The following is a 70,664-nucleotide window of genomic DNA, read 5'->3' on the forward strand; positions in this document are numbered from 1 at the left end:
AGACAAATGAATCCCACCACTGCCTTTAGGCAAAGTCTGCATCCAAGCGTGCTACATAAATGGGAGGCACATCACACCAAGGTCTCCACTCTCAAACCCTTCTTGCTCTCCTCCCTATGGACCTCTTTTCACACCCAGATGACATGAACAAGGACTGGGCTAATGATGTCCACAGGGTGCATGGATCTGAGGCTGCCCTGGCCCAGAGACTTCTTCAGAGGCACCTTGTCCTGCTTGGAGATGGATTCACTTCTGTCACAGGCCCCATGGTGCTATCAATCAGCTCAGGCAGAAAACCCCTCTCCTGCCATTTCAGCACAGCCCAGCTCTGTTTCTCCCTGGCCTTGGGCGCTGCAGGGTTTGCCCTCTTAGTGGAACCTCCTTTCACCATTACATTGCCACCTGCTATCTATGCCAGCATGTCTCTGCTCTGACGTGGGGCCATTGCACACATGGTGTCTTTGGCTCTTGGTAACAGGTGTCACCATGACCAATCTGTTCTCTCTGGCACAGCTGAGGCTTTGTAGTCCAAACATATGCACATGCATGCACCTTGGGGTACACACAGGAACAGCTGGAGATGCACAAGCTGTCAGAGGTCTGAAACATCGTTGGAATGACTGAGACATGGTGGGATCCCTCACAGGACTGGAGGGTGATGCTTGTAGGGTACAATGTCTTCAGGAGAGACTGTCAGGGAACACGAATAGAGATGCCTGTTATGTGTAGGGTCAGCTCGGGTGTGTGGAGCTCTTGCATGGGATAGGCAAAGGTCTGGGTGGGTGCTTGTGGGTGAGCATCACAGTACAGGTGACATCATGATGGGAGCTACAGACCACCTGATGAGGGTAAGGAGGTGGATGCAGTCTCCTAAAAGCAGTGTGAGAAAGTCTGTCGATCACAGGCCCTGGTTCTTGTGGGGGGAACTTTAATCCCCCTGACATGAACTGAAAGGGCAAACCACAGAGAGCAAGCAGGCCAGGAGGTTTCTGGAGGGCACCAAGGACAACTTCTTCACACAGCTACTAGATGGGCCAAGAAGGGTGATACTTTCTTGTATCTGGAAATCTGAAACAGGGAGGAACTGATCAGGGATGGGATAGGAGGTGTCAGCCTTGCCTACCGTGACCCTGAAAATGTGGAGTCCCAGATCCTGAGGGGACTGAGGAAGGACAGTAGCAGAGTACAGACCCTGGACTTCAGAGCAGTAGACTTCCTGGGCTGTTCAGGGGACTGGTGGTGGATGCCATGGGAGGAAGCTCTGAAAGGCCCAGGAGCTCAGCAGAGCCAGCAGGTCTTTAAGGACAGACCTGCCAAGCACAAGAATGGGTCATCCCGATACTCACTAAAACTAGCAGACACTTCAGGGGACCAACCTGGCTAAGCAGGGACCTCACATCTTAGCTCCAGGGTAATAGGGCAGCATGCAGCAGGGGGAAGAAGGGAGAGGCAAAGGAGGCATTTAGAAATATTGTCCAGCATCATAGGCATGGTGTTAGGGAAGAAAAATCTCCCCTACGATTGACCCTTGCAGGGGATGTCAAGGGCATGAAGATGAGCTGCTACTGCTCCAGTAAGAATCAAAGAATAAAAAGGAAAATGTGGCCTCCCTGCTAAATGGGACAGGGAATCTTGTAGCAGCAGTGCAGATAAGTCTGAGGAACTCAACCCATGGTTAGCTTCCACATCCACCAGCAAGGTCTCCCAGGCTGTTGTGCCTTGAGTCAGGACTCCAGAGGAGAAAAACAACCAATGGTGGATGAGGTTAGTGAGGGATTCCTTGTGAGAACTCAAGCTACACCAGTCAGTGGGGTTGGATGGGCTGCATAGGAGGATGCTGTGAGAGCTGACTGCTGTCACTGCAAGGCCACTCGCTACCATCTTTGACAGGTTGTGGAGATGGGGCGAAGTCCCAATGACTGCAGAAAGGCAAATGTTGCATCCATCTTCCAAAAAGGCCACAAGAGCAACCTGGGGAGCTGCAGGCAGTGCAGCCTCACTTTGGTGAGGAGTGAGCCATGGAATGAATCCTCCCAGGTCACATTTCTGGGCACATGAAGTAGAAGAAGGTGCCTGGGAACACTTAGCATGGATTAACCCAGGGAAGATTGTGCCTCACCAACCTGATTGCCTGCTACAATTAGAAACTCTATTTGTGGATGGAGAAGAGTCAATGTCTTTTACCCAGACTTTAGCAAGGTGTTTGACACTGTCTCCCTCAATATTCTTGCATTCACGTTACAGCATTATAGGCTAGAAGACTAGACAACTGGATGGATGAAAAGCTGCTTGGATGGTCAGGCTCAGAGGGCAGTGGTGAATGGGTAGCACTCTTCCTGGAGAAGTGGAGCATCACTGATCTCTCCAGAAACTTGTCTTGTTTATCATCTGTACTAGTTACATGCAGGAGGCAACACTCATCACGCTTGTGGATGCCCCCAAACTGGAGGCGCGGGACCCAGTCATATGCTTGAGGGCTGCCATTCAGAGGCACCTAGACAGGCAGGAGGAATGGGCTGTCAGGAACCCCATGAAATTCAACAAGGACAAATGCCAGGTCTTGCACCTGGGAGAAACCAGCACCCCACAGTGTTACAGGCTGGGGCCTGAGTACCTGGGGAGCAGCTCTGTGGAAAAGGACCTGAGGATCCTGGGGAACAGAGGTAAAACATGAGACAGCAGCGTTGCCTGGCAGCAAAGAAGGCCAGAAGCATTGTGGGCTGTCTGAGCAGGAGCACAGCCAGGAGGTTGATGACCACCTTCTAGACAGTATTCATTAAACCACCTAGAGAATACTGCATCCAGTGTCGGCTTCCCAGAACAAGAAAGAGACTGATAATTGGAAGCAAATTCAGCTGAGGGTCCTCACAGTAGTCAGGGAGCTGGAGCACTTGCTCTGTGAAGAAATGGGGCTTCTTCAACTTGCAGAAGAGATGGCTTTGGAGGGATCTCAGGGCAGCCTTCCAACGGCTACGAGGAGGTCATCAACAAGATGGAGCCAGGCTCTTCACCAGAGTGCATGGTGGCAGGAGAAGAGACAATGGGCATTGGCTGAAAGAAGAAACATTCATGCAGGAGATAAGGAAAAGCTTTTCCACTGCAGGGATGGTCAAGCATTGGAAGTGGTTGCCCAGAGAGGCTGTGCAGCCTCCTGCCTTGGAGGTTTCCAAGACCAGGCTGGATGAAGGCCAGAGCAACCTAGTCTGACCCCAGAGCTGACCCTGCTGTGAGCAAGGAGATTGGGCTAGAGACCTCCTGAGGTCCCTTCCACCCTGAAGGAGTCTGATTCTTCCCACTCTTGATCTTCTCTTGTTCATGGCAGGCAAAGCACACAGGTTTCCTGTGAGAGTGGAAGTAGGCCAGCTTCCTCCAGGCAGAATTATTCAGATGCAGGGCATCTTGGCAGGAATCCCTCAAAGAGCTGTGATCCATCCTTTGCTTCACTTTTAATTTCCTTTATTTGTTTGTTTTCTCCCCTTCTGCATTTGTATCTTTTACCATTCTGATTGTTCCAACACAGCCCACCCCACCCCTGCCTACCCTTAGCTCATTGGTGCTGTTCTGGTTTGGTTTGGGGTTTGTTTTTTTTTTTTGCTTTGTTTCTTCATTTTGACACAGATGAACTTTAGTCCAGAAGGCTCTTGAGAAACTCAGGTGATTGGGACAACAGATACTTCATGAAGATTTACAAGAGAAGTGTCAAGTCCTGTGCCTAGGTGGGAATAATCTCATCCGTGAGGAGAGGCTGAGGGACCTGGGCTGCCTTAGCCTGCTGAAGTGGAGGTGAAGGGCAGTAGAGCAGGAGCCTGTGACTCCTTGAACAGTGGCTTCAGAAATGATGGAGCTTTTCTCGGTAGTGGGAAACAGCATGAGAAAAAGCCACAAACAGCAGCTTTTGAGCTTTAGATGTGACATTAGGAAAAGAAAATATCACTCGTAGGGTAGTGCTGTGGTGCTACCAGTCACCCAGGAGGAGTTTGTGATCAGTCCCTGCCTTTGTGTTTCAAGGAAAAGCAAGTGAGGACAGGAAGACATCAGGATAGGCAGCGAGATCTTGGGGTGAGGGCAAGGTGGGGAAGCAGGTTGGGTGTCTACAGTCTGCAAGGAAACAGGCACAGGTGTGGGAAAGCATAGGACAGCCTGTGGTGGAGGTGGCTGAGCACACTGACAAGGCTGAAAGCTCCCAACGCAGCGAGGTTTTTGTCCTCTTGGCTATGGCTGGTGTCTCTGCCACCAAGGCCCATGAGAAGACACCATTCCTTAAAGCACTGTGGCCTTGCTGCCTCCTTGTCCCTTGGGAGCCCAGAAGGTGCTGCATCATGATTCTGCACTCAGCATCGTGCATCCCCACCCGCACACTGCCCCCAGGAAGAGCCCTGAGCAATGCATGATGGAAAGGATCACCCTACCCAGGGGCTGGGTGTCAGTGCCTGGCTGCTCTGCTTGATAACACACATCCAGGTTGACTTGGCATCACAGCCACCTGCACATTGCCTTTGCCTGCCTGCAATCAGGGCCCCCAACTTTCTGCTCTAATCAGCCCCTGGGGAGACTTTGTTGGTAATGGCCCTCAGTGGGACCTGTTAACACCCCAGGAAACTTGGGATTTGCTTCTGACTTTAACTTCTGGAGAGGTTTCTTCAGTCTCTTCTCAGCATCTGTGTTTCATGGGCTCAGCACCAGATACACCCAAGGGGTCATTAAAATGCCAAAACCCCTAAGGAGCCATGCCTCTCTCCATAATTTTCTTCAGTTCTTCAAGTCTTGTGTGGCTAATTGGGGAGCTTTCAGGAGAATATTGAAATTAGGCAGATTTCAATGAGCAGCTGAAGAAGACAGATGTCTGCTTCTGAAGCTTTCTTTATTCTTCAGTTCTCAGAATAAGCAATACCTACATTCTCCAATTCAGACTGACCCCCACTGGGTCTCCTAATGAGACATGTAGGAAAAGCAGGATTTTTGACAGGAGACATGTATGGACAACCTTCCTCCCCAGCTCTCCAGCCCTGACAGTTCCCAAATCAGCCACTGGGGACTTAGAGCACTCTGTTAAAGTCTAACCTTCTTCCACTCAAGGCTGTAGCTGAATGTTACAGCTCATGTGCACCAATTCCCACCTGCTTTCCTTAGAGAACTAGCTGCAAACAGGCACAGAAGGGTTTGTCTTAATTGCTATCAAACAAAAATAAAGTTTAAAGATAAAAAAGGTTAAAGATAAAAGACACTCCTCAACTCTATGTCAAGTCCAAGCTGCCTCCAGTGAGGTCCACTGCCCACAAGAAATAACCTTCCTTGAAATGTTTTCGACAGATAGATAGGAAAGGATAGACAAGAAACAGAACAAAGGAGCTGGCTAAAGAGACAGTGAGACTGCTGAAAGATGAGGCAAGCTTCAGACTCCCAGAAGCTCAGAGCAGCAACTGGAGAGTTGAGAGGTATCTGAATGATAAAGAGCAAGGGGAGGAGGAAAACTGGGCAACTATGGAAAGTGCATATGTCCAGAGAGTCTGATGTTAATATGCCTGTAGAAATGACCAGTTTCATGAGGACATGTGGAAATACGTGAGAGATCACTGAGATTACATCCACAGCCTAATAGACAGAGCAGTGGAAACAGAAGGTCAAGGGCAGATCAATATTTCTTCTCCCCAGGTTAAGACCCTTCCTGAAGATTTCCACTCTTTCATCATAGCAAAACATTGACATTAAAGTTAATCCTTTGAGCTGATGAAAGTGGGCTCATATCTTTGAAATGCTGAAAAACAGCTCTTCACCTTTCCAGGCAGAGCTCAGGTATCCAACCACAAGCACCCAGTGGCACTTAGGGAGGCCCTGGTGTCTTTGAGGTACCTGCCTGGGCCTGGCAGCTGTTGCGGGGGACCTGTGGGAGACAGGAGCCCCTGGGAGCTGCAGAGGGAAGCTGGGCAGAGCGGACCAGGGCACCTGCAATGGCACCACATGTCCATGACCCTGTGACTGCATCCCACCCCAGCTCTGAAAAATCTCTTTCCTTTAAAAAAAAAAAGAAAAGAAAAAACACAACATCCCCCTAAAGGACCATTATATTAAAAAAAAAAAGAGAATAAAGCAAGAAAGATATTAAAGACACAAATCATTAAAAGCTGAAAAGTATAGCAGAACATTTATTTGCTTTAAGTCTTTTTCTTAATTTCTTTCCTGTTTCATTTTCAATGTCATTTTCTGAACATTTGTTATAATCAGGCCTGCAGTGTTAAACAAGATATTTTTGTGTCTCACACAGATCCCAGTGCCCCAATACCACCCCCTGCCCACGGCTGTCCGTGCCACCCCTCACTCTTTGCACAGAGCATGTCACACTCTGAGGTGTGGACCGATAGAGGAAACAAGGGGGAACATCTTCAAGGAAACACTGGGTTTTTGGATGGCCAAATGTGCACAAATTGCAACATACCTGTGTTACAGCGATGTCTTATAGGTGTCCCACTGAATCTAGCGACACTCCCTTTTCATTCCCTGCACTGTCAATTGTTATAGAAGGTTCGGCTCGCTGGCCACCATAACAGGGCCCAACACTAGGTTCCTGCTGAAAAAGTCTGGAGCCAAATGAAAGTAAATTAAATAATTAAATTTTAAGGATGCACGTGCCATAATTACAGCTCTAGCTGGGTGCCTTTGAAGAGGGACCCTGAACAAAGAAATCCTTGGGCAATTATAACTTTTCAACTTCAGTTTCCCACCCCTTACGTGGTAGTTTGGACCAATAGCAGTATTCAGGTCTGGGGTCTCCTGCTCCTTATTGGGTCTCATTGTTGTCCCTAGGCAGGCTGTTTTTTTCCTTATTTTCACTGTTGCGGTTTCTGCTGATGGATTTCTTTCTGCTGCCGTCGTTCCTTGTTGGGTCCTGCCGTTGTCTCTCAAGGTCCTGACAAGGAGGAGGTAATTCCAGACCACAACAATTAACACTGCCCCAGCAGTGAAAGCAGGCTTTGTTTCTCAAGGTCCTGATGCCCTGCACAGGCCTTATTTCAAAGTCTTGACATCCTCCCTTTCAGAGTGTGAGACACAGGAACACAGCCTGCTTGTAGCTCCCTTCTCTTCCCAGCTTGAACCAGCTCTGGGGCCCTTTCTTTTGTATCAGCTTCCCTCAACACAGTCAGCCAAGAGGCCTCCCTAATCAGGTGCCCTTTTGGGCCTCAAGGAGGGAGGCCAAAGCTCTTGGCACCACTCATCCTCTCCCAGGCCTTGCTCAGGGGGCTCAAAGACGAACACATGGTGGCACACAGACACATGGACCAGCTCGCACAGGGCCAGGGCACCAGTCCTAGACAAGCAGGCTTCCAACCAGGAAAATGGCACAAGCCTTCTGCTGCTCTCAAGCATCTGCATTCACTGTCTCACCAAGAGCTGGGGCTTCTCTCCCAAGCAAAGCCTTGAGCCAAGCCAGGAGGATACGGCAGTGCTCCACTCATTGGCACCTGGAATTTTCAGGGCTGCAGGGAGACTATCCCATCAGGGCCTCAGAGAGGAGGAGTCAGGGGTGGGGAGGGAAGAGGTCACAATGCAAAAGCTCTAAGACTTTCTCCTCAAAAAATGAGGCAAAACTCTAAAAGCGCTCAGGTAGGAAACTCCAAGGGTCAAGTGCTTCCAGCACACAGGGTCCACAAGGCCTGCCCAAAAGCTGGCAGCCTCCTTGGAGGATGGCCGTGCTCACCATCACTCGCAGCTACTCGCAGCAATGCTTCTAGAGCTAAGTGGGGCTCCTCACACCCACCCAACGCTCAGGCAAAAAACAGCATCTTGCCTGTGTCAGCACCTAATGACACCAAACCTAGCACACTGATGCCCACATGTGAGCTGCTCTCTCATTTCCCTGCTGCAGCACAGGAAGGTCACACTACAGCAGGACAGTGGAAGAACTTGCAGAGACTGCAACTGGAAGGAAGAGAGACCTGGGCTGTGCATCTGTTGCAGAGCACCCTTGCCTTGATTTGCCTATTCAAAGGGACTGCTTGTCTAGGGGATTGCGCACAGGAAGGCATCGTCCTGCCTTCAGAGTCATCTCCCAAGAACATACTTGCCTGTCGCAAAAGACCACCTCTCCACAAGGCCTTCACTCCTCCAAAGTGCTGCCAGCATGCTAATGCCCAGCCGGCAATGAGCAGCTCCCGTGGCCTTCTCCTCCTGCAGCAAACTGCTGCAGGGGAAATCTTTCACTAGGAAAAGCAAACGAAAGGAAAGGAGGGTAAAAGCAGGCTTGGTTTGCATCTCAGAGCAAGGAGAAACACTCCCTGGCCTTTAGTCTGGATCCTGCTTGCAGATCCTGGCAAGAGCTGAGGAAACTCAAGGCCTGAACCTCAGTGCACAGAAGGCAGCAGGCTGCCAGCATCCCTGGCTGTCGCCACCAGGGCAGCCTGGGCCCTGCGAGCCAAGTCACCTCCTCACCTCCAAGGGCTCCCCAGCTCCCCATCCTGGCGGCACTCCCCACGCACACCACTGCTCTCTCCAGGCACTTCTTCCTGCGCACAGCACCAAGACCCTGGGACCATTGTCTGTCCCCACCACAAGGCACCCCACCACTGCGACACCCCAAACCCCTGGCCCTTGCCCCACAGAGGATTGCCTGCCAACATGCAGCTATACATCATGGAAAGCGGGCACATGACCACACATGGCAGCAGCCAGGGCACCCCCAAGGGCCCCAAACACACAAGGACCAAATCTTTAGCCTTCCATTTGCTTCTAGTCCTCTGGAGGCTTGGAACAGGCACTTCCTCTGAACAGCCAGTCACTGCCTTGGGCCTGCTCACTTCCCACCTCCAGGAATCAAGGAACAGAGATATCCTGCAGATCTGGGAGAAAAATCTCAGAAGCTGCCTGGTGTTTTCATGGGGCAGAATTTTCTGTAGCGCACACACACTGGAAATCAGAGATTACTTCTGTCCACACTCACACCTGCTCTTAACTCACTTAGCAACATAAACATTCTGGCTGGACTCCCTCATCGACTAGCGGAGGGTTGTAAGCCTGAACTTAGGAGGATGCACAAAGTCAAATTCCATGTCTACGTTGACAGCCAGGTGCCTGCGGCAGGCCTATGTGCTGCTGGGACAGCAGTGACCTCAGAGTAAATTCCAAGTCATGTGCAAGCTGCTGGCCTTCCAGGTACTCTGTCAGCAATGACCTCACAAGGGATTTCCAAGCTGTGTACCTGATGCTGGCCTATCAGGGACACAGAAAGAGATGACCTCACAGGCACCACCACAGCCACATGCCTGTTACAGGAATTAGGGAAAGGCCTGCAAGTGATTCTAGGCAACATCTCCTACCAGGAGGATTGCACGGGAGCAGCGACCATGGAGCTGGAGACAGCAGGGCCTCATGGCCCAGGCAGAGGCAGAAGCCTTCCCGCAACTCCCAAGTCTGGTTCCTGCCCCAGTGCTGAACACCCCCAGCAAATCCTCCACACCCCCAGGACAACAAGCCCTCTCCTGCTTGAGGCCCTGACACTCTGAGACACGGGCAAGGACTGCGGCCAGGGCATCTCAGCAGGGGAAACCAGCAGAGCCGGGATTCAGCAGCTCTGCAGCCTGGCCTGGGAGCAGGGCTAATGGCACCGGCCAGGGCAGCACTGGCCGCCCAGCAGCTGCCCAGGCCCTGCAGGAGCCCAGCAGCTCCCAGCACAGAGCTGCTCTGCAAACACCCTCCCGGCTGCTGCCAGGGCCGCAGGGCTGTGGCCCAGCAAGAGGCCCGGAGCAGCCGCAGCGGCTGGGGCCCGGCAGGACCCGCGGGGACAGCCTCTCTGCGAGCCCTGGAAACGCCCTGTTCAGGCCAAAAGGGAGCCTGGGGCAGGGCCCTGGTGAGGCCCCCAGCAGCCTGCTGCACTCCCATTGGCTGACGGAGCCATAAGTCAAGGCCAGCCCGCCCTCCTCTGCTTTCTGGCCAATAGGAGAGCAGCACTGGGGGTGATGCCATGGCAACGCTGCGGCCCTGTGTGACCCTGTGGGCAGCCCCTCCGCTCCCCTCCCTTCCCCTCCCTTCCCACCTCCCCATGTGGTGGGGCACCATGTTGTGGGCAGCAGCCCCAGGGCTCAGCAGCCCTCGCACTGCGCCCAGCAGGGCTGGGCCACGACCAGGCAGGGGCTGCTCTCTGCGGGCCTGGGCTGGGCCCCGGCGCATCACTCTGCAGGGCTGAGGAGCCCTGGGGGCATGGGGCAGCCAGGTCCAGAGCAGCTCTGGGCCTGCCGGTGCTGGGCAGTGGAGGTGTGGGGCTGGGAGGGGGTGGGGGAGATGGCCCTGCTGGGCTCCCCCCAGCACTGCCCCCCACAGCTCAGAGAAACAGGCTTGGGGTCAGCAGGGCCTTGTGGGGTGGCGATGGCACCCCCACCTGTTCCCAAGCTGCTCCCCCAAACAGGCTGTCTTTTGGGTGCAGAGGTTGGACCCCCATTCGCAAGAGTACAGGGTCTGTGGCCATCGGAGGACAACATCTCTGAGCCCAAAACATGCTCTGCCAAGTTGGAAACATAGAAGGATCCGGGGAAGCAAGAGAGGTTCTCCCAAACAACTAGACGGCTTGCAGTTACTAGAAGGTGAAGGTTTCATTTCCCATGTTGGCATTTCCAGCAGGCTCTTAAGAGCCCCATGGGAGCTGCAGGACAGCCCACCCTGCAGGACGCAGGACCCCTTTCCTGCTGGAGAAAAATTCCAAAGGGGAACCCACTCCCAGGGAAGGTTGGCCATGGATTGCCCCCCAGCCTCTACAAGGAGATGAAGCCAGCCCCACAGGATCCTTGGGGCTCAGGGCATCCCTATCCCCAGGACCCAGGAGTCCTGTCTCCCCCATTGTCCCCCGAGCCAGACAGGACCCTCAGCAGGGCTCTTGTGGCAGCCCCCACCCTGCCCAGCCACCCCTGCAGCCCAGGATCCACAGCACTTAATGCAGTTAACAGCCTCTGTGCAATACCTCAGGAAGGAGCTCCCAAAGCCCTTACCCTTGGTGGAGAGTCACAGGAGTGTTAGGGACAAGGAACTGCAGTACAGGCTGATGGTCTTGGTCCAGCAGTCCTCCGTCTTGCTTGCCCCCTTGCCCTTGGCTCACTTCTCTGTCCGCGCAAAAAGGACACTCTTCCTGTCTCATCACCCAAAACTCCTCTTAAACCTGCTCCTCTGCCTGCCATCGAGGGGCCCCAACATGGCCCCACTGTCTCCTCCTCCCCCTCCTTGCCATGGAGCAGCTCTGAAGGGCAGTGGTGGGAGCACCTGAGCAGTGCCCGGCAGCTCCTGGGCCTCACAGGGAAGTAAGGACACCGCTGTGGCACCAGGGAGACCTCCCTGTGATGCAGCACATCCCACTGTGACCTCAGCTCGTGTCATCTGGGGGCTCAGGAGGTCACTACCATGGAGGTGGCAGAGCCAGGGAGAGAGCAGACAGATTTCCCCTCACCTCACCTCCCTTCACCCCAGGTATTTGCCAAAAAATTCTGATAAATCCTTCAGGAACATCTCCAGATGGTGCCAGAGGCTGTGAAATATCTGAAGGAGGACACTGGAGAGGTCACTTCTGCACCCCTGCACTGTCAGGTATCTGCACTGGGCAGACCTGTGTGGGAAGCTGGGGTTTGGGAGTTGATTTGGGGCTTGGCATTTTTCAAAGACGAGATCAAAGTGCTGTGGGATGAAACAGCACAAAGTGTGGCCACAGGCTGAGATCCGTTGGTGAGCCTCAAAACTGATTTCTACTGTGGATTGCTTGTTTTGTAGAAGCAGGATGTAGGACCATGTGGGAGAGGACGCAGCCTTCCTCCTTGAGGCATCAAAGCAGGCTCTTTGTTTTTCAAAGTCCTCAGCAAGGTTTCTTGGTCTGTGGTGCTTAAAGTAGAGATGATACACCAGAAAAGAGCAAATGTGCCCTGAACACACGTCATCTAGAGGGCTTTATCTGGGACCGTGGTCCCTGCCATGCTTCATAGCCATGGTCACTGTAGTGCACAAATATGATGCTGCCAGTTGTTAAGAAAGAAAGAAAAAAAAAAACATGGGAATGGTAAAAATGTGTGAAGTTTTGAAAAGAGGATTTTTTTGTCAATTGCCACATTGAGTAATTTTTGGAGAAGATTTCAGCTTATGACTAGAATCTCCTTTTGGGGCTTAATTCATTTGACCACATAGGCTGCTGCTGCCTGAGATGCCCTGGGATAGCTGTGTTCCCACATGGTGCTGGCATTTTGGAGGCAGCCCCTACAGGACATTAGCTTGTCATTAGGAAATGTATCTCAAAACAACTCAGTTGAAAAACCTATTTCCCTCCATTGACTGGAAAGTGCAGACAACTGGGTTAGACAGAGACATCTGCACTGACGGGGTCTGGCATGGGGTGAGATCAGCCTCCTCCCTGTTGCCCCTTAAACTGAAGTTGCACTTCATTGACCATGCAGGGAATGAAAAGTGCATGTGGCTAGATGTTTTAGGGACTCCTTTAAAAGGTCACAGAAACAGATGTGTGTTGGGATTTGTGCAAATTTGGCCATCCAAAAATAGACGAAGCGGGTCCCCCTGCTTTCCTCATCAGTCGAGAGAGCCCAGCACCTCAGAGTGCGATGTGCTCTGTGCAAAGAGTGAGGGGTGGCAAGGACAGCCGTGGCCAGGGAGTGGTTTTCCTGGCTCTGTGTGAGAGACAAAAATATCTTGTTTAACAGTGCAGGCCTGATTATAGCAGAATTGTTTAGAAAATGACAGTAAAAATGAAACAAGAAAGAAATTGAAAAAAAGAGATTTAAAGCAAAGAAATGTATTGTTATACTTTCCAGCTTTTCTTTCCTTTTTTTTTTTTTTTTTTTTTTTGTGCTCTTATTGTCTTTCTTGATTTGTTCTGCTTCAGTATACCAGTCTTCTGGCGCAATTATGCATTATCTTTTTGTCTGGAAAAGAAAGTGATTTTCAGAACTGCAGTGGGATGCAGTCACAGGGTCATGGATATCTGGGGCCATTGCAGGTGCCCTGGTCCCCTCTGCCCAGCCTCCCTCTGCAGCTCCCAGGGGCTATGGTCTCCTGCAGGTAACGTGTGAGAGTTGCCAGGCCCAGGCCAGTGCCTCGGAGACACCGGGGCCTCTCCAAGTGCTGCTGGGTGCTTGTGGTTGGACACCTGAGCTGTGCCTGGAAAGGTGAAGAACTGTTTTCAACAGTAAAAAAAAAAGAAAAAGAAATGAGACCATTTTCATCAGCTGAAAGAAGTGAATAATTTTAATAAAATGTCAGTGTTTTCCCATAATGATGTAATGGAAATTTTGAGGAAGAGCATGGGTCTCAGGAGAAGAAATGTTGATCTGCCCCTTAACTTGCATTATCACTGCTCTGTTTGTTACGCTGTGGTTTCAACCTCACTAATGTTTCACCTATTTCCACATGCCCTGATTAAGCTGATCATTTCTAAAGTCAACTTTGCATCAGACCATCTGGGCATATGCACTTTCCCTCGTTTCCCAGTCTTCCTCCTCCCCTTGCTCTCTATCATTCAGCTACTTCTCAACTCTCCAGTTGCTGCTTTAAGCTTCTGGGAGTGTAAAGCTTGTGTCATGTTTCAGCAGTATAATTGTGTCTTCAACCAGCTCCTTCATGCTGTGTCTATCCAGCCTTTCCTATCTATTTGCGGAGAACATTTCAAGGAAGGTTATTCCTTCTAGGCTGTGGACCTCACTGGAGGGAACTTGGACTTGACATACAGTTGAGGAGTGTATTTCATTTCTTATGACACTGGATCATGTTCATTTTTCTTTGTTCACAATTAAGACAAATCCTTCTGTGTCTGTTTGCAGCTAGTTCTCTAAGGAAAGCAGGTGGGAACTGGTGCACATGAGCAGTAACATTCAGCTACAGCCTTGAGTGGAAAAAGGTTAGATTTTACCAAGAGTGCTCTAAGTCCCCAGTGGCTAATGAGAGAAATGGCGGGGCTGGAGAGCAATATTTTCCATGGATGTCTGACCTCAAGGATGCTGCTTTTTCTACATGTCCAGATTTCATTAGGAGACATTCTGGATCAGTATCAGTTGGAGAATGTGGATATCATTCTAGCTTGTAAGCTGAAAAATACCGAAAAGCAGAAATCCTTTTTTTTTTTTTTTGATGCTCATTGAAATCTTCCTCTTGTAAATACACTCCTGAAACCGCCCCAATTAGCTCCACAAGAATTGAAGAGCTGAAGAAAATTATGGAAAGAGGCATCGCTCCTTAGGGTTTTTGCAGTTCAATGAGCTCCACAGTATATTTGGTGTATGAATCTCCAATGCTGAGAGGAGACTGAACAAACCTCTCAAGAAGTTAAAGTCATAAGCCAAGTTTCCCAGTTTCTTGGAGTGTTAATGGGTCCCACTGAGGGCTATTACCAAGAAAGCCTCCCCAGGGGCTGATTAGAGCACAAAGTTGGAGGCCCTGATTGCAGGTAGGCAAAGGCAGTGTGCAGGTGGCTCTGATGCCAGGTCAACCTGGATGTGTTTTACAAACAGAATGGCCAAGCCCCACAGCCAGCCCCAGAGTAGGGTGATCCTTTGCTAAGGACTCTTCCTGGGGGTAGTGTCAGGGTGGCGGGGGTGTGTGATGCCTGGTGCAGAACGGTGATATGGCACCTCCTGGGCTCCGTGGAGGTGAGGAGTCAGCAAGGCCACAGTACTGTAAGGAAACATCATCTTCTCATAGGCCTCTGTGGCAGAAACACTAGCCATAGCAAAGGGGACAAAGACCTCCGTTCTTTTGGAGGCTTTCAGCCTTGGCATTGACCCCTGTCACCTCCACCACAGGCTCTCCTAGGCTGTCCCAAAGCTGCACCTTTTACCCTGCAGCCTGTAGACACCCAACCTGCTTCTGTCCCTTGCTCTCACTGCAGGATCTCTCCACCATTACTGACGTCCCTCTGTCCTTGCTGGCTGCTCCTTGAAACACAAAGTCGGGGCTGGGTGGCCAAGCTCTTCCCATTGCAGTGCTGTCTGCAGCTGGCTTAATTTGTGGTGAGCACGCATCGCTGGCTCATATGGCATTGCTCGTAACATCCATGGCCTTCTCCTCAAGGTCACTCCTCTGCCACTCAGGTCTCTGCCTGTCCTGATGCACGCGTTGTTCTGCCCCACTGATGAGCCTTTCAAACAGGACAGGATGCAGGGTATACCCCTGCATACCCCACCTTAACCTGGCTTCCCAGTAAAGCATGACCATTCATGAAAACCCTCTGAGCTTGATCATTCAACCAGCTTTTCGCCCATCTGGATGTCTACTGCACATCCACTACTCTCCTCCACAAGTGCAGGTCTTTTATCACAGAAGGCAATCAGGTTAGTGAGGAATGATTCAGCATCAGGAAATCCATGCTGACTGTTGCCAGGCACCTTCTTCGTGTGCTCAGAAATGTGATTGGAGAGGATGCGCTCCATGACACATGCCTCACCAACAGGACACTGAATGGCCTGCAGCTCCCTGGTTTGTCCTTGTGGCCTTTTTTGAAGATGGGCAGAGCGTATTCCTTTTTCTGTTCACTGGGACCTCCCCTGATCTCCACAGCCTTTCAAAGATGACAGAGAGCAGCCTTACTGTCATAGCAGCCAGCTCTCTCAGTGTCCATGGAGACCAGCTATCCAGTCCCATAGACTTCTATGGGTTGAGTTCTAGAGAATTAGGCACTGCAGGCTGCTTTTCTCCTCAGGACTACTAACTTGAGGCAGAACAGCTCAGGAGACCTTGTTGGGGAAGGCTGAAGCCAGAAGGACTTGACTTCCCCAGACCTATCTACATCCACTTTTGCTAGAATCCCTGCCCCTTTCAGCAGTGAGCCCACATTTCCTTGTTCATTCTTTTACTGCCACTGAAGCAATAGCAGCTCTTCTTCCTGTCCTTCACATCCCCTGCAAGTCTCTCTGTCCCAGGGGAGCTTTGGCTTCCTTAACACCATCTCTGCTTTGCTGGACAATATTTCTAAATTCCTCCTTTGCAGCCTCTGCCTTCTTCCCCTTTCTGTATGCTGCCTTATTGCCCTGCAGCTCACATGTGAGCTCCCTGTTTAGCCACACTGATGTCGAGAGATGTCTATTAATTTTACAAACTGTTTGTATGGAGCATTCTTGTGCTTGAAGGGTGCTGTCCTTAATGACCAGCCAGCTTTCCTGAGCTCCTCTGCCTTCAGAGCTGCCTCCGTTGGTCCATCCCATGGAAGAACTCCATACATCCAAGCTACCCCTTCACACATAGGGTACCCCCCTCCTCATCTTCCCTGGTGGACTCTCCTGAAGAACTTGCACCCTACCATTGAAGGGCTCCAGTCATGTGACTGGTCCCACCACATCTCAGCTATTCCAACCATGTGGCACTCCTGTGACAGCTTGTGCATCTCCATTCGCTGCTGCCTGCACCCCAGGCTGCATGTGTTTGCATCTGTGTTGGCTTCAGCACCTCAGCTGTGGTGCTGACTGAAGATTTGTCACAGGAAAACATGTTACCAAGGACCTCATGTATGCAAAGGCTTTGACTGGAAGTGGTGACATGCTGGCATGGATAGCAGGTGGCAATGTAATGGTGAAAGGAGGTTCCCACTAAGAGAGCAAACCCTGCAGTGCCCAAGGCCAGGGAGAAACAGAGCTGGGCTGTGCAGGAATGCCAGGAGAGGGGTTGGCTGCCTGAGCTGGCTCTGCAGCACCTTGGGCCCTGTGACAGAGGTGAACCAATCTCCAGGAAGGACAAGGTGCCACCGAAGAAGTCCCTGGGCCTGGGCAGCCTGTGATCCAGCCACCCCGAGGACATCATTAGCATAGTCCCTGTTCCTGTCATCTGGGAGAGTGAGAAGAGGTTCCGAAGGCACAGAGCAAGAAGGGTTTGAGAGTGCAGAGACTAGAGTGGAGACCTTGGTGTGATGTGCCTCCCATTTATGCAGTACGTTTGAATGTAGACAGGATGGACTTTGCCTAAAGGCAGTGTTGGGATTGATTTGTTTGGGAACAGGCAGGAAACCCAAGACACCCTGGTGCACTTGCCCAGTACCACCCGGAAGGGGCGTAGTTTTCCTGTAGGTCCCATGCTGTATCTACTAGGGACACCACAGGCAACTGCCATGGCCCTGCTGAGCTACCTCTATGTCATTAAATCAAGTGTCTGCCCTGAATTGCATTAGCTGTTTGTGTTTCTAACATTGGGATCTTCATATGTCTCAGCCTCATAGTGAGTGGAACTAGCTGTAGTAGGCATCTAGTGTCATTTCAGATGGCCAGGGAAATTCACCACCTGGCCCCCACCTGAGGATGATAAGGATGACGGTCTCCCAGTTGCTCCATCAGAGCAAGAAGACACTGGCACATGACTGGGACCACCTCTGTCTCTTCAACTGTCACCAGGTTTTTACGTGTGAGCAACTGACTCCCACCCTCCATCTCCACTGATTAGACAAGGAGCTTGCGTGCAGACCTCTATGTTGTGCCTACTTTGGTTTTGACAAGGGGAATCCCACCTCCTGTGCGTTTGTGGAGTTCACGGGAGTTAGCTGAATCCCAACGCATCCCAGGGCATGGGATGCCCAGACTGACTCGTGTGAATGAAAACCTGAACCGTGGGAAAATGAACTTCCTACTTGTCTTGTCCCCTTCTAGGGGTCCTGCCTAGTTAAGACCTGGGAATATGGATTTCCAGAGTGGGACATTTCCATCTCTCATAAATAACCATCCTCTGATGAAACAAGTGACAATGCTGTAACTGTTCTCTCTGTATTGTTTAGGGAGGGACCAAAGCTGATTATTTTGCTTTATGTCAGTGAACATTTCCCAGGAGGAGGGAGCCCGAGAGACAGAAAAATTCATGCCTTCAGCTGGGCCTCTGCTCCTGAGTGGGGCCAGGCTCCTGGGATGGAGGGAGCTCATGGCAACCTGGCAGCACTGCCCAGACACAGCTGTGTGCAGGAGCAGCTCCTCTGCCAAGAGCAGCAGGGCTGCGGGCACTGCCTGCTGCTGCTGACATGAGATGAGAGAGGGCAGAGAGAAGTGCAAGGCAGTGTGGAGTGGGAGGACGGCTGACTACATTGTAGGAGAAGTCTTCACAGCACTAGACACGGTAAGCCTCTGGCTGCAGGGCAACACTACTGAGGTTACTGGAGGGATCTTCTACAACCAACCCATCCCATATCACATCTGTTTGTTAAGGATGTCTCTCCCTGTTTTCCCTTTGTAGAGGAGAAGGAGATGCTTGAGAGCAGGGATTCCCTGACACACCATCACAGGGAAAGGGCATCCTGCTACCTTCTTCCAGGGACACTGCAGGGCTGTGAAGCTGGGACATGCACCCAGTCTGCCCAGGGCTGTGATTCAGAGCAGTGTCCCTGCAACCCAGGGTGCTGTGTGCCCAGGGCAGCTATTCTGCTGCCTGCAAGGATCAGCACTCAGCCTGCCCGGGGAGCACCGAATGGCACTGTGGGGAGAAGCGCTGGGCGGGAGGAGCGACCCCCGGCAGGGCAGGCTCATTCTCCCTTTGAGAGGGTGCTGGGTGGGTCAGGACTGCTCCAAGGTCCAGCTCACTTCCAGGACATGTCTGGAGGAGATTTTCCAAAAGGAAAGTCAAGGCAGGGGATACATGAAAGGGAAGGAGCTGTCATGAGTCTGTGCTTTCAATTTTACTCTCTTCGGGTGGGGCGAAATGGGAATGGGTCTGTCAGGTTTAGGCAGGGGATGGAGGCTCCAAAACAGTGACACAGAGAGGAGCAGGTGTGGGAGGCACTCAGCAAATGCCTTCATCCACCCCTCAGCCTACAGACAGAGCCAGCAGCACCTTTCCAGCCTCAACAAGGTTTGTCTCCCCTGCTCCGGAGCACCTGCAAACAGGGAGGTGCCCTGGGCAGTGTCCTGCCCCCGGGAGGTTTCTGCAGGGCAGAGCTGAGCACCCAGCGGGTGGGATGGGGTCTGTGAGCACTGGCAGGGGAGAGACGTGGGGACAGAGAAACAGCTGCCCGCAGGGACAGCTCCAGGCAGCAGAGTCATGGTCAGAGTGTGAGAGGAAACCCTCAGCTCCAGCACCTCCTCTGCTCTGCCAGCCAGCACAGCCCTCTGCTCTCAAGGCTGTGGGCTCCAGGGCAGGAGTCGTTTCCTCGGCAGCTGGACATGCAGGAGAGGAGACACTGCTGAGTGCCCCTCTGTGCCTGCCTGTCCCTGCCTCCCTGGGCACAAATGTCATGGTATTGCGCCATGTTTGCCACCTGCCCATGCTGCCCTTGTCCTTCCGCTTGGACTCTCTGGGCAGGGGGGTTTCTGATGCAGTTCAGACAACACTGACCCTGCAGGTCCTGCCATGCAGACGTGTCCTTGACAGTGAGGTGCCCAAGTGCCCCTCTAGCCTGTGGGGCTCTGGGCAGTGCAGCTGGGAATGAGCCAACTCTCTCGTCAGGACACCCCATCCTTAGGACATTCAACCATTTCCCTGGGGTGTCTGGCTGGGCTGCAGCTATCCTCCAGAAGGGCCCAGCTCTCCCATTGCAGCTGTGTGTTATCTAGGTGCCCCAGGGAGAAGCCACCTCAATACTGAGGCCACGGACATGCTGCTGGGAGGCTGGATGTGGGCAGCTGGAAGGAGCCCAAGGTGTTGCTGGCTAGAAGGGGAGGGCTGAGACCTGCCTCACACACGCTCAGAAAGAGTGCTGATGATTCCTCTGCTCTCTGTGATGTCGTTTCTTTTTCGGGTAACACGAGTGCAACTGTCCTCCACCTTCGAGGTGGGAGCACAGGGCAGCTGGGAACAAGGCAGATGGACAGGCCAGCTCTCCTGCCTCTGCACTAAAGCCAGAGGGAATCCTTTTGGCTCTCCAAAATCACAGCTAGTCCCTCTGAGTGCAGCAGAAATGCTGAGGATTTCTACCTCCAGGAATCCTCCTCAGGTGTGACAGGGTCCGCTGAAGGAAAACCAAAAAAGCCTTAAAACTATTAATGAACCCACACTGTTTAGAAGTGGTAGTGAAGATGCTGAAAATGCCTTCAACATTATGAATGGATTAAAGCTGACTGGAACTGGGAATATAAATTTTAGTCACCCCTGTTCCCATGTACGCAGTGCTGTAGGTCAGGGCTGACTCCTCTGGAGCCCATGGGCAGAGGCTGCTGCTCCTCACAGCAAACCCTGCCAGCACAAACCTGAGCTCAAGCCATGCAACTCAGTGACAGTGCTACTAAGATGGGGAGAGGTAACGAGTGTGTGTTTGTGAGAGGTTATGAGAAAGTTTTGCTCAGAGAAGTCTGTCCTAACTTGTCAATGTCTCTTCTTCCTTAGAGAATCCCCCTCTGCCCAGGGGAAGCAAATGTCCAACAGCAGCTCCCTCAACGAGTTCCTCCTCCTGGTGTTTGCAGAAAAGCGGGAGCTGCAGCTCCTGCACTTCTTGCTCTTCCTGGGCATCTACCTGGCTGCCCTCCTGGGAAACGGCCTCATCATCACAGCCATAGCCTGCGACCACCACCTCCACACCCCCATGTACTTCTTCCTCCTCAACCTCTCCCTCCTTGACCTCAGCTCCATCTCCACCACTGTCCCCAAATCCATGGCCAATTCCCTGTGGGACACCAGCACTATTTCCTACTTGGGATGTGCTGCCCAGCTCTTCCTGTTTTTCTTTTCGGTTGGAGCTGAGTATTCTCTCCTCACAGTCATGGCCTATGACCGCTATGTTGCCATCTGCAAACCCCTGCACTACGAGGCCATCATGGACAGCAGAGCCTGTGTCAAAATGGCAGCAGCTGCCTGGACCAGTGGTTTTCTCTATGCTCTCCTGCACACTGCTAACACATTTTCAATACCACTCTGCCAAGGCAATGCCCTGGGCCAATTCTTCTGTGAAATTCCTCAAATCCTCAAGCTCTCCTGCTCAGATGCCTACCTCAGGGAAGCTGGGCTTCTTGTGGTTAGTATGTGTTTAGGCTTTGGGTGTTTCATTTTCATTGTGCTGTCCTACGTGCAGATCTTCACTGCTGTGCTGAGGATCCCCTCTGAGCAGGGCCGGCACAAAGTCTTTTCCATGTGCCTCCCGCACCTGGCCGTGGTCTCCCTGTTTGTCAGCACTGGCATGTTTGCCTACCTGAAGCCCCCCTCCCTCTCCTCCCCAGCTCTGGATCTGGTGGTGGCAGTTCTGTACTCAGTGGTGCCTCCAGCAGTGAACCCCCTCATCTACAGCATGAGGAACAAGGAGCTCAAGGAGGCACTGAGGAAACTGATTCAACTGGTACTATTTCAGCAGCAATAAGCTGCCCACCTCTCTTCACAAGTCATTTCCAGTTTATCTCAGGCAGCTCTTTTGTTTTGCACATTCTATCTGTGTTACTCATGTTTGTGCACAAATGTTTGAATGCATCCCACTTCTCCAGAGATACAAGCCCGATCTGTCTGACCTGGAGGCCTTCTGTAAATCTGCCCATCACTGTGTCAGAGCTGACCACTCACACAGCTTCTCTGTAATAAAAGGGGATTTTCTCAGTACTCTGCCTGAACGATGGGCTCTTCTTCCCATCTGGAGACAAGAATGTGCTCAGGGAATTGCGCCTGAAAAGGCCCTGTTGCTGTGCCTGAGTTTTGCATGGGCTAAAGGGGCATCAGCTCGTAGAGTGATGTGTTAGGGAAGGAGGGCTGGATTGAGCTGTCCCTTGCGGATGGCCAGTGCCCCTGGAGGGGGTGAGTGGTCAAGAGGTCTCTGCCGGGGACTGTCCCACATATTACAGGGCTGGTGACAGATGCCCATCCTGCTGGAAGGGGATATGAAGCCACCCAGGGAGCACAGAGGATCTCCAGGGCCAGCATGTGCCTGGAGTGGGCAGGCTGCTCAATCCCTGGGGCCGCAGGAGGTGCCGGAGAGGCTGCAGGCAGCCAGGGTTAAGGATCTCTGGTCATGAGAGCAGTGGAGACCTGGAGTGCCTGGCCTCCATTGCCTTGTGCCATTGCTGGTCCCCAGGTGTGGGGCTGATGGGGAGGCTGACACCCCTCTCTGCCCCCCAGCAGCTGCTGTGCCCTGCAGAGGGGCTGGGGCTGTGGGGTGAGTGCCCAGAGCTCTGCAGCCCCCTGCCACAGGCACTGCTGTGGGGCCACCCCAGCCTGGTCTGCTCTGCTGGGTGGGCTGGGGAGAGGGCAGGGGAGGTGGGGAGAGCTGGGGAGGGTCTGGTCTGGTCTGGAAAGGGCCCAGGAGAGGAAAATGCCATCAGGCAGCTCCTGCATGTGAACAGCAGTGTGGGAGCACACAGCCATGTGCTTGCAGGCAAATGCAGGTCTGCTGGGAAAGGCAGCAGGACATGGCAGGTGCAGGAGAGAAGAGCCCAGGTTGCTTGCTCCCTGTGTTGCATGGACACAGTGGGGAAGCTGCCCCAGGGCCGTCGTCCCAGAGCAGCCCCTCACATCAGCCCTTTCCAGCACTGGCTGCTCACCCCAGCTGTGGGGTGGTCCAAGGCCTGCTCCATCCTCCTGCAGGTCTCTGTATCCCAACAGAGGGTAAAAGACCAGCCTTGCATGGCCTCTCTTCTGCACCAGACACCAGCGGATCCTGGAGCATACCACTGGCTGGGCAGTGGGTGGGGGATCATTTAGGAGTCATTTAATGACAGCAGTTGCCATGTCCAAGGCATCTGGTTGCAGCTCCAGCCAAGCTCTGGCTTTCCTCACTCCATCCCTTTGTGCACGGACAAGGTCTCTTCCTGGGGGCAGGCTGCATGTGGGGGTGTGCAATGCCGAGTGCAGGACAATGACACCTCTTGGGGTCCCCTGGGGGGCAAGTGGCCTTCAGGCTTGCCTGTGCCCTTGACTGTCTCCACCACAGGCTGTCCTACACTGTCCCATGCCTGCTGCTGTGTCCCTGCAGACTGTAAACCTGCTTCCCCACCTTGCTCTCACTCCAGGATCTCCCTCCCTTTACTGGTGTCTCTCTATCCTCACTGGCTGTTCCTTGAAACACAGAGCCGGGGCTGATCACAGACTCCCTCTGGGTGATCGTTGGCAGCACAGCACTACTCCTCGAGTGACATTTATTCACGTTAATGTCCAGCCTGAACCTCCCAAGCTGCAGTTTGTGGCTGTTTCCCCTTCTCATGCTGTTTCCCACTACCAAGAGAAGCTCCTGAGAGCCCCTCACGGGGACACACTACTGCAGCTGTGGCCACCCCAGTGCTGAGTCGAGGGGGATAATGGCTCCCCTGGTCTGCTGGCCAAGCTCTTCCTAATGCAGCCCATAGACCTCTGGCCTTATTTGCAATGAGTGTGCCCCACTGGCTCGTGTGGGATTTCTCACGATGCCCAGGCCCATCATGTCAGGGTCACTCCTCAGCTGGTAAGGTCCCATGCTGCCTTGATGCAGGGAGTTATCCTTCCCCAGGTGCAGGACTTGCCCCTTTTCCTTGTAAAACTTCAGGAGGCTTCTGTTGGCCAAACCCTCAGGTTTCTAAAGGTCCCCCAGACTGAAGCGCTCTTGTGTCAGCTGTTAATGTGTGTGTGTGCAGATGGCTCCCCCTGACTTGTGGTGACTCTAAGTAGACAACAGCATGAGGGATTGCAGGATACCACCACCAACTAGTAAAAGGAGGTTCTAGTTCAATGGAATTCCTGGCTGATATAGGAATTACCAGGGCAATAATCTCAGAAACACCAAATGAGGGTGCAAGACAAACAAAACCAGGGCCTGTGGGAAAAGCGTAAACAGAAATGTGCTGTTTTTTCGGGGAGGGTGTGAGGATGGTGTGACCGCAAGGCAGGAAAGGGAAGGTCAGATACTGGTGTAGGGACACTTGAGGTTCATGAGGGGTCAAACAGAGTACATTTAATAAACAGGGAACTGCATGGGGGGTTTGCTGATGGGAGGCTGCTGGACGCACAGGTCAGACACCCAGGCAGGACTCACTCTGTGTATCCTAAGGGCCTCTTTTATCTCCTAGAACTATTTCCTTATCTCAGCTGTGCTAACCTTGAGCAGCTCCTGGCTGCAAAGCAGCGAGGCATTGTTGACCAAACGGAATATGCATGTCCTGCCTTGAGGGGTTTCGGTCAGTGTGCAGAGAGCACACGCTGGGGCTGTGATCACATACTCTGCCAGTCCCCTGACCCCTCAGCAGATCTCCCGCAGGTGTTCTCACTGCACTCCACCCCCTGACTGACAGAGACATGGTGTCGGTGCCAGCAGTGTGTAGGCAAGGTTTGGACATGCCTTTCAGGCATTAGCTGAACTGACAGCTAAGGTGTACAAGCAACTAAATTATAGCAAATATGTATAGTAATTTATAACATACATGCACGCAGAACTACTCCGCTGAGAAGACCAGGAGTTTAATGTGTTTCCCCACTGTCCTAAATCCGACAGCCATGATGACAGTCACTGCCAGGGGTTGTCTCACACTGATTCTTTGGATTTTACATCATGTAGTCCTTGGAGTAGGCTCATTATCTTCTGGATGTTGGGTTCGATGTGTTACTGCAGGTTCGTTGGTGTCCCAGCTGCCATCAGAGTACAGGGTTAGGCTGGAGAGCAGCAATGTCGTGGCTCCACTCAGCATACTCACCACGACTCAGTTCTCTGGGCGAGAGTCTCCTGGAGGGAACATGGACTGGGGCACTTTCCCCTTTGATTAGTCCCAGGTGGGTGTCTCCTGGCCCATCAGCGATGATTTCCCCCTCCAACTGCTCGAGTTTGTTTGGATCATGCACTCTGTATATCCAATACCACCTGGATGCTGAGTGGGCTGCAAGGAATCTCCTGCCTGGATAGTGGGGACCACTATCAGTCGGGCTACTTGGTCTCCCTGTGTACATTGCAGGAGTTGGGATCCGGTGTAGTGGATCACAACTCTCACCTCTCCAGCATAGTTCAAGTCAATGACCCCTGCAATGATGTCCCCCACCCTGGAGAGCTAAACTACTGCTGGGCACCAAGCGACCATAATGCTCCTGAGGTATGGTGACCACCAACCCCATACTCACAAGATGACGGCTCTCCGGTTCCAGGGTTATTTCTTTGTGTGGCAATCGCAGACCCAACCCTGCACTCCCGGGCTTGGCTCGCATGGGGAGGCAGGCCTGGGGGTGCAGCCGTTGCACTCTAAGCACACGTGGCCACTCCGTGGATTCCCCTTGGATACAAGCATCTGGGGTAGAGCCACGCGGTGGGTGGTCACTGAGGTAGGCAGTTGCCTGACCAATGTTTTTGCTCCAACTCGTGAAGGTACCAGCAGGGGTCAATTTGTGCAGCTGCTCTTTGAGCAGCCCCTTCATTCATTCTATCAATCCTGCCCTTTGCAGAAGGCAGGGTACGTGATATGTCCAGGCTATTCCCTGCTCTCCAGCCCAATTCTGAACATCACTGCCTGTAAAATGAGTGCCCTGGTCACTTTGGATTTCCACTGGGGAACCACATAAGCCAATCAAGTCTTCTAATGCTCGAATAGTGTGAGCCTGGGGAGCTGCAGTGCAGGAGTGGGTGTACAATAGACCAGAGCAGGTGTCTAGAGCAGCCAGGACATATCTGCGCCACTGGCTCTCCGGTAAGGGTGCGATATGATCAGTTTGCCACACCTCCCCAGGCTTTTGTCCTCTGCAGATATATCCCTTATGGGTCCACAACCACTGTGGAGCTAAGTGGGTGCAACAGGGACAATGCTGCCTGGCCCATGTTTGTGCCACTGGCCGCTCCCCCTCCATGCACACTGCTGGTGGGTCAGTGGATGTCGTGGATTCCCCTTGTGCTCTCCTGGGATCCTGGGGCAGAGCCCCCATCCTACCAAGCTCCTCTCTAGCAAAATAAACCGCCTCTGCCCCATCGTCCCGCAGCCTTAACAGCCACTCTAACAACCCTTCACAGGGCTGCTGCCTGCAGCACCCTGCACATCCTGCAGTTCTGATGCTTTAAATCACCAGTAGTTGTGGTCCCTTGCAGACTGGCTGCATTCGGTGCAGTGAGCCGCTGCTCTGCCACCGGCCAGGCAGCTGCCTCCCCCTCCTGCTCTGTGTCTGACTCCAAGCTGGGGGCCTCATTGGGGTCCCAGACATTCCCATCCCAAGTTTCTGGATCCCAATCCGCTTTTTGCACCACTGCCCACACCACCAAGGTATGGACATCTCGCTGACCCCCTGTCACCACAAGCAATTTGCAATGTGGGCGGCCAAAATGGCACACGAGTGCTTCAGCTTCTCAGCTCCATCCGTGGTTGCAGTTGCAGCCTCCTGGGTAGGTTGGCGAGCCTCCTTAGTGCCTTTGAGATCACTTTCCAACTGCCCATTTCCCTGGTGCTGCATCAGTAACATCTTGTCCAGGGTGCGGAGCGTGGTAAGTAGGAGCTACCCCAGATGCCCCGCTGCCTTTTGCACCGCCAGCCCTGCTTTTTCCAGCTGGAACTGGGAAACCAGTTCCAGGAGCTGCTCTGGGGATACTCCCAGCTCACTCTCTAGCTCTGGCCATGCGGTGGGGCGACTCACCCTGCCAACCTGTGAGCCATGGGTGCCCACCAACCCGTAGTGGCCACCCAGGAATGTGGCTCCCAACCTCTCCCATGTCCTTTTGCCCCCAAAGAGGCATCTCCACAGCGGTCTCCTTCCACCTACACTAAATGTGACCGCAAGGCGGGCAAGAGAAGGTCAGATACTGGCAGAGAGAGACAGCAGGACATCCAATCCTCCAGCTAGGCATGGAGCCTTGTCTGGGTGTGACTTTTGGGGTAAGCACCAGTGCACAGGGTAGTGGAGACTGTCACAAGGACATGTGGGGACAGCAGCAAACTGATGTAGCTCCCAGGTCCAGCTTCTTTCAACGCAAGCTCTGACAAAGAGTCCCAGGCTTCTTTTTGGTGCCACCCATCAGGATAGACAATGTCATGATGAGCTGGGAGGGTGGGGAGCATTAATCCTTCTTCAGCCACTTCCCAGGCCATGTGGAGGGCCAGGACAACGAGGGCTTCTGGCTGTGCACTGTGAGCTCACTTTATTGTACCCACACTCTGAACATTGTCTTGGATTAAATGTCAGCTTTTTTCTCTCCAAGACACTTTCAAACCCAGTTCCACTTTCTTTTCATCTCTCCCAAAACCTCCTCTGATCCTGCTGGCCATTCCCACACCCCTCCCCTGTTCCCATGGAGCATTTCCAAGGGTGCTAGTTGTGTCCAGGTGCACTTCCAGATCCTGCCCCTGGTATTTCACAGAGGGTGACTTGAATCACTCTCCAATCTCCCTTCCGCGTGACAGCTGAGTCTTCACTGCCTCTCCTGGGATTGCAGAGTCCTCCTTTGCCCACAGATACCTGGGTTTAGCACTTTACTTTTAGGTGACTCCACCTTGGAGGACCTCTCCCTTTGTGAGGCTCCCCTCACTGCCCGCACCAGGCACACACTGTCCCAGGAGATCCCCTGGGCTCTCCTGGCAGCTCCAGCTTCCCCTCCAGAAGGACAGGCATCTGACACTGGGCCCTAACATGTGGAACAGCTCTTGGTATGCAAATTGGTGACCATTCATCCCCTCCACTGTCACTGGACACCGATGGGTGAGTCCTAAACCCAGCCCTTGGTCTCTAAGAGATCGTTACATGATTATGAGCTTTTTGCTCTTCAACCCATGGAGAACCCCATCAGCAGCAGCCCATTTTGGCATGATTTCCCTGGGACTGTTCTTGACACCAGCTTTGGAGGAAGCCCAGCCTTCAGGCACTGCACCAGGAAGAACCGACTTTATTACAGAGATACTGTGGGGGAGTCAGCTCTGACTCAGTGTAAGACACAGTTTTACATGGGCACCAGGTGAGAGAGAGCAGGCTCAGTAAAGGTGGAATGAATCCAAGTATTTCTGTAGCAATATGATAACAAATACTACTACTGATAGTAATAATAATAGTAATCATAAAACTAAAGTGAACAAACAGCACACAGTCCTGGTAAGGGATACAGTGGGAGTCATTTGTGGAGAGTAATGGCAATGTTACCACTACGGAAAAATGTCCATGAAAGCACTTTCCTCAGGGCATCTTGGAGCTCCTTGTTCCTCATGCTGTAGATGAGGGGGTTCACTGCTGGAGGCACCACCGCGTACAGAACAGCCACCACCAGATCCAGAGCTGGGGAGGAGATGGAGGGGGGCTTCAGGTAGGCAAACATGATAGTGCTGATAAACAGGGAGACCACGGCCAGGTGCGGGAGGCACATGGAAAAGGCTTTGTGCCGGCCCTGCTCAGAGGGGATCCTCAGCACAGCAGTGAAGATCTGCACGTAGGACAGCACAATGAAAACAAAGAACCCAAATCCTAAACAGGTATTAAGCACAATAACCCCAGCTTCCCTTATGTAGGAGTCCGTGCAGGAGAGCTTGAGGATCTGGGGGATTTCACAGAAGAACTGCTGCATGGTGTTGCCTTGGCAGAGTGGTATTGAAAATGTGTTAGCAGTGTGCAGCACAGCATAGAGAAAACCAGTGCCCCAGGCAGCTGCTGCCATTTTGACACAAGCTTTGCTGCCCATGAGGTTCCCGTAGTGCAGGGGTCTACAGATGGCAACGTAGCGGTCATAGGCCATGACAGTGAGAAGAGAATACTCTCCTGCTAACAAGAAGACAAACAGGAAGACTTGAGCAGCACATCCTGAGTAGGAAATGGCCCTGGTGTTCTTCAGGGAATTGGCCATGGATTTGGGGACAGTGACAGAGATGGAGGCAAGGTCGAGGAGGGAGAGGTTGAGGAGGAAGAAGTACATGGGGGTGTGGAGGCGGTGGTCGCAGGCTACGGCTGTGATGATGAGGCCGTTGCCCAGGAGGGCAGCCAGGTAGATGCCCAGGAAGAGCGAGAAGTGCAGGAGCTGCAGCTCCCGTGTGTCTGCAAATGCCAAGAGCAGGAACTCATTGAGGGAACTTCTGTTGGACATTTTGCTATCTCCGGGCATGGGGGACTGTCCAGGGAGGAAAAGACATTGAGCCATTAGGAGAGACTTTTCAAGCAAAAAAGCCCCCAAATATTTCAGTTCTCATACCATCCCCCACATAGCCTCTCTCTTTACCTAGAGGATCTCTGTGCAGCTGCCTTTCTTGAGCTCCACTTTGCACTGGCTTACTGTGCTGCTGTGAGGAGCAGGGACCTCTGCCTGAGGACTCCAGAGGAGTCTGTCCTGCTATACAGTAGTAGGAATGGCAATAACTAGCTCTGACATTCACAATTTCACAAAAAGTCAAATGTAATCCACTCGCCTTGTGGAAAGGCTTTTCAGCATCTTCACTCTCAGTTCTAATTAATGAGACTTGAGGAACAGAGTTTTAGGGATTCTAAAATAGGGTTTATTTTCTTTGAGATGTCCTTGTCACCCCTGGGGAGTGTTCCTTAAAGGCAGAAATAAATTATCAGCATTTCTACTGTGAGTCCTGAGAAGATCAGATTCATTGTTACCTACTGCAGAGTGAGGACATCTTGTCTGTCTATTAGCCTTGTTCCCAGCTGTCCTGTGCTCGGAGCTGTTTGAGTGAAGGATGGTGTTGCCCTAAAAAGAAACTATCCACTGCAGAGAGCAGAGGAGTGCAGTTTCTAAGTGCAGGTCTCCAACCTTCTCACCCTTTCTCAGGGCACCTGAGGAAGGTCTCCACACTCCCCTTCTAGCCAAGGACACACAGGGCTCTTTTCAGATGCTCATATACAGCCTCCCACCACCATCTCCATACTCTCAGCATCTCTGCAGCTTCTTCATGGGTCTCTCAGATATCACAGAGATGCTTTGAGACAGCTGTGCCTTTCTAGGGGGCAGCTCAAAGCCTGACAGGACACCACAAGGAAATGGTCAAAGGACCATTAGGACTGGAGATGGGCTCTCCTTAAGGGACAGTCAGCTCAATTCCCAACCCCACAGTCTGCATTTCCTGGAGCTCCACAGGTTAGAAGGGGGCTGGGGAAAGCTCATTTCCATGCAGACTCCTCTGTTGCCCAACTCACAGTGCTGATGTCTGAACTGCAGCTGAAACCCCCCCCTACCCCAGGGAGCCCGAGAGAAGAACATGAGCAGCATGGACAGGAGGGAAAAAAAGGAGCAACATTGTGATCCTGGTGCCAAAGGAGGCAAGGAGAGAGAAAGACAGAGGGGCACTTGGGAAAGCCTTTACCTTACCCAGCTGGGCATGCCACCTCGCAGATGATGACATCTCAGGGAAGTCGCTGTCAGCTGCTTTGTGGGGCAGCAGTTAACAGGCCCATGGTGGGAGAGATGCCCCTCTGCTCTGCTGGAGGTCTGGCTGAAGAGGAGGATGTTCATGCCCTGAACCCCATGGCTGTCAGGGCAGAGGCTTTGCTGGGTGGGAGGGGAGACAGGGGCAGCTTGCTCAGAGGAAGCTGTCTGCATTGGAGGGACTGACCATGACTTGCTCAAATCCATCATGACAATGACAATTGTCATGGCAAATCAGTTAGCAGTTCCTGCTCATTCCCTGCCCATCTCTGCTGCCTGGAGCTGTCCCTGCTGGCAGCTCTTTTTCTATCCCAACATCTTTTCCCAGTCAGTGCTCACAGACCCCATCCCAGCCACTGTGTGCTCAGTTCTGCCCTACAGAAACCTCCCAGATCAGGGCACTGTCCAGGGGCATCTCTGTGCATGCACATCCTAAGGAGAAGGTCACATAAAGTCCTATGAGGCCACAAAGGTGATTCTGATGCTGTCTCTAGGCTAACGTGTGCATGAAGCGGCTTGTTGAGGTTTCTCACAAACCTATTAATCTCTCAGATTGAAGGTTCAGGAGTCCCAGTTCCTTGATAAAACAGAAAACTCTTTTGTTTTTTCTCCCTGACAAAATTAGGGAACTGAAAGCCCGGACACCTGAAGGAAAGCACCTTCTCTGTCAAGTACCCCTTCTCTTGATGTTCCTCTTGGAAAGGCTCCTCAGACATCTCCTGTGCATGAGCTAGAGCTGTGATCAGACCCGATCCACTCAGCACACTCTCGGTGGGAAAATAAACCTGCCCTGCTGGGAGGATCGCTTCTCTCACCCAGAGCTTCTCCCTGCAGTGTCGTGGGGAGCTCCCTGGGCAGGCTGAGTGCTGACCCTCACAGGCGGCAGAATCACTGCTCTGAACTTCTCTGAATTACAGCCCTGCACAGAGCTGAGGGCACACGCAGGCTTCACCCCCACGCAGCTGCCCCTGGCAGAAGGGAGCAGCATGCCCTGTCCCTGTGACCATGTGCCAGGGAATCCCTGCTCTAAAGGATCTCCTCCACCTATGCACTAGAAGAACGGGGAGAGCAATTCTTAAAAAGCCTATCAGTCATGGGATGGGATGGGATGGGTTCAGAAGTCCCCTCCAGGAACCTCAGTAGTATTGCTCTACAGTCAGAGCCTTACCGTGCAAAGGGCTGTGAAGATTTCTCGCACGAGGACCTCTTCTCTGCCCTCCCACTCCACACTGCCTTCCACTCCTCTCTGCCTTGTCAGAGATGTGCAACTGCCTCATCTCATGTCAGCAGCAGCAGGCAGTGCCCGCAGCCCTGCTGCTCTTGGCAGAGGAGCTGCTCCTGCACACAGCTGTCTCTGGGCAGTGCTGCCAGGTTGCCATGAGCTCCCTCCATCTCAGGAGCAGAGGCCCAGCTGAAGGCCTGAATTTCTCTGTCCCTTGTGCTCCCTCCTCCTGGGAAAGGTGAAGTAGACTAAAATAATCACCGATGGTCCCTCTCTAAGCACTGAAGGAAGACTGATTCCAGCATTGCACTTTGTTTCATCAGAGGATGGTTATCTGCAAGAGGTGGAAATGTCTCACTGTGGATGTCCCTGTTCCCATCTCTTAACTAGGCAGGACACCTACACGGGGACAAGAAGGGAGCTCACCGAAACATGGTTCAGATATTGGTTCTGATGAGTCCATTGAAGCATCTTACACCAGGTTAGAAGCCCCTGAGCTGCAGTGGGATTCATATCCCTCCCGTGAACTCCACAAACACACTGGAGGTGGGATTCCCCTTGCCCAAGCTGAAGTGAGCACAACAGAGGTGTCTACAAGCAAGCTCCTTGTCTAAGCTACCATTGTAATCACTGGAGATGGAGGGTGGGAGTCAGTTGCCCATACACAAATACCTGGTGACAGCTGAAGAGACAGCGGTGGCTGAAGGCATGTGCCAGTGTCTGCTTGCTCTGGTGGAGCAACTGTGAGACCTACATCCTTCTAGAGCATCAGGTGGGGGCCAGGTGGGGAATTTCCTTGGCCATCTGTAATGACACTAGATGCCTATTGCTACTACTAGAGCTCCACTCACTATGAAGCAGAGACACAGGCAGACATCTACAGTGCAAAATGCTAACAGAATTCAGTGCAGACATGTGATTTAAGGACATAAAGACAGGCCATAGGCAGGGACCACGTCAGATGCCTGGGTTGTGTAGCACAACCACATGTCTCTAGCACAGAGCATGGCACCTGCAGGAAAATCATGCCCCTTAGAAGTGGTGCTGGGCAAATGCCCCAGGGCCTCTCAGGTTTCCTATCTGTGCCCAAACAACTGGATCCTACTACTGCCTTTAGGCCAAGTCCATCTCAGCTACATTCAAGTGTGCTGCATAAATGGGAGGCACATCACACCAAGGTCTCTCTGCTGTGCTCTCTGCACTCTCAAACCCTCTTGCTCTCCTCCCCCTGAACCTCTTCTCATCCCTGCATGTTATGAACAGGGAATGGGCTAATGATGACCTCAGGGTGGCTGGATCACAGGCTGTTCAGGTCCAGGGACTTTCTTCAGTGGCACCTTGTCCTGCCTGGAGATCATTTCACCTCTGTCACAGGCCCCAAGGTGCTGCAGAGTCAGCTCAGGCAGCCAACCCCTCTCCTGACATTCCTGCACAGCCCAGCTCTCTTTCTCCCTGCCTTGGGCACTGAAAGGTTTGCTCTCTTAGTGGGAACCTCCTTTCACCATTACATTGCCATCTGCAATCTATTCCAGCATGTCTCTTCTCTGAAGTGGGACCACTGTACAGACGGTGTCCTTGGCTCTTGCTAACAGGTTTCACCATGACCAATGTGTTCTCTGTGCCACAGCTGAGGCTCTGTAGCCCAAACAGATGCAAATGCCTGCAGCCTGGGGCACAGCCAGGAGCACAAGCTGTCACAGGACTGCAACATCATTGGAAGAACTGAGATGTGGTGGGGTCACCCACATGACTGGAGGGCTGTGCTGGTAGGGTACAAGCTCTTCAGGAGAGACTGTCAGGGACAATGGGGAGGGGGGGTCCTTTGTGTGAAGGGGCAGCTCAGATGTGTGGAGCTCTTCCATGGAAGAAGCAAGGCTTTGGGTGAGTGCTTGGCTCCAGTCTCCTTTAAGCAATGTGAACAACTCTGTGGATCACAGGCCCTGGTTCTTAGGGTGGTGGTTGTGATTTTCATGTCCCAGATATTTACTGGAAGGGCAAGCAGCAGAGTGCAAGCAGGCCAGGCGGTTTCTGGAGGGCATCGGGGACAACTTCTTAGCACAGGTGTACGATGGGACAATACTCATGATACTTTCTTGTATCTGGAAATTTCAAACAAGGAGGAACTGATCAGGGATGGGATAGGCAGTGGCAGCCTTGCCTATGGTGACCATGAAAAAGTAGACTTCCAGATCCTGAGTGTAGCCTGAGTGGAGTGAGGAAGGATAGTAGCAGGGTGCAGACCCTGGACTTCAGAGGAGCAGACCTGGGCCTGTTCAGGGGACTTCAGCTCTGAAGGGCCCAGGAGCTCAACAAAGCCACCAGCTCTTTAAGGACAGCATCTGCCACACACAGGGATGGTCCATCCCAATACTCAGTAAAACTAATTCCTAAAGATTCCTGAAGAACCCTTCCTGAAGATTTCCACTATTTCACCATAGGAGAACATTGACATTAAAATTAGCCAATCATCTGAGCTGATGAAAGTGAGCTCATATTTTTGAAATGTTGAAAACAGTTCTTCATCTTTCCAGGCAGAGCTCAGGTGTCCAACCACAAGCACCCAGTGGCACTTGGAGAGGCCCCGGTGTCTCTGAGGCACCTGCCTGGGCCTGGCAGCTCTCGCAGGGGACCTGCAGGAGACCAGAGCCCCGCGGAGCTGCAGAGGGAGGCTGGGCAGAGGGGACCAGGGCACCTGCAATGGCACCACATGTCCATGACCCTGTGACTGCATCCCAGCCCAGCTCTGAAAAATCACTTTCCCAGGGCAATAAGAACACACAGAAGTTTCAAAAGCTGAAAAGTGTAAAGAAACTTTTTTTTTTGCTTTAGATAATTTTTTACATTTCTTTCTTCTTTCATTTCTATTGACAGTTTCTAAGGATTTCTTTCATAATAAGGCCTACACTATTAAAAATGGTATCTTTCTGTCTCGCACAAGTCTAGTACCCTCAAACCACTCCCTGCCCAGGATCATCCTTGCAGCTCCTCGCTCTTTGCAGACAGCGAGTCACACCATGTGGTGCTGCACACTCACAGCTGATAGAGGAAAGCAGGCTGATCAGCTTCAGTGAAAATGCTCTAGTTATCCATGGCCTAATTTGCACCAATCTCAATGTACCTGTGATACAGTGATGTCTTAAAGGAGTCCCTACACATCTAGCCACTCTCCCTTTTCACTCCCTGCATGCGCATGAAGTGTGACTCCATTTGAGATGACAACAGGGATGGGGATTAGCTCACTCGATGCCAGACCCCTTCAGGGCAGATGTCTCTGGCTAACCCAGTTGTCTGGACTTCCCTTTCTAGTCGATAGAAATAGACCTCCCACTGAGAGATCTGGAGATGCTTCTCCTGGTGACCAGCTAATGCTCCAGAAAGGTTCTCATGGTTCCTGGGTCACATTTCCCAGCACCACATGGGAACACAGCTACACAGAGCATCTCAGGCAGCAGTGGCGTTTGTATGTGTCTATAAGAGCCTTTATGTAAAGTTCTTGTCACTGCTGAAATCTATACAAAAAATAGCTCTATGCTGTTACTGAAACTGAAAAAGAACTGAAAATAGAACTGAAAAAAATATATTTTTTCAGAACTTCAAATATTCTTTAGCAATTCTAATGACTATTATCTCTTTTTTTGATTGGCAGCAACATATGAATGCACTACAGAAATTATTCTACGTGAGTTCATATGTTTATATATATGTATATTTTCTTCTTCATGATACACCACTTCCTGGCAACACTCTGAATGTACAAACTTTGTTCTGAGAAACTACTGCATTCAAATGGGCATGTCTCCTCTCCCTTCCTCTGCCTCTCTGTCCTCTCTTCCTCTGCCTAGTCTGTCTTTACAGAGGCCTCATGGCCCCTCTGCCCCCCAGGGAAGCCTCCTGTTGGATCCTGCCAAGCAGATCCTGAATTAGCTGAATCACCTACCAGAATGTCACCCAGGCTGCTCTGTCATCTTCTCCTTACTACAAGGTCTCAACTGGCTCATCACCTGCTCCAAGGCAAAGCCCTGTGCACTCCAGTCATCCCTTTGCACAGAGCACACCTGCACCTCCTCGCCACCCCAGCCTGCCTTCCCCAGGAGCCCAGTTTCATCCTGCCATGTGAGCTGTCCCACCATGTGTGTGTAATTCCACAGGCGTAGGGGAGAGGGAGGTGCCAGTAAAGGGACATGGATGGGATCCTGAATGTGGGGCCCAGAAGCATGGACAACTCAGATAAAGAGCAGGAGAGAACAAGATAGAAGTGACACATCTACAGCTTTGCTGGTGAGGTCACTTCTTGTACAGGAACCTCACGGGCTGTGTGCTCGTAGGAGCCATTTTGAGGTCAAGAAGAGAATCACACCACCACTCATCCCAGCAGAGATGATATATGGGCAGGTGGATGGGGAGAGGTGGGAAAAGGGGCCATGGCTGCAGTGTTGATTGTGAGGTCACTTCCACTGCAGCTGCTTGATTGTCCTTCAGCAGATGTGCTGGCCAGCAGGCTTTGTGATGTCACCCAGTGCCTCAGAGAGCCCACCCAGCAGCAGTGACAGCCCTGGGGAGGGGAGGGGGTGATGCAGGTGACAGGGACCCATCTGGGTGCTGACTGTGAGGGCACCTCTGCTGCAGCCACCCCACCAGCCCATGGCTGCAGGCAGGCAGGCACGGCTCATGGCCACCCTGCTCAGGACTAGCCCCTCTGGAGTGGACCTGCCACCAAGCAGTGCACAGCTCCTCACCTAGGTCTCCTCTGAGCCCAGTGTGCTGCCCCTGTGTCCCAGAGACACCATGGCCATTACCTGGAGGCTTCCTTTGGCAGCTCAACCTTCCCAAAGCAGCGCATGATGGATTATTACCAGCCAGAAGGTTTTTTTATAGTGTGCTACCAAGAAGGAGTCATCCTGCAGGCTCCAATGTACAGGTTGATGATGGGTGGGTGAGATGAACTGTGCAAGGCCTCCTGGGACAGCCCTGCACCACTCCAGAAGGAACTGACCCTCACTTGCTTTTATCCACACCTCACTGCCAAGAGGGCACCTTTGTCCAAATTAGCCTCAGATCCACACTTGGGATGTCATCTCACAGGGGTTCACTTGCAAAGAAGAGTCCACAAGTGAGCTAAGACCCAGGCTGTGCCCGAGCTGATCAGGCAGGAGCTTCAGAACCTGCAGGCCTCAACCAGCTCAGTGTCACACTGCAAAACATGCTGAGCTGAGCTGGACACCTGATCTGTCAGGTCAGAAATGACTCCCTTAGAGCAGAGAGGAGCATGTGGAAAGGTGAGGAACATAATTCTGAGGGGCCTGCAAGTTATCTGCACAAAACAGCTTCAGCTTTGCAAGCTGATTCTCAGCTATGACCCCTGAAGTATTTCCTGCTGACTTGCAGGCAAGTGCTTGAGCATCACGACTCACTGCAGTCACTGCGCATCTGGGAGAAGTGTTTTCAAAGGCCAATTATTTTCTGAAGAAATACTTTGTCTTCGGAAGTCTCCCTTATTTTGCCCATTTGAAAAGCTAATGACTGTGGCACTGCTGCTTGAAAGGGTGCTTCTGGGTGCTCCACTGTGGCAACACCATTTCCTTGTTAACTGTGTGGGTGAAAAAAGTCCCACATCATCTAAACTGCTCTCTGTGGTCTCCTGCTCTCTCTGAGGCCTCCTGCTAGATGTCAGCCCCAGGATGTCTGGTGTCAGAGCCCAGGGCAGTGTACAGTTTGCAGGGAGCAGCAGAGAGCCCCAAAGCAGCGAGGCCTTCAGCAGGAAGAGCTCAAGACCCTCTCTCCCAGCTATATTTCATTGGATTGAAAGGAGATTAATATGGTCATTAAGTAATGGCTACTACTGCATTGTAAGCAAAGAGTTTCTAGGGTCCTACCACATAAGAAGAAAAGAGTGTCTGCACCAATTAGGTATATGGGTAGTATCCTCCCTTAACCTTTGCTAATAGGAGAGAGAGGCAACTGCTATGCCTCTAGCCTAAAAAAAACTTGTGGTTGGACAGATCCCAGAAGTGTTAACTTCAAGAATCTCCAACAAGAAAGGCTTTCTGAAAGATGAAATGTACTCCAAGTACTCTAAGCTCCATATTAACATGTATTTCACAGTCTATGTGTCATATCTGGGTGGAGATCCTGGCAAGAGCTGAGGAAACTCAAGGCCTGAACCTCAGTACACAGAAGGCAGCAGGCTGCCAGCATCCCTGGCTCTGGCCACCAGGGCAGCCTGGGCCCTGCGAGCCAAGTCACCTCCTCCCCTCCAAGGGCTCCCCAGCTCCCCAGCCTGGTGGCACTCCCCACGCACACCACTGCCCTCTCCAGACACCTCCTCCCGTGACAAGTACCAAGACCAGTGTCCACCACCCATCCCCACCACAGGGCACCCCACCACTGTGACACGCTGCACCCCCCACCCCTTGCCTCACAGAGGGTTCCCAGCCAACACGCACCTCTGCAGCAGGGACACACAGGGCACAGCACCACACATGGCAGCAGCCAGGGCAGCCCCAGGGCCCCAAAACACACACAGACCAACTCTGCAGCCCTTCCATTCCCTTTGATTCCTGCAACACCTTCCAACAGGGACTTCCTCTGAACAGTCCCTCACAGCCCTGCACTGCTCACTTCCCACCTCCAGGAACCAAAGGACAGAGATATCCTTTACCTCTTGGAGAAAAATCTCAGAAGCCTCCTGGCATTTTCATGTGGAAGAATTTTCTGCAGCACACAGACACTGGAAATCAGAGATTACCGATGTCACTGCTCACACCAGGACTTCATTGATTTAGCAGTGTAAAAATTCTGGCTGGATTCCCTCATCCAGTGGCAGCAGGCTGTAATCGTATACTTGGCAGGAAGTGCATGGTTGAAGTCCACGTCTGCATTCACCAGTGGACATCATCCACATTTTACATGTAGCACTACTAATTCATGATGAGGCAGCAGAATAACATTTGTGACAGATGGTGTGGAATATTATTATCTACTTCTGCCTGATTTATTAGTTGCATCTCTATACTGCTGTAGAGCTCTGCAGGTGTCAATCCATCCTCCCGGCACATTCACCAAACCCAGAAGTGACCTCACCACCAACATCCAAGCCATGGGCCTTCTCCTGGCCTAGCAGCTGCTCAGATAGAAGTGACCTCACAAGTCCATACCCCCACCAGGTGCCTGCTGATGCCTATGGGCTTCAGAGACACAAGTTGCCTCAAAATAACATCCCCTGCCATGAACATGCTGCTGCCCTACCAGGTACTCTGACCCAGGAGACCTCACAATCTGCTTCCACACCCATCTGCCTGCTGCTGGCCTATCAGGGACTCAGGCAGAAGCAACCTCATCATCAACAGCTGAGCCACGTGCCTCCTGCTGGCTTATCGGCTACTGACAAAGAACTGATTTGACATGGGTGATTTTCTGGCCCAGCTCTCGCAGACAGCCATGACCTCCCTGCCCACAGCCCGGCCACGTGGCTATTGCCGCCTGCAGCTGCCCCTGCCTCCCCCAAGGCTCAGCCAGCTCCTGAGCGGCCGCCCAGACTCACCCTGGGGCCTGACAATGATCACAGTGCAGCAAAACACCCATTACGCACCAGTTACTGCCCCAAGAGAACATCAGCTCCTGCCTAGGTAGCACCTCCACCTGGCCCATGAAACTTAGCAATTGCAGAAAGGCCTGCAAGTAATTCTGGGCAACATCTCCTAACAGGAGGATTGCATGGGAGCAGTGACCATGCAGCTGGAGACAGCAGGGTTTCATGGCCCAGCCAGAGGGAGAAGCCTTCCCACAACTCCCAAGTCTGGCTCCTGCCCCAGTGCTGAACACACCCAGCAAATCCTCCACACCCCCAGGACAACAAGCACTCTCCTGCTTGGGGCCCTGGCACTCTGAGACATGGGGAAGGACTGCGGCCAGGGCATCTCAGCGGGGGGAACCAGCAGAGCTGGGATTCAGCAGCTCTGCAGCCCGGCCTGGGAGCAGGGCTAATGGCACCGGCCAGGGCAGCACTGGCCGCCCAGCAGCTGCCCAGGCCCTGCAGCAGCCCAGCAGCTCCCAGCACAGAGCTGCTCTGCAAACACTCTCCCGGCTGCTGCCAGGGCTGCAGGGCTGCGGCCCAGCAAGAGGCACAGAGCAGCCACAGCGGCTGGGGCCCGGCGGGACCCGCGGGGACAGCCTCTCTGCGAGCCCTGGGAAACGCCCTGTTCAGGACAAAAGGGAGCCTGGGGCAGGGCCCTGGTGAGGCCCCCAGCAGCCTGCTGCACTCCCATTGGTTGACGGAGCCATCAGTCCAGGCCAGCCCACCCTCCTCCCCTTGCCAGCCAGTCGGAGGGCAGCACTGGGGGCGATGCCATGGCAACACTGCAGCCCTGTGTGACCCGGTGGGCAGCCCCTCCCCTCCCTTCCTCCCCCCTCCCCGCGGTGGGGCACCATGTTGTGGGCGGCAGTGCGGGGCGCAGCGGGGCCTGAGGGCAGCCCGGCACCATGTGCCCAGGCTGTGTGGGGCCCCGGGGCCCAGCTGCTGCCCCACAGGGGCTGGGCTCTGCTGCAGGGGCCCCACGGGGCTCCTGGCTGCCCTGCACCTGGGAGCCATGTTGGGTGTGGGGGAGCAGCCCCGGGGCTGCTGCTGGTGCTGGCTCTGCTGCCGGTGCGGGAGCCCTGGGCATGGCCAGGGTGCCAGAGCCCATTGGCAGGGTCCTGTAGGAACTCTGCAACAGGGCTGTCACGGCAGCCCCCACCCTGTCCAGCCACCCCCACAGCCCGGGACCCACAGCCCATTCTGCAGTTAACAGTCTCTGTGCGACCCCTCAGGAAGGAGCTTCCAAAGCCCTTACCATTGGTGGAGAGCTGCAGGAGCGCTGGGAACAAGGAACTGCGGTCTGGGCTCTTGGTGGTGGTCGAGCAGTCCTCCATCTCAGTGCCCCCTTGCCCTTGGCTCACCTCTCCAGATGAGGGGGAAGGACGCTCTTCCTGTCTCATCACCCAGAACTCCTCTCCAGCATGCCCCTGCTCCTCTGCCTGTTGGTGAGGGGCCCCAGTGCAGCTCTTATCATCTCTCCTTGCCATAGAGTGGCTCCAAAGCGCAGTGGTGGAGAGTGCACAAGTGGTCCCCAGCAGTGGCTGGGCCTCTCAGGGAAGTGAGGGCACCGCTGTGGTACCAGGGAGACCTCTGTGTGATGCAGCACATCCCACTGTGACCTCAGCTTGTGTCATCAGGGGGCTCAGGAGGTCACTGCCATGGAGATGGCACAGCCAGGGAGAGAGCAGACAGATTTCTCCTTACTGGAAAGCAGTCACCTCCCTTCCCCCCAGTTATCTTCCAGAACTTGCTGATAAATCCTTCAGGAATGTCTCCAGATGGTGGCAAAGGCTGTGAAATATCTAAAATGGGGCACTATAGATGTCACTTCCGCACCCCTCCACTGACATATCTCTACCCTGGGCAGACTTGTAGGGGAAACCAGGGCTTCAGGGCTGGTTTAAGGTTTGGCATTTTTCAAAGCCAGCATCAAATTCATGTGAGATCAAACAGCACAAAGCATGGCCAAGGGCTGAGCTGCTTTGGTGAGCCTCAAAACTGGTTTCTGTTGTGGGTCGCTCTTTTGTCAAAGTAGGGTGTAGGACAATATGGGACAGGACTTAGCCTGCCTCCTTTAGGCACCGAAGCAGGCTCTTTGTTTTTAAGAGTCCTCAGCAAGGTTTCTCGCTCTACGGTGCTTAAGATGAAGACGATATGCCAGAGAAGAGCCACTGTGCCCTTAACACCCATCATCTGGAGGGCCAGGCCAAGGAGCAAATCTGGGGAAGTTTTTCCTTTTCCCGTGCATTTTGCCCAGCTTTCCTTCTGCCCGAGCCTTCCCTGAGCCTAGGGAAAGCCATTTCTCCTCCCTGGTTCTCTTTTGGGCCTTGGGCTTTTCAGTGTCCCCTCAAAGCAGTGCTACTTGCCTGAGGGTCACTAAAGCCTCTGGCACCCTGGATATACCCAGCTGCCACCCAAGCACTCCTGGGGGGCTTTACAGCCCTGGCATCCTGCATCTCCCACAGTTTTGACTGTGGGCATCTCAGGACATGCCCACACACCACAGGGCTGCTGTCCAGGCTCCAGTGCAGAGCCTGGAAGGCGGTGCAGTGCCTCAGGACCTGGAATTTGGCTCATTCAGAAGTTTGTGAGGTGACCAGCTCCCAGCACTGCAGCTGTTGAAGCTTGAGAATGTCCCTACAACCAGTCTTCCTCCCCTTCCTAGTCTTGGCATAGTCCCAGGGTGACTCTTGCAGAAGGGAGACTCCATCCCCCTTGAATGCTGTCAGAGATGGGGCTTTCCAAGTCACTGCAAAAGGAAGGACTCGTTTACTTCTTTGGGTTGCTTATCCAGCCGGTGGCACCCCCTCTGTGACGCTGTGAGCTCACTTCTGCACCCTGAGGTCTCTGCCCATTCTCTGCCCTGTCTCCTGGGTGTCTGCCCAAAGTCTTGCCAGTGCACCAGGGCCATGGGAAGTGTTGCTTTAGAGAGCTCACTTGAAGCTGTGACATGTTGTGGAGCTGGAGGCCTGACAGAGGCTTGTCTGGGACGTGGCCATGCCCCCACACCTCCTCCTGCTACTGGTCTGAGGGCCCGGGAAGGTCCCAGGATTGAGAGCAGTGGGTTTGGTGTGGGTGGGATGGGTTTTCCTTGACATGCCTGAGTCCTGCCTGGGTTGCTCTGAGTGCCCAGGAAAATCCCTCCTCTCTAGGGGCTTGCATAGAGTTTTTTCCAGACTTTTGTACAGAAAGACAACCTGGTCCAAGATGCCCAAGGGCAGCACAGTCCCCAGCATGGTCCAGGACCCCAAGGAGCTGTATGGCTCTCTCCTCTTTTTCCACATGTCCTGATTACATTAACAATTCCTAACATCCCTTTACAGCACACTGTCTGGACACTGTAACACTGCAACTCCTTCCATTACTCTTTGTTCATTCCCATACCACACTGCTGATCTGCGCTTTGGGGAGGTTAAAGCTTGCTCCGTCTTTCAGTAGTTTGTTCCTCTGGGCAAGTCCTTCATTCTGTTTCTATCTAGCATTTCCTATCTATCCAAAACATTTCTAGCCAGGCTATCCCTTGTGGAAAAGGGACTTCATTGGAGGCAGCTTGGACTTAGCATACAGTTGAGGAGTGTAATTCATTTTACCAAACTATAGCATGCCTTTTTTTGTTTTTTTCTGGCTTGCAGTTAAGAAAAATTCTTCTGTGTCTATTTGCAGCTCATTCTCTAAGGAAACAGGTGGGAACTGGGGCATATGAGCTGTAACATTGTGTTGCAGACTTCAGTGGAGAAAGGTTTGACTTTAACAGGAGTGATGCAAGTCCCAGGTGGCTGATGAGAGAAAAGGCAGGTTTAAGGAGATGGGGAAGAAGATTGCCCATACAGTGTCTGACCTCTGGGACACTGCTTTTCCTACATGTCCTGTCTTCCTTAGGAGACACTCTGGATCTATATCATTTGGAGAATGTTGCTGTCACTTATTGTGAAAGCTGGAAAAGAATACTAATCATAAAAACCTTAAAAAGCAGAAATACCTTTACATTATGTTCTAACTGAAGTCACTGTCTTTCAGCTACACTGCTGAAACCAATTAGCCGTGCGTTACTTGAAGAAAATTATAGAGAGAGACGTGGTTCATCGGGGCTTTTTGCACTGTAATGAGCCCCATGGTGTATTTGGTGCTGAGTCCATGAACCTCAGCTATTGAGAGGTGATGGAGCAAAATGTTCAAGTCAAAGTCAGAAGCAAATCTCAAACTTTTGTAGAGTGTTGATAGATCCCACTGAGGGCCATTACCAGCAAAGACTCACTGGGGGCTGATGAGAGCAGAACATTGTAATCACCAATTACAGGCAGGCAAAGGAGATGTGCAGGTGGCTCTGATACCATGTTAACCCTTGATGTGTTTTTCAAGCAAAATGGCCAAGCATGGACACTGAGACCCTGGGAAGGGAGATCCTTTCCCCTAAGTGTTTTCCATGGCTGTTCCTGGGGTGCAGTGTGCGGGTGGGGGTGTGCAGTGCTGAGTGCAGGACAATGACCTGAGACCTCCTGGGCTCCCCAGGGGACAAGGGGACAGTGAGGCCTTGGTGTCTCCTCATAGACATAGGCAGAGACAACAGCCGTGGGGACAAAGACATCAGGTCTGTCAGAGGCTTTCAGCCTGTTTCAGGCAGTTGGCCTTCCTTGCTGCCCAGGCACACTGCTGTCTGACTAACTTGCATACTAACTGGTGTGCAAGTATAGTGTGGGAGAACGTGTCAGAAGCCTTCCTAAACTGAGTTAACTGACGTTCACTGTTGTCTGTTCTTCCACAAATGCAGTTCTTTTAACACGGAAGGCCATGAGGTTGGTGAGGCATCCTTTCCTCTCAGTAAATCTATGCTGACTGTTCCCAGTCACCTTCTTCTCCTTTGTTTACCTAGAAATGGGATCGGAGAAGACTCGGTCCATGACACACTCCTGATCAAAGTGAGGCTGAATGGCCTGTAGTTCCCCAGGTTGTCCTTGTGGCCTTTGTTGAAGATGGATGCAACATTAGCCTTTCCCCAGTCATTGGGTCCTCCCTGAGTCTCCACAGCTTTCCAAGATGATAGAGAGAGGCCTTGCTAGATAGCAGCCAGCTCTCTCAGCACCCTTAGCTCCAGCCCATCCAATCCCATACACCAGTGTTCTTGCAAATAACTCCTGACTCAATGCTCAGGCACTGCTGGTTGTTTTTCTCCTTGGAAGTCCTGACTCTAAGCACAGTGGCCTGGGAGAGCTTGTTGGTGGAGGCTGAAGCAAAGGCATTGAGTTCCCCACACCTATCTGCATCTGCTGATATCAGATTCCCTGCCCCATTCAGCCATGGCCTCACATTTTCCCTGTTTATGCTTTTACTGTTTCTGAAGGAATAGCAGATCATCTTTGTGCCTTTGACATCCCTTGAAAGCATCAGTATTAGAGGAGCTTTGGCTTTCCTAACCACTTCCCTACTTCCCTGGACAATATTTCTGAATTCCCCCTTTGCAGCCTCTCCCTGCTGCCCATTCCTGTGTGCTGCCTTTTTGTGCTAGAGCTCAGTCGAGAGATCCATGTTTAGCCACCCTGTCTCTTGAGATGTCTACCTGTTCTCCTGGGGATCAGTATGGGCCATTCTCGAGCTTGGAGGATGCTGCCTTAAAGACCTGCCAGCTTTCCTGAGCTCCTTTGCCCTTCAGAGCTGATTCCCATGGGATTCCTCCACCATTCCTCCTCCCAGTAGGCTAGGAAACCCAAGATGCTTTGGGGTGTTTGTCCAGCAATCACTCCAAAGGGCATGATTTTCCTGTAGGTCTTGTGCTGTATCATCCAGAAACATGGTGGTTGTGCCGGACACCCCATGCATCTGATGTGGCTCTGCAAGCCTACTGTCATTGCATTAGATCAAGTGTCTGCATTGAATTCCATTAGCTGAATTACATTAGCTCCACCTGGCCCCCAACTGATGGTTTAGAAGAATTTGAGTCTCATAGTTGCTGCATCAGAGCAAGTAGACACTTGCACATATCTTGGACCACCTCTGGCACCGCAAATGTCAGAAGGTGTTTGTGTGTGAACAACTGACTCCCACTCTCCATCTCCATTGATCACAGTGGGAGCTTAGACAAGGAGCTCACATGCAGATATCCATTCTGTACACACTAAAACTTAGACAAGGAGAACTGCACCTCCTACGGGTTTGTGGAGTGCACGGGAGGGAACTGAATCCCACTTCAACTCAAAAGCTTCTCAGTGGGCATTAGATTCATTGATTAATTCCTCTAAATCAGCCCCTGAAGCACAAGTCAATCAACTCACTCTCATCCCTGTCTACATGTCCTGAGGGGAGCAGGGCTTTCTAGGGTGGGACATTTCCACCTCTCAGATAACCATCCTCTGATGAGACCAACCGCAATACTGCAATCAGTCTCTCTCCCCTGTTTAGGGAGAAACCATCGGTGATTATTTTAGTGTCCTTCAGTGGACATTTCCCTTGGGTGACCCTGCTGCCTTTCTGGCGATGTCAGCCCTGGAGCCCCGGGAACATTTTGAGGGTGCAGAGGGTACAGACAGAGCAAGTCACGTCTTCAGCTGGGCCTCTGCTCCTGAGCTGGGCCTGGCTCCTGGGACCCCGGGAGCCCATGGCAACCTGGCAGGTGCTGCAGAGAGACAGCTCTGTCCTGATGCAACTCCTCTTAAAGGAGCAGCAAGACTCAGGGTGCTGCCTGCAGGCACCAGGATGAGAGGAGCGACTCAGAAGTTAAAGACAGTCAGGAACAGGAGGACGGCTGAGGGCTCACTGTGAGCAGAAATCTTCACCGCCCTTGACACAGTAAGTCTCTGGCTGCAGGCAATGCTGCTGTGGTTGCCAGAGGGTTCTTCTGCAGCTGGCACCTTCCACAGCTGATAGGGTCTGTCAGAGCAGCTCTGCCAGCTTGTCCTGTTTGGAGCAGGTGGTGATTTAGAGCAGGGATTCCCAGCTGTCAGATTGACAGGACATCATGGCTACCTTCTTGAGGGGATGGTGCAGGGGTGTGAAGCTGGGGTATGCACCTAGGTCTGCCCAGGGCTGTAACTTGGAGCAGTGTCCATGCAACCCAGGGTGCTGTGTGTGCAGGGCAGTGACTCTGCTGCCTGCGAGGGTCAGCACTCAGCCTGCCTGGGGAACTCCTCAAGATGCTGCAGGGAGAAGCTCTGGGTGGGAGGATCGAAGGGCAGGTTCATTCTCCTGTTGAGAGGGTGCTGCATAGGTCGGGGCTGCTCACAGCTCCAGCTCATGCACAGGATATTTCTGAGGGGACTTTGCAAAAGGAAGGTGAAGGCAAGTGTTTAGTGAAAGAAAAGGCAATTCCCTGAGATAGTGCTTTAAGTTTCCTTCCACCTGGCAAGAGGAAGATGGAAGTGGAGCTGTCAGGTTTGGACACATGGCTGAGACTCATTAACTCACCTGCACACAGAGGGATGCCCCTGGACAGTGCCCTGCTGCTGGGAGGTTTCTGCAGGACAGACCAGAGCACCCTGGGAAGGCTTTGGCATCACATGACTGACCATGACTTGCTCACTTCTCTCCTCCCATGATATTTCTGTTAGCAATTCTCTACCATTCCCTGCCCATCCCTGCTGCCTGGAGCTGTTTCTGCCAAGAGCTTTTTCTGTGTTCCAAGGTCTTTCCCCAGTTGGTGTTCACAGACCCCATCCCCCCACTCTGTGTTCTGTGATGGACAGAACCCTCCTGGGTCAGGGCCCTGGCCAGGGCCATCTCTGTGCTTGCAGGTCCTAAGAAGCAGGTCAGAGAAAGCCTGATGAGGCCATAAAGGTGATGCTGGTGCTGTCTGCAGGCTGAGGTGGGGATGAAGGGACTTGCTGAGGTTTCTCACAGACTTTTTGCTCTGTCTCTCTCTTAAGAGAGAGAGCTGACTCTTACTGAGCTGTTTCCCTCTTAAGGAGAACCCATCTTTAGGACCCTAGACTGTTTCTCTGGGGTGTCCTACCAAGCTGCAAGCTGCCCTGCAGAAGAGCACAGCTTCCCTGGAGCATTTCTGTGATATCTGAGCATCCTCGGTCTGCTCCTGTGAGTCAGAAACCTTGTCACACTCATCACTCCCTCCATCTCTGGGCTGAAAGAGAAGAATTTGGAAATCTTCCCTTTCTAACTGAAGTCCTCTGCTCCCAGCTCAGTCCAGTTTCTTTCTTAGAGGAATGTGTGCGTGTGGTTGTCCTTTATCTGAGTGAGGTGGAAGTGCAGGGCAGTGAGGGACAAAACTCATTGACAGATCAGATCCCAGGACTCTGTACAGAGTCACAGAGAGCCCTTTTTTCTTCCTCAGGTGCATAACTGCTCATGCTGAGAGCAACTGAAATGCCAAAGATTTCTAGCCTGTCCAAGAATGGTCTCATGAAGTAATGCTCCCACGGTGTAATGGAGGCATCTAAAATCTAAACCAATATATAATCAGACTCCTCTGCTGCAGGCTATTTTCTGGAGATAATAGGTGTCAAAATATTGAACAGCCCTTCCACATAAGGGGTGGACATAATTTGCTGCAGGATGTGCACATCAGAACCAGCCCCTTGCTACTCCCACTACAGCGCCGGGAGAAAAAGCACGGATGTAAATTGATGTGAGGAGATGGTTTATCTCACTGGAACGGGGACATCTAGAAAAAGTCAGGTCAGCCCCTGCCTTCCCTTGACTGTTTCTCTCCCTTGCTAGGGTGGGAGCTGGTGTGACTGATTCAGACACAGACACCTCTGTTCATGAGGGCAAGATTGGGTGCGATGACTCCTTCACAAGGGTCTTCTCTTTCAGACACAGCTGTAGTCAGCTCTCATTGTGGTAAATAGAGAATATTTCCCCTGGGTCACAGGACCAAGCCCCCTCCACTCAGCTGATGCAGCCCGTTCCTTCTAGAACGCATCCTTCTAGAGCATCAGGTGGGGGCCAGGTGGGGAATTGCCTTGGCCATCTGAAATAACCCCAGATGCCTACTACAACTAGAGCCCCACTCACTATGAAGCAGACACACAAGCAGATTCCAATGTTACAAGCAGCTACTGTAGTTCAGTGCAGACACTTGATTTAATGACGCAGAAATAACCTGGCAGGACCATTTCAGATGCCTGGGGTGTCCAGCACAACCACATGTCTCTAGCAGATACAGCATGGGACCTACAGGATGAGTATGCCGCTTTGGAGTGCGTGCTGGGCAAGTGCCTCAGGGAATCTTGGGTTTCCTACACGTGCCCGAACAAATGAATTCCATCACTGCCTTTAGGGAAAGTCCATCTTGTCTACATCCAAGTGTGCAGCATAAATGGGAGCCCATCACACCAAGATCTCTGGTCTAGTCACAGCACTCCCAAACCCTTCTAGCTCTCCTCCACCTGAATGTCTTCTCACCCTGCCAGATGATATGAACAGGGACTAGGCTAATGATGACCTCAGGGTGGCTGGATCACAGGCTGCGCAGGCCCAGGGCCAGGGCCAAAATGTATGCAAACATATGCAACCTGGGGTGCAGCCAGGAGGAAATGGAGATGCACAAGCTGTCACAGGAATGCCACATAGTTGGAATAGCTGAGATGTGGTGGGATCACTTGCATGATTGGACTCCTTCAATGGCAGGGTGCAAGTTCTTCACGAGAGACCACCAGGGAAGATCAGGAGGGAGATATCCAATGTGTGAAGGGGCAGCTTGGATGTATGGAGCTCTTGCATGGGATGGACCAAGAGAGGCAGCTCTGAAGGGCAGCAGAGCTCAGGAAAGCCAGCAGGTAATTAGGGACAGCACCCTTCAAGCACAAGAATGCTCCATAATGAACAGTTGTAAAATCAGCAAACATCTCTGGACCACAGCGTGGCTGAACAGGGAACTCCCACGGCAGCTCCAGGGCAATAAGGCAACATATGGAAAGGGGAAGAAGGGAGAGGCTGCAAAGGAGGAACTTGGAAACATTGTCCAGCAAAGCAGCAATGGTGTTAAGGAAGCCAAAGCTCCCCTGGACAGGGACATTTGAAGGGGGTGTGAAGGACAGGAAGAAGAGCTGCTTACTGCTTCAGTGACAGTAAGAGAATGAACAAGGAAATGTGGGCTCACTGCTGAAAGGGGCAAGGATTCTAGCAAAAGTGGATGTAGCTAGGTCTGGGCAAGTCAAGTCCTTCCTGGCTTCAGCCTTCACCAGCAAGGTCTCCTGAGCTGTTGTGCCTCAAGTCAGGAGTCCTGAGGAGAAAACCAACCTGCAGTGCCTAAGTCTCTAGAACTCAACCCATAGAAGTCTATGGAATTGGATGGCTGACATCCATGGACATGGAGAGAGCTGTCTGCTATGACAGCAAGGCTGCTGTCTGTCATCTTTGAAAGGTTGTGTAGATCAGGGCAGGTCCCAATGAGCAGAAGAAGGAATATGTTGTGTCCATCTTCAAAAAAGGCCACAAGGACAAACCAGGGAGCTGCAGGCCATTCAGTCTCACATTTGGGAGGGGTGTGTCATGGAGTGCATCCTCTCCGATCACATTTCTGAGCACATGAAGAAGGTGCCTGGGAAGAGTCAGCATGGATTTCCTGACGCTGAATCATTCCTGACCCACCTGATTGCTTCTGTGATTAAAGACCTGCACTTGTGGAGGAGAGGAGAGTAGTGGATGGTCAGTAGACATCCAGAGAGGCAAAAGGCTGGTTGGATGATCGAGCTCAGATGGTTTTCATGAATGGGTCATGCTTTAATGGGAAGCCAGGTAAAGCTGGGGTATGCAGGGGTACACCCTGCATCCTGTCCTGTTTGAAAGGCTCATCAGCAGGGCAGAACAACACGTGCAACAGGACAGGCAGAGTCCTGACCGGCAGATATGTGGCCCTGAGGAGAAGGCCGTGGACATTACGAGCAATGCCATATGAGCCAGCGATGCGTGCTCGCCACAAATGAAGCCAGCTGCATACAGGACTGCATTAGGAAGAGCATGGCCACCCAGGCAAGGGCACTTCTTATCCCCCTTGATGCAGCACTGATGTGGCCCTGTCTGGAATGGTGTGTCCCAGCGTGGGCTGCCCAGTGCTGGAGGAATGGGGAGCAACTGGAGAGGGTCCAGAGGAGGTCTGCCAAGATGGGACTGGGGGCATGAAGCACATGGCCTGTATGGAGAGGCTGAGGGACCTGGGCTGCTTTAGCTTGGTGAAGTGGAGGCTAAGGCCAATACAGTAGTTGCCTGTGACTGCCTGTGACAGGGTGTTTTCAGAGATGGTGGAGCTTTTCTTGGTAGTGGGAAGCAGCCTGAGAAGAGCCACAAACTGCATCTTGAGAGGTTCAGACTGCCCTTCACGTAACAAGAATGTCACTCGTAGGGTAGTGCTGTGGTGCAGCAGGACACCCAGAGGGACTCTGTGATCAGCCCCTGGCTTTGTGTTCCAAGCAGCAGCCAGCAAAGACAGAGGGACATCAGTAAAGGTGGGGAGATCCTGCAGTGAGAGCGAGGTGGGGAAGCAGGTTGGGTGTCTACAGGCTTCGGGGAAACAGGTGCAGCTTTTGGACAGCCTAGGACAGCCTGCAATGGAGATGACCAAGGGCAATGCCAAGGCTGAAAGTCTCCAAGAGAACTCAGGTCTTTGTCCCCTTTGCTATGGTGAGCATCTCTGCCATTGAGGCCTATGAGAAGATGATGTTTCCTTATAGCACCGTGGCCGTGCTGCCTCCTCACCTCCAGGGAGCCCAGGAGGTGCCGAATTGTTGTCCCGCACAAGGCATTGCACACCCCCATCTCCTTCCCCCACCCAGTCTGACACTGCCCCTAGGAGGAGCCGTGAGCGACATGTGAGGAAAGGATCACCCTACAACAGGGCTGGCTTTAGGGCTTGGCCATTCTGCTTGATAACACACATCAAGGTTGACTTGGCATCACAGTCACCTGCACATTGCCTTTGCCTGCCTGCAATCAGGGCCTCCAACTTTGTGCTCTGATGAGCCCCTGGGGAGGCTTTCTTGGTAATGGCCCTCAGTGGGACCCATTAACACTCCAAGAAACTTGGAAACTTGGCTTCTGACTTCAACTTCTTGAGAGCTTAGTTCAGTCTCCTCTCAGCACTGGAGGCTCATGGACTCAGCACCAAATACACCCGAGGGGAAATTAAAATGCAAAAAGCCCTAAGAAGACATGCCTCTTTCCATAATTTTCTTCAGATCTTCAATTCCTGTGTGGCTAATTGGATAGGTTTCAGGGGTGCATTTAACAGAAAGTTTCAATGAGTATCAAAAAAAAAAAAAATCTGCTTTTAAAGTTTTCCTTATTTTTCAGCTTACAAAGTAGAGTGATATCCACATTCTCCAACTGATATTGATCCAGAGTGTCTCCTAATGAAGTCTGCACATGTAGGAAAAGCAGCATCCTTGAGGTCAGACATCCATGGAAAATACTCTTCCTCACCTCCCCAGCCCTGCCATTTCCCTCATCAGCCACTGGGGACTTAGAGCACTCTTGGTAAAATCTAACCTTTTTCCTCTCATGGCTGTAGCTCTATGTTACAGCTCATGTGCACCAATTCCCACCTGCTTTCCTTAGAGAACTAGCTGCAAACAGACACAGAAGGATTTGTCTTAATTGTGATCAAACAAAAATGAACATGATCCAGTGTCATAAGAAATAAAACACACTCCTCAACTGTATGTCAAGTCCAAGTTGCCTCCAGTGGGATCCACAGTCTGCAAGGAATAACCATCCTTGAAATGTTCTTCACAAATAGATAAGAAAGGCTGAATAGACACACAGTGAACGAGTTGGTTAAAGAGACAATTAGACTGCTGAAAGATGAGGCAAACTTCAGACTCCCTGAAGCTTAAAGCAGCAAATGGAGAGTTGAGAGGTATCAGAATGCATAAAGAGCAAGGGGAGGAGGAAGACTGGAAAATTATGGAAAGTGCATATGCCCAGATGATCTGACAAAAAGTTGACTTAAGAAATGACCCATTTAATCAGGGCAGGTGGAAATAGGGGAAAGATTAGTGAGGTTAAAGCCACAGCATAACAGACAGAGCAGTGGTAATGCAAGTTAAGGGGCAGATCAACATTTCTTCCCCCAGATTCATGACCTTCCTCAAAATCACCATTATGTCATCATGGGAAAACACTGACATTTTATTAAGATTACTCAGTCCTTTCAGCTCATGAAGATGTTCTCATATGGCCATCGCCACCCCACAAGTCCCTGCTGATCTCAAGCCTGTTTCTCTGACCCTGCAGAGAGCAGCCCCTGCCTTGCCACAGCCCAGCGCTGCCGGTCACAGTGCCAGGGCTGCCGAGCCCCGGGGCTGCCGCGGGCAGGGGCCTGGAGCCAAAAGGGTGAGAGGACCCTGCCCTGCCTGGCCCTGCCCTCTGCCTGGGACATGAGGCCCTGCTGTCTCCAGCTCCATGGTCGCTGCTCCCATGCAATCCTCCTGTTAGGAGATGTTGCCCAGAATTACTTGCAGGCCTTTCTGCAATTGCTGTTTCACGGGCCAGGTGTAGGTGCTACCGAGGCAGGAGCTGATGTTCTCTTGGGGCAGTAACTGATGCATAATGGGTGTTTTGCCGCACTGTGATCATTGTGAGGCCCCAGGGTGAGTCTGGGTGGCTGCTCAGGAGCTGGCTGAGCCTTGGGGGAGGCAGGGCAGCTGCAGGCAGCAATAGCCGCGTGGCCGGGCTGTGGGCAGGGAGGTCACGGCTGTCTGCGAGAGCTGGGCCAGGAGATCCCCAATGTCAAATCAGCTCTTGGTCAGTAGCTACCAGGCCAGCAGGAGGCACGTGGCTTGGCTGTTGATGATGAGGTCACTTCTGCCTGAGTCCCTGATAGGCCAGCAGCAGGCAGATGGGTGTGGAAGCGGATGGTGAGGCCTCCTGGGTCAGAGTATCTGGTAGGGCAGCAGCATGTTCATGACTGGGGAAGGTATTTCAAGGAAAGTTCTTCCTGAAGCCCATAGACCATCAGCAGGCACCTGGTGGGGGTATGGACTTGTGAGGTCACTTCTGTCTGAGCAGCTGCTAGACCAGGAGAAGGCCCATGGCTTGGATGTTGGTGGTGAGGTCACTTCTGGGTTTGGTGAGTGTGCGGGGAGGAGGGATTGACACCTGCAGAGCTCTATAGCAGTATAGAGATGCAACTAATAAATCAAGGAGAAGTAGACAATAATGTTCCATACCATCCATCACAATTTTTTTTCCATTCCATCATCATGAATTAGTAGTGCTACATTTAAAATGAGGATGATGTTCTCTGGTAAATGTAGACATGGAGTTTGACTTTGTATTTGTTGCTAAGTATAGGCTTACAGCCTGCTACTGGTGGATGAAGGAGTCCAGCTAGAATTTTTCCACTGCTAAATGAGTAAAGTGCTGGTGTGAGCAGTGAGATCAGTAATCAGATTTCCAGCATCTGTGTGCTGCAGAATATTCTTCCACATCCAAATACCAGGGCGCTTCTGAGATTTTTCTCCCAGATCTGAAGGATATCTCTGTCCTCTGCTTCCTGGAGGTGGGAAGTGAGCAGGTGCCGGGCTGTGCCTGGTTGTTGAGAGGAAGGGCCTGTTGCAAGACCTTGGAGGACTGGAAGGGAATGGAAGGGCTGGAGAGTTGGTCTGTGTGTGTTGTGGTATCTTGGGGGTGCCCTGGCTGCTGCCCTGTGTGGTGCTGTGTCCTGTGTGTCCCTGCTGCAGAGGCACGTGTTGGGTGGCCACCCTCTGTGAGGTGAGGGGTGGGGGGTGTGGTGTGTCACAGTGGTGGGGTGCCCTGTGGCGGTAACGAGTGGTAGCCCCAGTGTCTTGGTGCTGCTCTGCATGGGAGGAGGTGTCTGGAGAGAGCAGTGCTGTGCGTGGGGAGTGCCACCAGGCTGGGGAGCCCTTGGAGGTGAAGAGGTGACTTGGGTCGCAGACCCCAGGCCGCCCTGGTGGCGTGACCAAGGGAATCAGGTAGCATGCTGCCATCTGTGCAGGATGTGCATGCACAATGCTGCCTAAAGGCCAGGCAGTGGTTCTGCTCTCTCTGAGATGTGAACAAAGCCTGCTTTTTCCCTCCTTCCCTCTTGTTTGCTTTTTGTAATGAGAACTTTCCTCTGCAGCAGTGTTTGCTGGGGGAGGAGGAGGTGGTGGGAGATGCTCTCTGCCTGCTGGCTGTTAGCATGCTGGCAGCTCTTTGGAGGAGTGAGGGCCTTGTGGAGAGCTGGTCTTTGGAGACAGGCAAAATTGTCCTTGGCAAATGACTGTTAAGGGGCTTATGCCTTCATATGTCTCTTTAGACAAGCAGTGTCTTTGAGAAGGAAAGCCACACTGGAGTGCCCTGCAAGGGATGCGCAGCTTAGGTTTCTCTTCCTTCCAGTTCCAGTCTCTGCAAGTTCCTCCACTGTCCTGCTCTAGTGTGACCTTCCTGTGCTGCAGCAGGGAAAAAAGAGAGCAGCCCATGTGCAGGCATTAGTGTGCTAGGTGTGGTGTCATTAGGTTTCTTAGAGCTTTTGCCTTGTGACCACTCTTGTTTTCCAGCTCATCCCAGCTGGGGCCCTGATGGGCTCATCTCAATCCAGCCCTGCAAAGTCAAGGTGCCAATGAGTGGAGCACTGGGGGTCAATTACTTACTAAGGGAAGAGAGGGAAGTGGTCCTTCCTCCAACCTGCCCCTGGTGCTGGTTTAGAGGAGAGCTCCTTGTACCAAACCTGAGGACAAAGGAGCTTGGCTCTCCCACACCCCCAGCTCCTTCACTGGGTGACTCTGTTGGTGCTCTCGGACTCTCCCTGTGCCATGTCATGTGAGACCTTGGAGGCAGGGCCTCAACTGGCTTTTGCATGTGTCACGCGCACTGCTGAAACCTGCTGGCTTGGCTCCAGGCTTTGCTTGGGAGAGAAATCCCAGCCCTTGCAGAGACAGGGGAATGCAGATGCTTGAGAGCAGCAGAAGCCTTGTGCCATTTTCCTGGTTGGAAGCCTGCTTGTCCAGGACTGGTGCCCTGGCCCTGTGCATGCTGGTCAGTGTGTCTGCGTGCTACCATGTGATCATTTGTGAGCCCCCTACGCCAGCCCTGTGAGAGGGTGAGTGGTGCCAAAGAGACTGGGCCTCCTGCACTGGAGGCCTCAAGGGCACCTCCATAGGGAGGCCCCTTGGGTGAGTGGTCTGGGGGCATATGAGGCAAAAGCAAGAGGCAAGAGCTGGCCTGCTGAGCCCCTGGGAGAGCACTTGGTCTCTGCTTCCTGGAGGTGGGAAGTGAGCAGTGCAGGGCTGTGTCTGGCTGTTGAGAGAAAGGGCCTGTTGCAAGGTCTTGGAGGACTGGAAGGGAATGGAAGGGCTGGAGAGTTGGTCTGTGTGTGTTTTGGGGCCCTTGGGGGTGGCCTGTTCTGCTGCCATGTGTGGTGCTGTGCCCTGTGTGTCCCTGCTGCAGAGGCACGTGTTGGCTGGGAACCCTCTGTGAGGTGAGGAGCAGGGGTGTGGGGGGTGTCACAGTGGTGGGTGTCCTGTGGTGGGGATGGGTGGCGGCCCCCATGCCTTGGTGCTCATCATGGGAGAAGATGTCTGGAGAGAGCAGTGCTGTGCTCCCAGGGCCCAGCCTGCCATTACAGTGTCCTCCTGGGAGACCTGGGGTGTGGGCCATTGGTGACCGTGTTCCCTCCTTGGAGCATTGTCTTGCGAGTCAGGGATGCTTGCGGTTTGCTGGTTCCTGTCAGCTGAGGTTCAGGCTTGCAGTTTCTGAAGCTCTTGATGCTTCCCTGAGTCTTTGAGATTGTACTGGGACTTCTGGGGAAAGTCATCTTCTCACTCCTTAATGGCTTTCTGTTGAATCTGGACCCTCATTGCATCTTCCCATCCCAGACCCTCATCCATTCCAATCCATCAGGGAGATGGGGAGTTAATCAAAGCAGTCAGAGCCACTTCTCCCCTTTTTGCCTGCCCAGACCCTTGCAGACAGTGGAGATGCCACCTCACAGGAAGTCAGGCCTCTTGAGGGCACTGGGTGGCTCTGAGACACCTGTCCTTGGTCAGCTGTGTAGGTGGCATCTCCAAAGCCTCTGGTCCCTTTGGAATAGAGTCTCAGACTAGCAGATTCCTTGAGCCTGCAAGGGGGGAGACATCCGGAGGTGGGGGTCCAACGCTCATGAGGGCAGGCCAGGTGAGGGTTTCCTCTGTGAAGGGCTCCAGAGAAGGCTGCCTCAGCACCGTTTTTTATTGTTGTTGTTGTTGTTGTTTTTGTTTTTTGTGAAATACAGAGTGGCCCAGAGATGTTTCTCGTGCCTGAAGAACCGGTGGATATTCCCAGCTCCCCCTGTGACAGGTTCTTTGGCAGAGCACCTTCCTGTAGAGAGAAGGCTGTGCCCAGCAGGTTCTTGGCTGGTGCAGGTTCTTGGGATATCACCTCTGTGTATTCTCCTGATCAGCAGGAAACCTTTTAATAGCTCCAGTGTGGACTTGGAGGTGCCTTCTGCCTGAGTACCTGAGAGGTCAGCAGCATGCCCATGGGGAGGGTGTGTGCTTGTGAGGTCACTTTGTCCTCAGGAGCTGCTGGGCAAGCTGCAGGCAGCTGGCTTGGGTGCTGCCTGTGAGGTGACTTGTGCCTCAGCACCTCCTGGGCCAGGGGAGGCACCTAAGTACTGTTGGTGCAGATTGTGAGGTGCTTCTGCCTCCGTCCTTGATAGGCCAGCAGCAGGCACGTGGCTTCGAGGCTGAGTGTGAGGTCACTTGTGCCTCGGTACGGGACAGGCCAGCAGCAGGCACATGGCTGCCATTGGTGCTTGTGAGGTCAATGGTGACTCAGTACCTGATAGGGCAGCTGCAGGCACATGGCTCCAGGGCTTAATGTGAGGCCCCTTTTCAATCCCTACCTGGTAGGGTAGCGTCAGGGACATTACTGCTGGTTGTCTTGGTGAGGATGTTGAGAACCTGAGAGACAGCAGCATGTACATGGCTTTGGTGATGCTGGTGAGGTCATTGTGTCTCAAGATGTGCTAGGCCAGGAGCAGGCACCTTGCTGCTGTTTGTTCTTGTGGGGTCCTTTCTGCCTCAGCACCTCATAGGTGAGCATCAGGCCCATGGCTTGGATGCAGATGGTGAGGTGCCTTGGCCTCAGGACCTCATTGGCCAGCACAGGCATATTGGTGCAGTTTGCACTTGTGAGGGCACTTCTGCCTCAGTCCCTGATGGGCCAGGGGCGGTCCTATGTCTTTCATACAGATTATGAGGTCACTTGTGCCTGTGGCCCTGATAGGTCAGTGGGAGGCCCATGGCTGCTGACTGTGCTTGTGAGGTCACTTCTGCCTCATTCCCTGATGGGCCAGGAGCGGTCCTATGTCTTTCATACAGATTATGAGGTCACTTGTGCCTGTGGCCCTGATAGGTCAGTGGGAGGCCCATGGCTGCTCTTTGTGCTTGTGAGGTCACTTCTGCCTCAGGCCCTCATAGGCCAGGCACACTGAGCTTGAGAGAAATTGTTTGTCAAGTATAGGAGTTTAGTAGAGATAAGTGGTTCTACACATATAACAAACATTAGGCAACACCAAACAATCTATAAACTGTGAGTATTAACAAACCTAAAAGTATATCCAAGCCCTACTGTTAAGCCATGGGTGCACAGTACAGTGACCATTCTCACTTTTTCCTTGTCCTAAGGAGGCCACCCCTCCAGTAACAGTTTTCCCTGGATTGTTCTCACCACACTCCAGCTGCACTGGGATGATTCATGTCCTCCCTGGCAGTTGGCCTCAGGGTCGTCCCCACTGATGGGTGGGTTGTTGGGTCCATGGGCCAGCTGATGGTGAGTCCGAGTCCCCACAGAGGTGTGTGGCTTACTCTCTTATCCTTCCTGGGCTTAGTTCATTATCTGGTCAAACAATGCCAGACCACAGTTACACAACAGCTGTGTGGCCCCAGTCAATACCAACAGGCATACCAAGAGATAACCCAGTGCTCAGTCAACAACAGTTCGTGTATTCAACAGACAGCCGTACTCAGTCGATAACAGTACGCACATCAACAGGTCCTTCAGTGGAGAATTCCACAGTACCCAGATGCCTGTGATGTGAGTCTGTGGTGTCACTTCCCCTTTGCTGACTAGGTTTGTTCAGCGATCATGGGGTCGTTGGAGGGTGTGCCACTAGGCTACAGCAACTGCACGGTGTGGTGACTCTGGCCATGGTGCCCCCAGGGTTTCTTAACTCTTGGGGAGCACCCCAGAGCAAACCCCTCTTCCATGGGCTGCACCATCCTGAGTGCCATGCTTGCCTGCACAGCACCTATCAAATGGCTACAAAGGCTCTAGCAGGAGATGGAGAGAATGCCCCCCCACCCAAAAGGCCTGGGCCACACGTGTACAGAGGCCTCCTACTCAGAGAAGCTGTGGTAAAAAAGAGAGGCAAGAGCTGTCCTGCTGAGCCCCTGTGAGAGCACTTCCTCTCTGCTTGCTGGAGGTGGGAAGTGAAGAGGACCAGGGCTGTGGATGTGCAGAGGAATTCCGTGTCCCAAGGCCTTGGAGGAATGGAAGCGAAGGGCTTGGCCTTTGTGTGTTTTGGGGCCCTTGTGGGTCCCCCAGCTGCTGCCACATCTAGTCCTGTCCCCCATGTGTCTCTGATGCAGAGGCACGTGTTGGCTGGCAACCCTCTATGAGGCGAGGGGCAGATGCTGCGGTGTGTCACAGTGGTGGGGTGCCCTGTGGTGGGAACAAGTGGTGGCCAAGTGTCTTGGTGCTACTCTGCATGGTAGGATGTGTCTGGAGAGAGCAGTGCTGTGCGTGGGGAGTGCTGCCAGGCTGGGGAGCTGGGGAGCCCTTGGAGGTGAGGACATGATTTGTCTCGTAGGGCCCAGGCTGCCCTGGTGGCGTGAACCAGGGATGCTGGCAGCCTGCTGCCTTCTGTGTGCTGAGGTTCAGGCCTTGAGTTTCCTCAGCTCTTGCCAGGATCTGCAGCCAGATATGACACATAGACTGCAAAATACATAGAAATATGCAGCTTAGAGTATTTGGAGTACAAGAGGTCATCTTTCTGAAAGGTTTTCTTGTTGGAGATTCTTGAAGTTAACACTTCTGGGACCTCTCCAACCACAAGGGTTTTTAGGCTACAGGCACAGTAGTTGCCTCTCTCTTCTATTAGCAAAGGCTATGAGGAGATACTGCCCGTATACCTAATTGGTGCAGGCACTCTCTTCTTCTCATGTGGCAGGACCCTAGAAACTCTTTGCTTATAATGCAGTAGTATCCCCCAATTAGCCCTTACTTCACGATCCGATTAAACCCCCTTCAATCCAGTGAAATATAGCTGGGAGAGAGGGTCTTGAGCTCTTCCTGCTAAAGGCCTCCCTGCTTCGGGGCTTTGTGCTGCTCCCTGCACCCTGCGCACTGCCCTGGGCTCTGACACAGGACATCCAGGGGCTGACATCTAGCAGGAGGCCTCAGAGAGAGCAGGAGGCCACTGAGAGCAGTTTAGATCATGCGGGACTTTTTTCACCCACACAGTTAACAAGGAAATAGTCTTGCCACAGTGGAGTGCTCAGAGGTGCCCTTTCAAGCAGCAGTGCCACAGTCATTAGATTTTAAAATGCGCAAAATAAGGAAACTTCCAAAGACAAAGTATTTCTTCAGAAAATAATTGACCTTTAAAACCACTTCTCCCAGATGCGCAGTGACTACAGTGAGTCGTGATGCTCCAGCACTTGCCTGCAATTCAGCAGGAAGTACTTCAGGGGTCATAGCTGAGAACCAGCTTGCAAAGCTAAAGTTGTTTTGTGCAGGCAACTTGCAAGGCCCCTCAGAATTATGTTCCTCACCTTTCCATGTGCTCCTCTCTTCTCTAAGGGAGCCATTTCTGACCTGACAGATCAGGTGTCCAGCTCAGCTGAGCACGTTTTGCAGTGTGTCACTGAGCTGGTTTAGGCCTGCAGGTTCTGAAGCTCCTGCCTGATTAGCTCAGGCACAGCCTGGGTCTTAGCTCACTTGTGGAGAGGAGATTCCTGGAGAGTGCTGAAAACAATTTCTTGGCACAGGCAATCAGTGAGCAAACAACAGCTGGACTGTCAGTCACAAGCAAGGCAGAAGTAGATGGAGATGTAAAGGTTGAGGGCAGCCATGGCTGCAATGATCATGAGATGGTGGAGAAGTAAGACAAGAAGCAGAATCACAACCCAGGACTGCAGGAGAGCTGACTTCAACTTGAATCCTGCTTGGAAGTGTCCCACAGGAGACTTCCCTGGGGGGCAGAAGGGCCATGAGGCCTCTGTAAAGACAGAGTAGGCAGAGGAAGAGAGGACAGAGAGGCAGAGGAAGAGAGAGGAGACATGTCAATGTGAATACAGTAGTTTCTCAGAACAAAGTTTCTCCATTCAGAGTGTTGCAGGAAGTGTATCATGAAGAATAACATAAACATATATATAAACATGTAATCTCACATAGAGTAATTACTGTAGTGCTCAAATATGGCCAGAAATAAATAATTAGATTATCAAAAATGGAAAAAAAAGTTTTGCTACACTTTTCAACTTCTTAAACTTCTTTGTGTTGTTATTGCCCTTTTTTGTTTGGTTCTTTTTTGATACACTGGTCTTTTGGGGAGATTCTTTCTCTCTCTCTCTTTTTTTTTTTTTTTTTTTTTTTGGAAAGGAAGAGTGATTTTCGGGGCTGGGCTGGGATGCAGTCCCAGGGTCCTGGACATATGGTGCCATTGCAGGTGCCCTGATCCCCTCTGCCCAGTCTCCATCTGCAGCTCCGAGGGGCTCCGGTCTACCGCAGGTCCCCTGTGAGAGCTGCCAGGCCCAGGCAGGACCCTCAGAGACATGAGAGACACTCTCCCATGAGATACTGGAAATTTTGAGGAAGAGTATGAATCTCAGGAGAAGAAACGTTGATCTGCCTGTTAACTCACATTACCACTGCTCTGTCTTCTGCTGTGGGTATAATCTCAGTAACCTTTCACATATTTCCACATGTCCTGATTAAACTGAGCATTTCTAAAGGCATCTTTGCATCAGACGATCTGGACATATGCACTTTCCATAGTTTCCCAATTTTCCTCCTGCCCTTGCTCTTTATCATTCAGATAGCTCTCAACTCTCCAGTTGCTGCCCCGAGCTTCTGGGAGTCTGAAGCTTGCCTCATCTTTCAGCAGGCTCATTGTCTCTTAAACAAACTCCTTCACTGTGTGTCTATCCAGCCTTTCCTACCTATTTGTCAAGAACATTTCCTTGTAGACTCTAGACCTCACTACAGGCAACGTGGAGTTGACATAAAGTTGAGGATGGTATTTTATTTCTTATGAAACCGGATAATGTTTATTTTAGTTTGATCACAATTAAGACAAATCCTTCTGAGCCTGTTTGCAGCTAGTTCTCTAAGGAAAGCAGGTGGGAATTGGTGCATGTGAGCTGTAACATTCAGCTACAGCCTTGAGTGGAAAAACCTTAGATTTTTAACCAGAGTGATCTAAGTCCCCAGTGGCTGATGAGGGAACTGGCAGGGCTGGGGAGCTGGGGAGGAAGGTTGTCCATACATGTCTCCTATCAAAAATACTGCTTGTCCTACATGTCCAGTCTTCATTTGGAGAACTGGTGGGTCAGTCTGAATTGGAGAATGTGGGTATCACTTATTCTGAAAACTGAAGAATAAAGAAAGCTTAAAAAGCAGACATCTTTCCTTTTCAGGTGCTCATTGAAATCTGCCTAATTTCAATACACAGCTGAAAACTTTCTAATTAGCCACACAAGACTTGAAGAACTGAAGAAAATTATGGAAGGAGGCATGGCTCCTTAGGGGTTTTTGCATTTTAATGACCCCTTGGGTGTACTTCGTGCTGAGCCCATGAACTGCAGATGCTGAGACTGAAGAAACCTGTCAACAAGTTACAGTCAGAAGCAAATCCCAAGTTTCTTGGAGTGTTAACAGGTCCCACTGAGGGCAATTACCAACAAAGTCTCCCCAGGGGCTGATTAGAGCAGAAAGTTGGAGGCCCTGATTGCAGGTAGGCAAAGGCAATGTGCAGGTGGCTCTGATGCCAAGTCAACCTGGATGTGTGTTATCAAGCAGAGCAGCCAGGCACTGACAGCCAGCCCCTGGGTAGGGTGATCCTTTCCATCATGCATTGCTCAGGGCTCTTCCTGGGGGCAGTATGCGGGTGGGGGTGAGTGATGCCAAGTGCAGGACAATGATACAGCACCTCCTGGGCTCCCAAGGGTTAAGGAGGCAGCAAGGCCACAGTGCTTTGAGGAAATGGTGTCTTCTGTTGGGCCTTGGTGGCAGAGACACCAGCCATTGCCAAGAGGACAGAGACTTCAGTTCTGTTGGAGGCTTTCAGCCTTGGCAGTGCCCTCAGCCATCTCCACCACAGGCTGTCCTATGCTTTCCAACACCTGTGCCTGTTTCCCTACAGACTGTAGACAGCCAAAATTCTTCTCCAGCTTGCTCTCACCCCGGGATCTCCCAACCTCTCCTGACTTCTTGCTGTCCCTACTTGCTTTTCCTTGAAACACAAAGCCAGGCTGATCACTGGCTTCCTCCGGGTGACCTGTGGCACCACAGCACTGCCCTACGAGTGACCTTTCCCTTTCCTAATGTCACAGCTGAACCCCACAAGCTGCAGCTTGTGGCTCTTTCCCCTTCTCAGGCTGTTTCCCACTACCAAGAAAAGCTCCATCAGCTCTGAAACCACCCTTCAAGCAGGCACAGGCGACTACTCTACTGCCCTCAGCCTTCCCTTCACCAGGCTAAAGAAGCCCAGGTCCTTCAGCCTCTCCATAAAGGCCTTGTCCTTTAGACCTCTAACCTCACCTTCGCAGACCTCCTCTGGACCCTCTCCAGTTGCTCCCCATTTCTCCAGCACAGGGCAGCCCACACTGGGACACCCTGTTCTAGATGTGGCTTCACCAGTGCTGAGAGGAGGGGGATAATAATTCACCTTGTCTGGGTGGCCGCTCAGTTCCTAATGCAGCCCCGTATGCAGCCGGCCTGATTTATGGTGAGCACGCAGCACTGGCTCATGTGGCATCCCTTGCAACGTCCAGGTCCTTCTCCTCAGGGTCACTCCTCTACCGGTCAAGTCCCAGCCTAATCTGATGCACAGGCTCTTCTGCCCCCTCTTACACAGCACCTGCCATTTCTCCTTGTACAATGTCATGAAGTTTCTGTCAGCCAAATCCCCAAGTCTTTCAAGACTCCTCGGCTTTGCACCAATGTTCTCCACCCTTTGAGCCAGGCGGCCTCCAGCTCATTCCCCACACCCTCCATTGCTTACTCCTCCATCCCACCTCTCCCCAGTTTGGCTACAAAAAATTTATGGCGGACTGTGTCAAAGGTTTTCCTACATTCAAGGAGTGCATGCACTGCACTCCCCTTGTCCACACAGCCAGTCATCCCATCACAGAAGGCAGTCAGATTGGCCAGGCACAATTTGTCCTCGATGACTTCATGCTGGCTGTTCCTGACCCCTTCATGTGGCTGGAACTAGCTCCAGGAAGATTTGCTCCCCAGGGCCTGAGGTGACGCTGACCAGCCCATCACTCCCCAGACCCTCTTTCCTGTCCTTCTTGAAGATGGATGTGATGTTTGGCAGGCAGGAGGGGAGGGCCAGGGGCCGGGCAGCGGCTGTGGGGCTGTGCCAGCTCCTGCTGCATCACTGGTCCCTGCAGTGTGGAGAAGAGGGACAGAGGACGAGGCAGCACGGGGGTGGTGGCAGGTTGGCAGGGGCAGGTTGGCAGGGGCAGGGGCCAGTGGGGGCTGCAGGGAGGGGTTGTGCCCGTGCCACCCTCCCAGCAGGACGGGGACACACAAGGAGCGTGCTCTGCCTGTTGTGGTGCTCAGGGCAGCTCCCCAAGCAGCACAGCTTTGCCTGAGGGACCTCTTGGTCCTTGGCCTCGGCTCCAGCACAGCTGGAGCAAGAACAAGAGCTCATGGGCCAGGCCAACATCCCCCTGGCACAGTCCCTGCGACAGCCTTCTGTGCCCCGTCCCCCACAGCCCTCCTGCTTTGGCAGCCTCCACAGTTCCTGCACCTTGCCCAGCCCTGGCCGTGCCCCACGCAGGGGTTAGCACACAGCCGTGCCCAGGGCCTGCTGGGGTCTGGGCCAGGACAGAGGCTGCCTAGACCTGGTTCTTGCCCTCGATACAGGCGCTGAGCCCAGCAGGAACGAGCTGGCCGCACAGCAACACTTGCCCATAAACCTGGGCTGTACAGCCAGGGCTGCAAATGGCCTCCACTCTCCTGTGCCTGGCATGTCTTGATTCCCCTCCACGAGACCTGGCTCTGCCCCACAAACCCACCGGTGTGTGTCCTCACCCCAGGGAGTGCATCAGTGCTGGCCTGCCTGGCCACTCCTGGAGCCTCCCCTGTGCTCCCCGCAGGGCCCCGAGCTGGCGGTGCTGCTCTGCAGAGTGAGCGGGCTGTGGTGCCCCAGGGCCATGGGGTGACTCTGCACTGGCCGTGGTGGTTGGGGTGAGAAGCAGACCCAGCTGGACGGGCATCATTGCACCTGACAACCCCCTACCAAGGGGTCTGTGGCTGTGGATGATGCTCTGAGCAATCACAGGGCATTTCAGATGGCTCAGGCTGTGTTCAGGTGTGACCCTAGATGCAGCACATGTGTTTTCAATGAAGGTGACATGAACCACTCTGCAGGCTCCCTTCCCTCTGCCTGCAGGGTCCCCACTGTGGGCATCTGTCACCAACCCTGCCATAGGGCAGACAGTCCCAGGCAAATACCGCTTGACCATTCAGCACCTCCAGGAGCACTGGGCACGCACAAGTGAGAGCTGAATGCTGCCCGCATTCCCTAACAAAGCACCCCATGAGCTCATCGCCTTGGGCCCATGGAGAGCCATAGAAATGCAACAGGCCATTTCATGGTTAAAGTCCTTGAGCGCATTCTTTGCTCCAGCTTTGGAAAAAAAACCCAACTTTCAAGCACAGCACCGTGGAAATCCCCTTTTATTCAAGACCGCCCAGCTCCGACACAGTGAGAGACACATTTACAGAAGGCCTCTCAGGCAGACAGACGGGGTTTGCGCCTCTGGAGAAGTGGGATGAATTCAAACACTAATGTACAAACGTGATTATCACAGGGAGAATGCCGAAAGTACAAAAGTTGTCCGAGAAAATTAGAAATCACCTGTGAAGAGGGATGGGCAGCTTACTGCTGCTGAACTAATACCAGCTGAATCAGTTTCTTCAGGGCATCCTGGAGCTCCTTGTTCCTCATGCTGTAGATGAGGGGGTTCACTGCTGGAGGCACCACCGAGTACAGAACAGCCACCACCAGATCCACAGCTGGGGAGGAGAGGGAGGGGGGCTTCAGGTAGGCAAAAAATGAGGTGCTGACAAACAGGGAGACCACGGCCAGGTGTGGGAGGCACATGGAAAAGGCTTTGTGCTGGCCCTGCTCAGAGGGGATCCTCAGCACAGCAGTGAAGATCTGCATGTAGGACAGCACAATGAAAACACAACACCCAAAGGCTAAACAGGCACTAACCACAAGAACCCCAACTTCCCTGAGGTAGGAGTCTGAGCAGGAGAGCTTGAGAAGCTGAGGAATCTCACAGAAGAACTGCTCTACAGCATTGCCTTGGCAGAGTGGTATTGAAAATGTGTTCCCAGTGTGCAGGAGAGCATTGAGAAAACCACTGGCCCAAGCAGCTGCTGCCATTTTGACACAAGCTCTGCTGCCCATGATGGTCCCGTAGTGCAGGGGTTTGCAGATGGCAACAAAGCGGTCATAGGCCATGACAGTGAGAAGAGAATACTCTCCTCCTAACGAGAAGACAAATAGGAAGACCTGGGCAGCACATCCTGAGTAGGAAATGGCCCTGGTGTCCCACAGGGAATTGGCCATGGATTTGGGGACAGTGGTGGAGATGGAGCCGAGGTCGAGGAGGGAGAGGTTGAGGAGGAAGAAGTACATGGGGGTGTGGAGGCGGTGATCACAGGCTATGGCTGTGATGATGAGGCCGTTGCCCAGGAGGGCAGCCAGGTAGATGCCCAGGAAGAGCGAGAAGTGCAAGAGCTGCAGCTCCCGTGTGTCTGCAAATGCCAGGAGGAGGAATTCATTGAAGGAGGTGTTGTTGGACATTTGCTCCCATTTGGCTCTGGGGGAAAAGGCAGAGACAAGTTACAGCAGTCTTCTCCAAACCAAATCCATTCCATTTGTAACAGAAATCCCCACATTTTCTCTGTACCTTACATTCATTCAGCGTTCTGTCTGGAGCTCTGGTTCATGCTGACTGAACATGACATGCAATGCAGGGCCCTCTGCCCATGGTCTCCAGAGGAGTCAGTTCTGCTCTGCTAGAGGATGGAAATGGAGGTGTCAGTCAGCCCCACATATTTGGTGGGATACCAGAAAATGATTGCCATGACATACAGAAAGGGGACTTGGTCCAGGGACACAGTGGGAATATTCTCTATTTACCAGAATGAGAGATGAATACAGTTCTCATGCCAGCTGCCTCTGAAAGAGAAGACCCTTGAGAAGGATTCATCTCTCCCAACCTTGCCCTCATGAACAGAGGTGTCTGTGTCTGAATCAGTCACACCAGATCCCACTCGAGCAAGGGAGAGAAAGAGGAAAGTGGAGGGGCTGAGCTGACCCTTTCTAGATGCCTCTGTCCCAGTGAGATGGACCCTCTCCTCAGGTCTATTTACCATCTGTGCTCCAGGCTCTGTAGTGGGAGTGGGAAGTGACTAGCTCTGATGCACACATCCTGCAGCAGACAATGTCTACCCCTTATGTGGAAGGGCTGTTCCACTTTTAGACACCTATTTTTACAAAAAAAAAAAAAAAAAACAAAAAACAAATGACCTGCATCAGAGATCTAGTCATAGATGGATTTAGTTTTTAGATGCCTCCCTCTCACCGTGGAAGCATTCTTTGACAGGCAGAAATCTTTGGCATTTTGATTGCTCTCAGCATGAGCACTTGTGCATCGCAAGGGGAAAACAGGGCTCGCTATGACTTTGTACAGAGTCCCGGGATGTGGTCTGTCAATGAGTCTCGCCCCTCACTCACCTGTGCTTGCACCTCTCTCAGCTGAAGGACAATCACACTCAGACGTTCCTCTCAGAAAGAAAACACACTGAGCTGAGACTGGAGGATTTCAGGTTTTAAGGGAAGACTTCCAATTCCTTCTCTCTCTGGCCAGACATGCAGACAGTGATGAAGAGCATGGTAAGGTCAGCTCATTCCCCAGCCCCACAGGGTCCCTTTTCTGTAGTCTCACAGGTTTCAAGGAGGCTGGGGACAGCTCACTCCCATGCAGACCCTGCTGTTCCCCAACTTGCAGTGTCGGTGTCTGAACTGCAGCTGAAAGCCCCGCAACCCCAGAGAGCCCGAGAGAGGAAAGGGAGCAGCATGGACAGCTGGGGAAATGAGGAGCAACACCACGATCCTGCTGCCAAGGCAGGCAAGGAGAGAGAGACAGATGGGAACGCGGGAAAGCCTTCACCTGCCCGGCTGGACATGCCCCCTTGCAGATGGCCACATTTGTTGGGCAGGACAACATGGGCCTGTGGCAGGAGAGAGGCTCCTCACCTCTGGCAGAGGTCTGGCTGCAGAGGAGGCAGCTCATGCCCTGGACCCCATGACTGTCAGGGCAGAGGCTCTGCTGGGTGGGAGAGGAAACATGGGGAGCTTGCTCGGGGGAAGCTATCTGCAGTGGAGGGACACACCATGACTTGCCCAAATCCATTCTCCCATGATGATTCTGTGAACAGCTCCCTCTCATTCCCTGCCCATCTCTGCTGCCTGGAGCTGTCCCTGCTGGCAGCTTTTTCTCTGTCCCAACGTCTTTTCCCAGACCCTGTTCCACCCTCTGTGTGCTCAGTTCTGCCCTACAGAAACCTCCCGGGACAGGGCACTGGCCAGGGGCATTGCTGTGCTCAAATGTCCTAAGGAGCACGTCACATAAACCCTTATAATGCCATAAAGGTGATGACGATGCTGTCTGTAGGCTGGGTGAGGATGAAGGGGCTTTTCCCAGTTTTTCATAGACCTACTGATCTCTGAGAGTGAAGGTTTAGGGGTCCCAGTTCTTTGTCAAACTAGAAAACTCTTTCCTTCATTCTCCCTGCCAAAATGAGGGAACTGAAAACATGCACCCTGAAAGGGAAGCTGCTTCCCTTTCAAGGAGCCCTTGCCCAGAGCCCCCTCTTGAAAAGTCCCCTCAGGAATGTGCTTAGAGTGAGCTAGAGCTGTGAGCAGCCCTGACCCATGCAGCATGCTCTCAGCAGGAGAAGGAACCTGCCCTGCCAGGGGTTGCTCCTTCCACACAGAGGTTCTCCCCGCAGTGCCATGGGGAGCTCTCTGGGAAGGCTGAGTGCTGACCCTCGCAGGCAGCAGAGTCACTGCCCCAGGCACACAGCAAGCTGGGGCGCAGGCACACTGCCCTGAATCAAAGCCCTGGTCAGACATATGTGCACACCCAGGCTTCACAGCCCTGCAGCCATCCCTGGGAGGAGGTGGCAAGGCACCCTGTTCCAGTAACGGTGTGGCAGGGAATCCCTGTTCTGAAGCATCTCCCCCTCCTCCTGTGCACTAGAGGAACCCGGAGAGCAATTCAGGGGATGGGCTGGGTTTAGAAGACCCCGCCAGGAACCTCAGTAGTGTTGCTCTACAGCCAGAGACTTACTGTGTCAAGGGCTGTGAAGATTTCTCCCACAAGCAGCTCTCCTCTGTCCTCCCACTCCACACTGCCTTGCACTTCTCTCTGCCTTCTCTCAGCTCATGTCAGCAGCAGCAGGCAGTGCCCGCAGCCCTGCTGCTCTTGGCACAGGAGCTGCTCCTGCACACAGCTGTCTCTGGGCAGTGCTGCCAGGTTGCCAGGAGCTACCTCTGCCCCGGGAGCCTGACCCTCTCTGTCCCTTGTGCTCCCTCCTCCTGGGAAATGTTCATTGGAATAAACTAAAATAATCACCTATTGTCCTTTTCTAAAGAGTGGAGAGAAACTGATTCCAGCATTGCAACTTATTTCATCAGAGGATGACTATCTATGAGAGGTGGAAATGTCCCACTCTGGAAGCCCCTATTCCCATCTCATAATTAGGCAGGACACCTAGATAGGGACAAGGAGGGAGCTTGTGGACACATGGTTCAGGTTTTCATTCATATGAATCAATCTGGGCATTCAGGCTTGTTTAGAAGCCCCTGGGCTGCAGTGGGATTCAGATCGCTCCCATGAACTCCACAAACACACAGGTGCTGAGATTCTCCTTCCCAAGTTGAAGTGTGCACAACAGAAGGGTCTGCACGTGAGCTCCTTGTCTACACTCCCATTGCAATCACAAGAGGGGGAGGCTGGGAGTCAGTTAGCTGGTGACACCTGGTGACATTTGAAACGACAGAGGTGGTCCGAGGCATGTGCAGTGTCTGCTTGCTCTGATAGAACAACTGGGAGATCCGCATCCTTCTGGAGCATGAGGTGGGGGCCAGGTGGGGAATTGCCCTGGCCATGTGAAATGACCCCAGATGCCTCCTACAACTAGAGCCCCACTCACTGTGAAGCTGAGACAGAAGCAGATTCCAGTGTTACAAGCAGGTAACGTAATTCAGTGCAGACGCTTAATTTAATGACATGGAAAGAGGCCTGCAGGGCCATGTCGGATGCTGGAGGAGTCCAGCACAACCACGTCTCTAGCACATACAGCATGGCACATTCAGGAAAACCATGTCCCTTTGGAGTTGCTGCTGGGCAAGTGCCCCAGGGCATCTTGGGTTTCTTATCTGTCCCCAGACAAATGAATCTCCAATACTGTCTTCGGGCACAGTCTCTACTGTCTGCATCCAAGTGTATTTCGTAAATGGGAGAGGCACATCACACCAAGGTCTCTACTCTAGCCTCTGCACTCTCAAACCCTTCTAGCTGTCCTGCCCTGAACCTCTGCTCACTCTGCCAGATGATATGAGCAGGGACTGGGCTAATGATGACCTCAGGGTCACTGGATCAAAGGATGTCCAGGCTGAGGGACTTCTTCAGTGGCACCTTGTCCTTCCTGGAGATTAGTTGAAGAAGTCTGTCACAGGTCCAATGGTGCTGCAGAGTCAGCTCAGGTAGTCAACCCCTCTCCTGGCATTCCTGCACAGCCCAGCTCTGTTTATCGCCCTGGCCTGGGGCACTGCAGAGTTTGCTTTCTTAGGGGGAACCTCCTTTCACCATTACATTGCCACCTGCTATCCATGCCAGCGTGTCACCACTTCCAATCAAAGCCTCTGCATACGCAAGGTCCTTGGTAACCTGTTTATCTGTAACAAATCTTCAGTCGGCACCACAGCTGAGGTGCTGAAGCCAACACATATGCAAACACATGCAGCCTGGGGTGCAGGCAGCAGCAAATGGAGATGGACAAGCTGTCACAGGACTTCCACATGATTGGAATACCGGAGATGTAGTGGGATCACTCGCATGACTGGAGTCCTTCAATGGCAGGGTGCAAGTTCTTCAGGAGAGACCACCAGGGATCATCAGGAAGGGCATGCCCTATGTGTGAAAAGGCATCTTGGATGTATGGAACTATTCCATGGGATGGACCAAAGGAGGCAGCTCTGAAGGGCAGAGGAGTTCAGGAAAGCCAGCAGGTCACTAAGGACAGCATCCATCAGGCACAAGAATGCTCCAAATGAACAGTTTGTAAAGCTGGTAGACATCTCTGGGGCCCAGCTTGGCTATACAGGGAGCTCCCACGTGATCTCCAGGGCAATAAGGCAGCCTACAGAAAAGGGAAGAAGGCAGAGGCTGCAAAGGAGGCATTTAGAAACACTGTCCAGCAAAGTAGGGATGGTGTTAAGGAAGCCAAAGCTCCTCTGGGACAGAGACACTTGCAGGGGATGTGAAGGACAGGAAGAAGAGCTGCTACTG

The 70,664-nt window shown here is 52.5% G+C and overlaps 2 protein-coding genes across 2 annotated transcripts; one reads left to right on the forward strand and one right to left on the reverse strand.

The window, feature by feature from the left end:
* Positions 1–20,278: 20,278 nt before the first annotated feature.
* Positions 20,279–21,202, forward strand: LOC135326293 (olfactory receptor 14A16-like; the record flags this gene model as incomplete). The annotated part of the gene is made up of 1 exon (XM_064504173.1): positions 20,279–21,202. A coding segment is annotated over exon 1 (924 nt), but the record flags the coding sequence as incomplete, so codon positions are not given.
* A 6,672-nt stretch (positions 21,203–27,874) lies between these two features.
* LOC135326351 (olfactory receptor 14A16-like) lies at positions 27,875–28,834 on the reverse strand. The gene has a single exon (XM_064504234.1). It carries the CDS (start codon positions 28,832–28,834, stop codon positions 27,875–27,877), a length of 960 nt encoding a protein of 319 aa, XP_064360304.1.
* Positions 28,835–70,664: the final 41,830 nt, after the last annotated feature.

The sequence above is a fragment of the Dromaius novaehollandiae genome, unplaced genomic scaffold, assembly GCF_036370855.1.
Source record: "Dromaius novaehollandiae isolate bDroNov1 unplaced genomic scaffold, bDroNov1.hap1 HAP1_SCAFFOLD_27, whole genome shotgun sequence".
NCBI lineage: Eukaryota > Metazoa > Chordata > Aves > Casuariiformes > Dromaiidae > Dromaius > Dromaius novaehollandiae.

What these genes read in the sequence shown, in the direction of transcription:
- LOC135326351 (XM_064504234.1), bottom strand. Translation starts at nt 28,834, where the DNA reads ATGTCCAACAGAAGTTCCCTCAATGAGTTCCTGCTCTTGGCATTTGCA.